The sequence below is a fragment of the Hippopotamus amphibius genome, chromosome 11 (genome assembly GCF_030028045.1).
Source record: "Hippopotamus amphibius kiboko isolate mHipAmp2 chromosome 11, mHipAmp2.hap2, whole genome shotgun sequence".
NCBI classification, from domain to species: Eukaryota; Metazoa; Chordata; class Mammalia; order Artiodactyla; family Hippopotamidae; genus Hippopotamus; species Hippopotamus amphibius.
In genome coordinates this window covers 20978400-21040460 of record NC_080196.1, presented here as the reverse complement: position 1 = coordinate 21040460, position 62061 = coordinate 20978400, and the positions used below count along the sequence as shown (strand labels likewise).

Here is a 62061-nt window from a genome sequence, read left to right as displayed (position 1 = left end):
CTCAGGTTTCAACTAGCAATCTCCACACATTAGTGTTAGGAATCAAGTTGTTTCCCTGCAGAAATTCTGGCTCTACAACAAAAACACACTGTAAACTTAAAATCATGCTTTCCTGCTGGATTGGAACAAGATATACTGTTAAACCACACCATAATTACTTTGCTCCCTTTCTTTGATTTTGTGGCCTATCAGTGCTGGAGTGTGTTGACATTTGAAAGGTTTAAGAAATATGGCAGAACAAATTAATGTTAAGAAAAAAAATCAATCCATTAACTTTTCCTCATATAAACTGCAGTTATTAAATTTTAGTGGTGGTATATCTCTGTCCAGCTAATGGTAGAGAGTAGTTCCCAGGAAAAATCATTTGATATGACAGGAGCAAAGTCAGAGAAGTTTCTCTCTCTTTGGATTTGTCCCTGTGAAGATGGTGTGGAGAGGGGAGGGAAAGGGGGACTGATATGAATGACCTCACAGTGTGGTGGAATCTGTATTCTAGACCCTGTCTTGGACACACCTCTGTCTCAGATGGGATCAGATGGATGCCTAGGTCATGGATGAACTCACCCTTGCACAGGGGTGAGGGCATTCATCTCGATCTTGGACTAGTGAGAAAGCATAAAGGCTCAAGGTCCAGGTCCAAGAGAACGTATCGTTACTGAGGCCTCTGAGCAATATAGTTCTGAGCAGATCACTTTGGGGCCAAGAGAAATCTGGAACCACAGTTCTGGGAGGCTGATGGCCCAGCATTGCCCAAGAAGACCAGGAAACAAGGAGTGAGTCTATTGGTGAAGGAAGGTATTTTCAGGGGCCACTTCTTATTTGGTCCATTTTTTTTTTTCTTCATGCCACCTCTAGGCAGAGTCCCAGGCAGAAACTAATGGCCATACTCAAGCAGTTTAATTGAAGAAAATTTAGCTAAGAAAGGGAACAAGCAAATGACAGTGGAACACTAGCATCTAACGGTTGCAGGAAAACATTATCACCTCTGAGCCGGAAAGAGCAAGGGCAAAAGAAGCATATATTCATTTCCTATGGCTGCTATAACAAACTACCACAAATCTGATGCCTTAAAACAACAGATTTTGTTTCACTGTTCTGGAGTCCAGAAGTCTGAAAGCAGTTTCACTGGACCAAAATCAGGGTGTTGGCCAGGCCACACTCCTTCTGGAAGCTCAAGGGGAGAATTAGCTTGGTGGCTAAAGCAGCATGTGAATTTAACGAGGATGTTTTTAAATAGGAGAGACCTACTAGACTTGTTTAAAGTGATGATGAAATGAGTCACTAGAAAAGGAGAGATTGAAAAGTGAAAAGAGTGTGAGAGCAAAGTCCTAAAGGAGGCAGAAAGAAATAGCATCTCTGGCAATGTTGGGATGGATAGAAGCTAAGCAGTGGGTGTGGAAAGTGTGAAGGACAGAAGGTTGTGGGTGGGGAGCAGATGGCAGGCACCTTTTAAAGGCAGAGGAGGAGGAGGGCTTTTAGAACAAGAATTAAAAAGGGAAGGATAAGATATACCAGTGGGAGAGGAAAAGCACAGGCAGCAGATGCTGCATTACCCACAGGCATGGGGATTCCTGCCTGCCAAGACTCCAGGGTTCCAGAGAAAAGGCAGAATGTTTGCTGGATGATTCATCCACATGGACATTAGTTGATTCAATAAATGTTTACTGAGCAGTTACTCTGTCAGGCACATTGATGTCGCTCAGAATGAAATGAGACATGAAATAGAGCAGAAGGCTATATGCCAGGTGCCAAAGTCATGTATGTAGGAGAGAGCAGGAGGAGACTGAGATGTGGGAGAGAATGAAGGTAAAGGAGTGTTCTGTAAAGAGCTGAGATTTACTTTAGTTTCAGAGGTACTGTGAAAAAAAAAAGTAAGAAGATGGGTCCCAGGAAAAGGAATCAGTCAGCACTACAGAGATGACAGTGGAGGTGAAAATTCTTCATTTGGGCAGTGGTCAAAGGATGACTTGAACATGAGGTTGGAAGGAATTAGCTGGCCACACTGCTCCAAGAGGAATGCTGGTATACATTAAAAAAAATTTATTACAGAAAATTTCAAATAGACACAAAATAGAAAAGTGAACTCCAGTGTATTCTTCACCCAGATTAAACAATATTTGCCAATCTTGTTTAGCAATCCCTCCCTGACTCCCCACTTTTATTTATTCCTGGAATATTTTAAAGTTAGACCCAGACATCATTTGTTTCATCAGTATGTATCTTATAATCAATAAGGATTTTTTCTTCCTTTTAAACATAACCATAATGTCATTATCACAACTAATAAAATTAACAATAATTTTATCAAGTTGTTTTGACAACAGACTGAAGCGTTTGCTAGGGGTTCTAAATAAAAACACTGGTGTTTAGGAAGCCTGAAAAGAAACGCTTACACAGGGACAGGATTAGTTCTTTGATAGTACCATTAAAATTATATTGAAAAATAGTAACATGGGGAAAGTTCAAGGTGAATGTATATAGTAAATATTTTGTTATATATAAACTATAACTTTTTTGTTATGTATAAACATGTATACGCATTATCCGTCTCCATATCTAGCATATGTAGATAGATATGAGGAAAAAAAAAAGGCTGAAAGAACATTTACTATGTCCATGGATTATCTGAGTAATGGGACCAGTGTTTATTTTTTGCTTTTCATCCCATTATGCTTTTCAGGTGTGTGTGTGTGTGTGTGTGTGTGTGTGTGTGTGTGTGTGTGTGTGTGTGTGTGTGTGTGTGTGTGTGTGTGTCACGGTGAGGGGCTGGGCGGCAGGGAGAATGTTGAGGAAGGATAGTGGCCCCTTTGTGGAGCAAAATTAATATTTAGGGAAGAAAATGACTCATTTCCAATCTCACAGCCCACGAATCAGAAAAGCAGATTAACAGTAGGCGCGGAAAACACATGTTAAATGAATAAAATCTAACGGAAAAGGGTGGAAGCTTCACTCAGATCATCAATTTCTTCGAAAATGAAGTGACAGAGATTCAGGCTAGGCTACCACCCCCAAACTAGGCCCTCTGGCACCGCCCACCCTGACAGCCTTTAGAATCTTCAGCAGGAAGTCGATGACGTCACATAGGGTTTTCAGTGAGGGTGGAAACTGGCCCTAAGACTTCTGGGAAATGAAGTCTGGGCGCTGTGACGACTGCGAGTCTCTGAGGTCTCTGGGAATTGTAGTTCTCAAATGTAGGATCAGCTCCTTCCGCAGATCTTGCTTCAGAGCGCCCCCCCGGAAGCGGGATGGTGGTGTTTGGGGTGGTCGCTGGCCCCCATCTGGTGGTTCTAGGAGCGGCCAGCGAAGCCTGATGGGGGGAACTGGGGCACACAAACGGTCAAAATTCGGAAGCACAGACAAAGCGCGGAGCTCAGAGGCTCTTACCCGCCACGGCGGTCTTCGCACTCACGCGCCTCCTTCCCTACCCGTATTCCCGAGGAATGGCCTAGGGGTCCGGATGAGCGAGGACCGTGAAGGCAGCTGGCCTCCGCGGGAGCCTTGCTCCCTGTCCACCTGCAGGGCTCGCAGAAAAGGGCCCACGCTGAGCACCTGGATGTGGGCTCCGTGCAAGGACGGAGATTATTTTGAACACATTTTGAAGTGTGAGCCGAGTCACAGCTCCGTTTCTCCTTAGAATAAGGCTCCCCACTCCAGGTCACTCTTACCTTCTCACCCGACTTTCCCACCAGAAATCTCAAAAGTTTTTGGTTCCACATCGACTTTAAAGATGCAAGTTAATTACATCAGGCATTCAACTTTTTTAATGTTTTGTGTTCATGGCTAACTGCTTAATGTGTATCAGAAATTCCTCCCTTCATGCCCTAGGTAGCTTACATGAAAGTTAACAACAGCAATTAAGGAATTGCTGGTCCCTCTTCTTCCTTGCCCGTATTTGTCACCAGTTTCATAGGATCCTTCCTTGCCCATATCTAGTCACCAGTTTCATAGGATCCTTCCTTTACTCTCTCTTCATCTCACCACTGCTCTGTTCCCCAATACCACTATTCTAATACTTTGGCTTCTCACCCAGTTTCTGCATGCCGTCTCATTTCCAAATCACCTGTCTCCTGTACCTAACTGATCTTCTCCCTGAAACCAAATTTTTATTACCATGATCAAAAACCTCCTGTAATTCCCTCATTGCCTAAATGATTAAATCTACACACAAGCTAGTACTCAGGGCAGTCACTGTCTAGTTATCCAATTCCAAATAAACTTTCTCATTTTTATTTCACTGAACTCCCTGCCACAGGCAGTCCAGTTCATCTACTGGAACAAACAGAGCATTTTCCCACCTCTGTGCCTTTACTTACAGTTCTTTCTTTTCCAGATCTTGCCAGGGCCCAGCTTAAGAGGTCCAGTTGTGGGGTCAAATCTTGATCCTTGGGTAAGCTATTTAACGTCTGTAAATTCCAGTTTCTTCATCCCATAATGTGGTAAATTAAATGACTCAAATGTGTGAAAAGAGCTTTTCTTCTGGCACCCAGTAATTACTTGATTATCTCTACCCTCTGCTCCTTCTAACCCCACTCCATCTCAAGAAGAATCTTCATATTTGCCTTTCTGAGACTTCTACTATGAACTAAATATGTATTCACTGGAAAACATACTATATGTTGTAGAGAACACATAATTTAATTTTTTGTTATCAAGCACATTGTATAATTACATGAACGCCAATGGAGAAATTCGTCTTAAATCTAACTATTAGGCTTTCCTTGAAGAATGGACATTTTCTCCTCTTCCAAATACAATGTAAGCAAATGACCATCTTACTTGGATTGCCAGAACACTCACTTTGCATCTCTACTTAAATAACTATATGGCATACCATAATTTGTCATGATCTTAATCTTCTAGGCATTTTCTCCTTTCTCTAGTGCTGATCTGTATTTTTTTGTTTTATATTTTATCACATCTTGTAAGCTGCCTTGAGTCATTTTTGACAAACAATAGAGTTATAATAAAATAGATGACTATTGTCTATGATGGCAGTTAGAAGAAACATCTTATTTGATTGTGATCCTAGTTTTCCATTTCTGTGGCGTTACAAACCCTTTAGGGATGAAATTAAAGACTACAGGAAGATATGAAGGAACAGAATCATAACAATTAGCATTTATTGAGCACTTACTATATGTCAGGCACTGTTTTCATCACTTTATATGGATAAACCTACCTACTCCTTAGAACAGTCTCATGAAGTGGAAAGCCAAGAGGTCAGCATCCCAGGAGCTCTGAAGAAGAGTCAGTCCCAGGGCTTATGTATATAATTCAAGGTAGGACAAAAAGGACCAAAATATTTATGAGGTAATCTCACCATTCAAAAAAGTAAAGCAACTGCACTCTTAAATTAAACCCTCGTAATTTAGATTTAAACTAGAATCCAAGCCTGTATTGTACTATGTATTATATGGGGCTTCTAAGAGATTTAAGACAATTTCTAACTTCAAAAAAGTTCATGGAAAAAAGCACCTGATAGAACCAGAGAACAGAATAAGCAAGTATGTAATACAGGAGAATAATGCAAACCATCACTGTAAAGGACTACTAAGAAGGGCGGGGGTGGGGGGGGGGGAACTGAAGTTATCACAGAGGAGGCAGGACCTGAACAGAGCCTTTTAGAAAGTATGTATAGATTTCTGGAGATACAGGGAAGAAAGTAGGGCATGTAAAAGGGTGCCACGGAAAAGTTTGAAAGGAAGCCAAGTGTGAAGAGAAAGGGTGTTGTAGAGACAAAGGACAGGGCTGCCCAGTTGTACTGGGGAGTAATGGAAAATAAGTAGATCCAACTGTGGAAAGTCTTTGAACTTTTTCCTGGGGACAATGGGAAACTGTGGATTCTTTTTGAACAAAGTGGTAGTTTAGTCAGGCAACTAGATAAAGACAGGAAGACAAGAGCAGCAACAATGTGTTTACTCTGGTAATCTAGGCCCAAACTACTGAGGACTTGGCAGTAGCAGTAGGAATAGAGAAGGAAATCAACTATTAAGACATTTCAAATAAACCCTAGCAGACTGATTACCTAGGATAAAGAGGAATCAGTAAGCAGTAATTATGGGGCATTTAGTGACTACTCAGCACTTTGTGATGTTTTATAGGGATCTAAAACAAGATTCCTGTTTTCAAGAAGCTTACAATCTAATTGAATAACATTAAGTATTATAAGCAATAAAATGAAATTATTTTAGTCCAACTCTTGCCCAAAGTCACAGAGCTGATCATTGTTAATCAGAGAAGTGCTGGGAGGTAGGAAAAGTGCAGATCAGCACAGAATTATGGATCCCAGAAGCTTACATTTTAAGCCATAGGAGTGGCCAAAGTGCCAATTCTGCAAATGTCAAGCAAGAAAAGGACTGAGAAATAGGCACTGAATTTGTCCTTTACAGTGAACTTTACAAGGTTGGTGAGAGTCAGAACCACATGGTATACATTTCATGAAGTCTGTAAACAAAAGTTTTAAAAATAGGGCAGCAGTTTTTAAAAAGATAATGGAGGAACTAAGATTTTTAGGACTTTTTGGTAAAGACAAGATAAAATAATGCTGGGATTAGTTAGGCACATTAGTAGAACTATGGGCTATATGTTGAGAAAACTATGCTATAGAAAAAAAGGTGAGGAAGGAAGAGAAAAATTTGTCCATATAATTCTAGAGACTGAATTTATTATCCCCAAGCTGGTGGAAAGTTTTTTGTCCTATTCTGAAGCCAGCTCCTTCTCTTTTGCTCCTGGAGCCAGCAAGCGTGAAAATACACACACACACACACACACACACACACACACACAGGATTTCCTCTTTTATGGAGTTGATGTGGTTGGGAAAGAGAGGGTTCATTGGGTTGTTCAGGGACCTAAGCTCCATGGAATAGATAAGGTGGGGAACTGCAAGGTGCTGGGTAGCTCTATATTCTAAGATTGGAGTCCTCCATAATATTAGATTGAATATGCTAGGTTTTAAAAGTCATCACCTTGTTGGATTGATCATTCATTTGAGCATTTAGTTTACAAAAAGGAAGGAAGGCTAGCTTGAAACTAGCTTATAGCTAGCTAGTAGAAAGGAAAATTCAAACAAGTATGTATGTTTCTTTTTAGCTGTGGGAGGTTATGCTGTGTGGTCTTGTGCTAACATTAATGAAAACACAGATATTACTCTTTAGTGTGAAGTTGCTGATGTCTGATGAGAGATGAACTCTGACTAAAGGCTTTTCCACAGTTATTACACTTGTAAGGCTTCTCTCCGGTATGAGTTCTCTGGTGAATAATAAGGGAGGAGCTCCGACTGAAGCCCTTTCCACAGACTGTACACTCATGAGGCTTTTCTCCAGTGTGTATTCTCTGATGTTCAACAAGGGATGAGCTCCGACTGAACACTTTCCCACAGTCACTGCACTCGTAGGGGTTCTCCCCAGTGTGTGTTCTCTGATGTTCAATAAGGGATGAGATCCAACTGAAAGCTTTTCCACATTCACTGCATTCATAGGGATTCTCTCCAGTGTGTATTCGTTGATGCTGAATTATGGTTGAACGGTCACTGAAGGCTTTCCCACATTCATTACATTTATAAGGTTTTTCTTGGGTATGAGTTCGCTGATGTTGACTAAGGTTAGTGCTTCGGCTAAAGGCTTTTCCACATTGACTACATTCATATGGTTTTTCTCCAGTATGAATCCTCTGATGTAGACTAAGGTGTGTACTCCGGCTAAAAGCTTTTCCACATTCACTACATTCATAAGGTTTCTCTCCGGTGTGAGTTCTTTGATGTTCAATAAGGTGTGTACTTCGGCTAAAAGTTTTCCCACATTCATTGCATTCAAAAGGCTTTTCTCCACCATGAATTCTACTGTGGACAATAAGGTCTGATTGGTAACTAAAGGCTTTACCACACTCACTGCATTTACAAGGTTTCCTTTGCATAAAGAGTTTTTGGTGTTTAATTAAGTCTGAATTATCTTTGGAGTTTTTCCTAGATATGGGGGACCTAGTTCCCTTTGGAATTTTCTGCTGTGTATTAAGTTTTGAGCTTAGACTAAATTCACTGGATTCAGGGCCTCTCTCCCTAGTGAAAATTTCCTTGAGGGTCATTGACATTTTTCTGAGTGCTGTTTTTTCAAAAGAAGATTTCTTCTGTATAGAACATTTTGTCTGCCTTGATAACTGGCCCTCACTTTTACAAGCTTCTTCATTCATAGGATGTTGGGCAGTATTCCTTTGGAGACTTTCCATTGCTGACCCTGAATATTCTAGTTCTTCAGAAATAGCCTGATTGGTGTTGATGCTTTGGTTCAATTCAAATCTCCCTATCTGAAAGACATTTAAAGTGCAAATGTCACCTGTGTCTAGTGTGGGGAGCAAGGAAAATAAACCAGCAGAAAAAAAGACAACTAATTTGCAATTCATGCACACTAGCAACTTTACATGGGGAGAAAATTAAAAGGGACAATGAAAGAGAAGTAAACAAGGCCAGAAGAGAGAACAGTTTTCACAGTGGATGCACAGAGACAACAAGAAATATGGGTAGGGGACTGGGTAATATGCTGAGCCCCCAAAATGGCAATGAGCAGATATACAAATTGATGAACAGAAAATATGGGATTAGAAAGTAAAATGAACTATTAGCTATTGTAGTCAATTAGTTATGGTAAATGAGAGTAAGGAAAGGGATGAGAAGAGAAAAGACTCCCAAATGCAGAAAAGATACCCCCCGCCCACCCGCCCTGCCAAAATGCAAAAAGTGAGGAAGACTCTATCCAGCTTGGATGCAACCATTTTCTTGGCAATGAAAGAAAACAGAATTTCAGAAATGCTAACTATTACACTGCTATCCCCATCTGATCTCCCTTTGATCCCCCAACCCTTCTTCCAACAAGTTAAGGTATTCTTCTAAACAAGTCTACAACCACAGACTTCAGAGGATTAACAGAGCTCATCATAACAGATCTTAAGAGTTCATCAAGGCCAACTTGCTTATTTGACAGATAGAAAACAGAGTGAGTAACTTAGGTCACCCAGCAAATTGCAAGATCTTAGACTAGAACTCATGTCTCCTAAATTTCAAATTGGTGGTCTTTTCATAATACTACTCACCTAGACAGATATTTTTGGTCACTCCCCTCTTCAGCTCCCTGATGATCCAGTGTCTACAGATGTTCTTCTTCTAACTGGGTGATCATGTCCAATTCATAGGCTGGGATTCCTGCTGACTGGAAATGATTTAACACAAGGCTATTGGTGCTGGAGACACAGGGCTATTGAGAGTTCAACATTAATGTTTTGATCTATAGAAAAGATAGTGTGTGGGAATTCCCTGGCAGTCTAGTGGTTAGGACTCTGCACTTTCACTGCTGAGTGCCTAGGTTCAATCCCTGGCCTAGAAACTAAGATTCCACAAGCCGTGCAGTGTGGAAAAAAAGTGTGAATTTTCACAGAGGCACTGGAGAAAATGAGTATCTGAAAGTTCTGGGCTAAAACTGGTTCCAAAAGAAAGGTTATATGGTTATACACATACCCATCAGAATCACTTCTGGAACTTGTTACTCTAGATATTGGGCATTACCTCAGACCTAGTTAAGTATGATGAGGCCCGGGCATTTGTATTTATTAAGTTCATATGACTTGACAAGTTGAATTGTCCAAAATGAACCTTAGAAACACGCTAAGTTGCTGAAAAATATGCTCACTGGGACCAGCCTTCCTATCATTCTTCTCACAGCCAGAGGGTCTAAAACATAAACTCAGCTTCCCTTAGGACAGGTGGCTTCTTCCTTCTGCTGGAAGAGCCAACAATTCCCAAGGATCTCAAGGTTTCCAGGTTTTAGGTAGCTGGCTTTCCCAGATGACTCCTGTAAAAAGTGTGGAGCTGGCACTCCACATTGAGACTGTAGTAAGCAGTCTGTTTATCTCCCCACTCACAAGGTTGTTCTTACACCTGCCTTATAATAAGGAAGAGCAGCAAGGCCCTCTCCTAGAATACTGACCTACACTGAGTATCTAGCAGAGCATCCTGGCTCTGGCAGTCTTTCTGTTGGTAAAATGGGGAGGATATGGGAATCTGTGCCTACTCTTCCACCCTTCTCTGGACTCTAAGTTTCCCCACTAAAGTTTTTTCTTTAACCCATTCTCTTGTAAATTCATTCAGAGCCCTTGGCATGACAGTAGGCAACGAACTGTATAATAGTTCCCCTAATGTTTCTGCTTACAGCACAATTTGAGATCCGCTAGGTTAAGAGTTGGTCTGGTTTCACAGGTCTTGCCTTTCTCAGAGACTGGGAACCTCCCACATGTGGAAATGAACCTTGGAGGATGTTCACCAAGAAGCCATCCATGGAGAACCTCAAGAGCAACATGACGATGCTGTCTGTGTCTAGCTTTGATAAGAACATGCCTTTCAACTGGAAACAGGGAATGCAAAACTCTACCACTGGGATTGATTGGGAAGTCAGAATTTCTCATTTATTTAGAACCTTGCAATAAAATCCAGTTGCATACTTTTTGGTGCTAACATTCCTTAGTAGGCATTTGCCTTACTGCTTAGGTTAGCTGGCCTACAGTCTTACAGTTGAGATCCTTAAGCTACTCCATTATTATTCTGTTGGCAGTTCACTATACTTCTCTCCTCTACGACAGTAATCCTCAAGGAGCAATATCACCTCCTAGGGAGAGTCTGAGGAATCTGTGAGTGTTTGTGTGTGTGATTTTGTTTGTTTGTTTTGTTTGTCATATTGATTGGACAGTGCTATTAGAATTTAGTGGGGGCCAGGGATTCCTGTAAAACAAAGAATGTCCCTTATCCTACCAGACTTTCAGAAGAGTTGTTAATGGTTACCTGAGGCTGGAACCTACCACTACTTTACAAATAAATACAAAGTATTTTGCACAACTTTGCTATGTATTGGAAAATTAATATACTTTTTTTTCTTTGAATGATATTTGGAATCGTTCACTATTTCAGGAAAATCAAGCCACTCATGGTATTAGATTCACAAATATGACATTCACATATCAGTCTGTAATTTGTAGCTGTTGTGTTCACGTGATTCTATGAAGAGGTATAAGCGTCTATTTCATCCAATCATTTACATGCTATTATTATTCTATGTTATTTTCCTTTTCTTTCTCCTTTATATTACAGTTAAGGTAACATAGTGATATTCTTGAAATTATATCTATAGTTAGTTAATTATTTTAATAAATTTATTTATTTAATTTACTTATTGGCTGCATTGAGTCTTCGTTGCTGCACACGGGCTTTCTCTAGTTGCTGTGAGCGGGGGCTACTCTTCATTGTGGTATGCAGGCTCCTCATTGTAGTGGTTTCTCTTGTTGTGGAGCACAGGCCCTAGGTGCGTGGGCTTCAATAGTTGCAGCACATGGGCTCAATAGTTGTGGCTCACAGGCTCTAGAGCACAGGCTCAACAGTTGTGGTGCATGGGCTTAGTTGCTCCGTGGCATGTGGAATCTTCCCAGGGCAGGGCTTGCACCTGTGTCCCCTGCATTGGCAGGCGGATTCTTAACCACTGCGCCACCTAGGAAGTCCTATAGTTAGTTAATATTATCTATAACTTTTATTTCAAGATAGTAAAGGGGATGGTTTGAAAGGTAGAGAATTACTTCTCTAGTGCAATGGAACTAAAGTATTAACAGTTACACAGTAGATAAATAGTGACTCTCTAAGGCAGTAAATTGCAAAGCCTCTAAAGCCTTAAAGCAAAAGTCCTCTTCCCAACAGATGTTCCTGAAGACCTAAGAACACCCACAGTGCCATAAAGGTGACATAGGAACAATGGGAATTTTGTACATAGTGGAATATTATTACATTATTACATATTACATTCCATCTTGGAGAAGAGATATTGTTGAGAAAATGTTCAGGTTTTTGGAGACAAAGGGAAACCAGGAAGATCTGAAATGTGAAGGTCTTTATAAATGGACTCACTAGAACCATTAAAACATAGAATATCTAAAAGTAGGCAGGATCTCTTGAACAGAGAAAGAACTAGGACAGAGTTCAAAGGAGAGAGCCAATTTGAAGTTGAGGGTTTACTCTCATGATTATTAATACCTTGATGATTGATAAAATATGCCAATTTGATTAAAGATAATTATTATTTAATGTGTACACAGTGTGCAGTACAAGAGTCCCAAGATGTAGTTGTTTTTGCATTTCAAATAAGCTCATGACATGTATAACTGTATTTGCATTATGTGTTTGTGTATGTGACACCTATGACAGACACACAGAAACCACATTGGGGAAAGTTTCTACATTAAAAAAAAAAAAGAACCCAACTGTGAAAAGAACCTAACTTGGAGGTGCAGCCTCTTTAAAAGGCTCTTTTATGGTCTTTTCTCTTGGGTCTGCTTATTCTAAGCATTTTATGAATATTGACTCATTTTTGTCTCACAGCAATGAGAGAATTACTATTATTATTTTCACAATAAAAATGAAGAATTTGAGGTACAGAAAGGATAAGTAATTTGGCCAAGGCCAAGTGATAGATCCTGGACTCAAACTCACTATACTACATCATACTTACTGCTTCTCAACAGGCACGGACAGAACACTTGAGTCACACTTTCCATTCATGTGGCCTCTAAAGGGCCAAGAAACTAAACTCCATTGATCCCAGGACACTAGCATGACCTTGACTCCAGAGCCATGGAGTTTTACAAGAGTGACTACTTCTGAGAGATGACTCTGCTGCAAAGCCACAATAAGCCCCAACCACACTAAAAGCCCTATCTATGTAAGCCAAGGATTAAAGTGCCCACTAAAGTGCCACCACAAAGCAAGTAGCATCCTTGGCATAAATCAGTGAAACATCAGACAGAGGCCCCGTGGTATAAATAATTACTTGGTATTACATTTAACAAGTAATCTGGATTTCGATCATAGCTCTGTTGGTAGCTAAATAAAAACCAAGGAAAAATAACCAGTCTGGTTTTATGTATCCTCATCTGTAAAAGGAAGATGTTGGACTTGATTGTTTGGTCCAGAGCTATCTGATTCCTGGAACTTAATTTTTTTTTTGAAAAGTTAAAAATGTAGTTTACTGAAAGATATGTATCCTTACAAAGAGCAATAGCAAACAATTCAATCTAGAAGTTTAAATAAAAGAAGATGATTTAAAAACTAACTATATATAAAGCTGAAGTCACAGCCTTGGATAATTTATACACTGCATCCAATATTTTATGTAGGACATTCATTCTTAAGGCAGAAAAACTGAACTTGACATGTAATGACTTGGCTCTTACATCCAAGGGTCAAACTGGGAGTAGACTTGAGCAGACAGATTCTTTGCTAACGAGGACTTATCTGTGGTGACAACTTCATTCTTAGAGTAGGTTATGTAAGAGACATACATTTGAAAGAACAGAAAAAAAATGAATTATAAGACACATAAATATGAGTTTTCAACAAGAGGTCAATGAGACTAGGCTTTCTATTATGAGGTGAAACTACTCCCGTAACAAACCAGCAAACTCCAACGTACTCTTTCTGGTATGGTACATAAAATGTTTAAAATATCAAAGTATTAACTTTTTGGAGAGTTTTACTTTAGACTCTAGTTTCCAAGGTGTAGTAGAAAAGGTAGCCTGAATAGTTAAAAGCAGTTGAATGTCAACTCACACTGCTACTCAGAAACCTACCACTTAGGATATTCCTACTCCACAAACAAAATCCTGTGCAAGGAGGATATAAGCATATATTAAAATAAAAATGAAGCCCCCAATACATGTGCAAAAACACTTGTTACTAGCAAGAATATCTTTAATGAAAAACATCTTACTTACAGAATCAGAGGCATCAGAGCCAGACTGACATGAGAGTGTACCACCCTGTGGAGGTGGACGGATATTTGGAATGAGAGCCACTGTTAGGTGGGAACCTCAGGAGATGTGCTACTCGGAGTGGAGGGAGTGCTAAGAGTGCCCAGGTCGGGCACCTCTCATGCAGACCAAGGTCACAAGCCCTCAGGGCTGTGTGTGCTCCTTCACCTCTGTGCATCCTGGTGCCAAAACAGTAACAAAAACAAACACAAACCTAAAAGACAATTCTTAAGCAGGTGATGGTGACTATAATTGTGTAAGTACCTTCTTGTGTGCCTATTATTTATGCTGTAGCTTGGGCAATTGTCAGAAGTATACAAAGATTACCTGCCTAATTTTTGAAGACGTGAAGATTTTCTTCTTTCATGGTGGCAGGAGCTGGAATTTAATTTTAGATTCCAAACTCTGAGGCACAGACCCATATGCCTAGACTAAGAGGATAAGACTAGAATGAGCAGACGCTTTTTCAAATCCCCAGAGACATGTGAGAGCCTAAGGTCCACCATTCTAGAAACAGGCCAATCACCTAATGATGAAATAGAACAAGGGAGTGTTGAGGAAGACATTAAAGCAGTCAGCAGGCAAACAGGGAACAATCCCATACTGGGCAAAATTTCCCACACTCACTTAAAAAGGGACATTCTGTAAAAAGAGAATTACATGTGTCTCCACTTGGCGAGATGGCACAAACTTCCAGAAAAGAAGGAAGAATCTTTAACTTACATGGTATACAGATCTTATAGTGAGATACAAAGTTGCCTTTCCCTCTTCCACCTCCTCTTGGTCTCATTTTTGGTCAAGGGCAAACCTGGGAATAACAGATCTTATCCAAAGGTATCCAGAGTCACTGGTCTAGTAATGTCGACATTGGGTCAGGTGAATGCAACCCGACGTATTAAGAGGTAAAACTAATGCTCCAAAGTAATCCCACCTCCTCCCAGACACAAAGAAAATGACAGTAGACATTTATGTCTGGGTTTAAGTCCCTAGTTCTCTAATGAGAAAAGGTAAAGGAAATGGGTCTGGGCTGAGTCCAAACTCTCTCTAAAGTTTCTAGGTATTCTGAGGCATATAATCCAGTTGGCTTATGGATTTCCTCATATGGCATATGAGTTTAAGGGAGTAGGCAGTGGTCCCTTACTTCTTCCTGAGAGTCAAAACAGGAGGCAGATGATACTGCTCCACCAGAGGGCTGTGCATCTCTGGGCAAGCCACTCACCTTTTTGAAAATCTGGTCCCACAATATAAAATGGCATGACTAGTATTTGCTTATCTTTTCTCACAAAGCTTCTGTGAATGCTACAAGTTTAAAATGGCAAAGCTTACTATACATAATATCTTCAACATAAGGAGATATTATTGCTGTGCTTACCTCAAATGAATTAGTATTTAAATTGTGATAGTGTACATTTAGGGAAAGATGCTCTCCATGGATTTGTGCTGCTGTTCTAGAGCGTGAACAGATCATTCTTTTTCCTGGCTTTGGAGGATGCACATGAAATGGGGAAGGCAGGGGTAGTAGATGTGACAAAAGTCTCAGGGGGAGCCCCCAGATAGACTTCAGAAAGGCTAGGAGGTGACTATCTCCACAAGGTTAGGACCATACCCTCATCCAAGGGGTTCCTCGACCATTATGTGGAATGTTGCCTCTCCTTTTCTCTTTTAATCCTTTCTTTCTCATACTTTTAGTCTTATCTGGATCACCTTACTGCTCTATGGATATTGCATCCTTACCAAATCATTATTCTCAAAAGTACAGTGGTCACAAAGTGCTGCTGCACCAGCAAACCCCATTCTCCTCTTTATATGACTAACTTTCCAGCCCTCACAGCCCTGACCCCCTCCTGTGACGCTAACCATATTAAATTCTTTTGACCATGCCACTTTCTCTTATAATTAATTGCTGATCTAGGAATAATTTTCCCTTGTATATACTCCCTTGAATATTAAGAAATTATCTCATTCAGAAGGAAGCAGGTTCTGAAGGTTCTGGAATAGCTCTTCTCCTGGTGCTTTGCTTTCTGTATCCGGCTGACTACTTCCTGGAGCCTTTGCCAATGCACAAAAGGGTCAGTAAGAGGGCCTAGGCAGCCTCTGTTCAGCTCTAGAACTAAGATGGTCAAGTCTCCAGGCCCACCAAAAGATGGTCTTCAGACAACAGTGTCCATGAAGTTTGGTTCAAAGTTACAACAAATTCACAGAATTTGATATACGGAATTTGTCAATATCTCTACCAACATCTACTGTGTTCAAGTACCAATCGTCATCTTCAGAACCATAAAATAAATAATACTACTCTCAAGCTCTGTAACTCCAATTAAGGTATTTCATCTCTGTGTACCTCAATTTTCTTACGGGTAATATGAGTATAATAATCGTACATTTCATGGGGTTAACTCTTAGAACAGTGCCTGGCACATAAGTAAGCATCTGGGAAACACCCCTAGTACAGAAGCCCTTCCTTGCTCAGCTAGAGTGGAGCAGAACGCAACGCAGCTCTGATCTTTTCCATCTCCCAGGGGCTCACCGGAGAACACCACCCGCTGTCAGTGCAGCGGAGAGACCAGGTTGTGCCCACCCGCAAGGCAAGCGCGGGGCGCGGCTCAGAGATACGGCGCCACTTCCCAGCCGCGGAGGCTCCTCTCGGCCGGATCTGCGGTCAGACCACCCTCGGACCTCTCGCTGGTCTCCCCCCGACAGAACTGAGTGTTTCCGCACCACCACTTCCCAGAGCCTCCAGGCCCACCCGTCCACGCCCCGGGCCCCAGGGCCCTGCGTGCCCCACTCACCGGCCGCCTCGGGGCGAGTGCCGGGACACACCCTGGACCGGACCCGCGCTTAGGCGGAACCTGAGTGCGCGGGGCTGGAGGAAGCCGGAAGGATTAATGGGAAACCCTTGCGTCGACCCACGGCTCCCGGCTCGCCAAGGTTCCCGGGGTCACAGACACGCCTCCACTCAGACTTCTGGTCGTGTCCTCGTTCGTATGTGGGGCCAGTCATTGCCTGATCACTCGCCCGGACCTAATTCTCCTGGAGCAGATGACCTGTTAGAGAACAGAGACGATAAGGGGAATAGGCAGCATGCCAGAGGCCGTGGCTCTGCGCCTGCGCTGCAGCGTCCGGGACCGCAAGGCTGTGCTCAGACTCACATTCCTAGAGACTTTTTGCAAAGCACCTTGCCTGATGTGTGTGACGCTGAGATTGAGAAGCTGATGTGAGAGCCCTGAGAAAGCGGGTCTTCAAAAGATCCCGAAGTTCTTAATATACTCTACAAAGTGTAGCCCAAACCAGTGGTTTATAGTTTTAAACAGCATACCTGGAGAGCTGGTTAAAATACAGATTCCCAGGCTTCGCACTTGTTGATCTGAGGAAAGTCCCAGAAAGGCTGTATTTTCAGCGGGCATCCCAGATAATTCTAATGCAGGTGGTCCTCAGACCGTCTTTGGAAAAACAAGCTTTTTTCCACAGTCTAGATGCTTAGATGCAATTAAATGCACGACAATTCCCAGATTCCACTAAGAGATGTAAAGGTGAATAAAATCAGAATCCTACTCTGGTCATAAAGATTTTTTACCTATGTTTTATCCTAAGATTTTTATAGTTTTACTCTTAAATTTAGATCTTTGATACATTTTGAATTATATTTTGTATTTGGTGTAAAGTGAGAGTACAATTTCATTATTTTGCATATGGATGTCCAGTTTTCCCAGTACCTTTTGTTGGAAAAGACTGTCCTTTCCCCGTTATGTGGTCTTAGCACTGGTTGAAAATCAATTGATATATATGTGAAGTTTGCTCTTTTCTGGGCTCTCTTTTCTATTCTGTTGGTCTCTATGTATATCACTATTCCAGCACCTCACTGTTGAGATTACCACTGTGTAGCTTTGTAGTAAATTTTGAAATTAGGAAGTATGAATCTTCCAACTTGTTCCTTTTCATGATTTGTTTTGGTTTTGAGGGTCCTTTGAGATTCTATATGATTTTTAGGATGGGTTTTTCTATTTCTGTAAAAAAAGTTGGGATTTGGACAGGGAGTACGTTGAATTGGCTTTGAGTAGTATTGCCGTCTTAACAATATTAAGTCTTCCAATCCATGAACGTGGTATGTCATTCCATTTGCTTAGGTCTTCTTTAATTTCTTTCAGCAATGTTCTGTAGTTTTTGATGTGCAAATATTTTGCCTCCTTGCCTAACTTATTCTTAGGTATTTTATTATTTTTGATGCTATTGCAAATGGAATTCTTTAATGAATAGGGCAACCAGACAGAAGATTAAACAAAAACAAAGACAAAAAAAAGGATTTGAGCAACAATATAAACAAATTAGACCTAATAAAATATATATAGAACATTTCATCCAACAGCAGCAGAATACACATTCTTCTCAAGTGAACATGGAACGTTCTCCAGGATAGAGCATATGTTAGACCACAATAAAAGCATTAATAATTTTTAAAAGATTAATATCTCACATGGAATATTTTCTGATCAAAATGGAATGAAACTAGAAATCAATAACAGAAGGAAAATCAGAAAATTCATAACTCATGTTATCAATGAAAATCCATAGTTATGAAAATCCATAATTCATATGGAAATTAAATAATATAGTCTTAAACAACCAATGGATCATGAAATCACAAAGGAAATTAGAAAATAACTTGACAAGAATGAAAACAAAAGCACAACACACCAAAGCTTATGGGGTGAAATACTGCTTTTTCAAATCCCCTAGGGGTTGGGAAGCCTTTTCAGCCCTTTGGAGTTAAAACTATGGCTGGCCTCTGTGCTGGCTCCTCAGCCATCAAAAGCAGTGATCAGCAACCAAAATATAAAACCCAAATTTTTAGAGTGCAAGGTCTTATTGTCCACCATTGCACCACCAAGCCACACCAGGAACAAGGCCCATAGTTCCCACTGGCTGCCTGCCATAGTGCTAGGAGATAGGGGATGGTAGCCACTACGCAAAACAGTGATATTCACCAAAATTTACTAATTTCTTCATCAGTCTCTCCTTTGGACTCTGCAGGTGTTTGACTAGACTCCAGAATTCCCAAACAGTTGCTTCACATAGTCCTGTGAGCTCAATAGTTGTTTCTGTGGAGGGAGTGATTCCTGGACATTCCTACTCATCCCTCTTCCATGACATAACTGTCATTTCCCTTTACAAATGATGAAAAGTGAAATGACACAGATAGATACAAGACTAGAATTAAATCTTGTGTTCTTTAAGGGGGAAAGGGTCTCCTGAGTATAAGGAGTTTAAGCAATATAAGGAGAGAAATTCGTTGGAAGGAGAGGGACAAGAAAAATATTTTTAACCTTAAAAACAGAAGAAATGCTGAGCGTACTTAACCTCCACCTTTCTATGTGACTTCTTGAACTTCTTGTCTTTACAATTTTTGTACTGCAGAGAAATTTAAAATCCATTTGCAAACAATTGCTGTGAATTTTGAAATGGGACTCTTATGAACCTCTGCCAATCTTTAAGATTTTTCCATTTGTACATCTGTTGCTTCATGTGAAAGAAACTTCTGAAATTGAATTTAATAAAATAAAGCATCCTTCAGTCAACAATAAGGGATGATAGATTGACAAATCTGGCTATACTATTTGTATAAGGTGACTATACAAAGAGGATAAATTTTGTCAGTCATTGAGAAATTTGCAGAAGACTCAAAAACAGAAACTATGAAGTTATTACTGCAACACACTAATATGTAGGTGAGTTTTTTTCCTTTTACAGTAATACATTCATGTAATTAAAAAATCAACCCATTATTTTAAAACTTTTTGGCCTACATTAGCAACTTTTTAAAAAACTTGCGTAATTATATAGGAAGTGAAATAAAGACTATTTCACTGGCCATTATTATTATTCTTCACTCCATTTCAGGATTATTACTGAAAATAATTTTTCTTGTACAGAGGAGAGAAGTGTTAAAAAATGATCCATTCTGGATGTTACATATTCCTTGGTGAGGATACCCAGATTATTTTCTAAACAACATGAATGGAACCTGAGACTCTCTGGTCTTACGCAGGCGTTATTGTCTGCCAAGAAGCCGAAGGCATGGGAGGATAAATAACACCGGATCGCTGGCAGGAAGACAGGAGGACTTAGAGCGCCAAACTTGACTCTTGGTTCCTAGGCCCAGATCAAAAACCGCTGCCTTGAGCGCAGGGACCAATCTGGCTGTTGTCATGGAGACGGCGGGAGCGGGGAGTTGCACAGGATTCCCGGCGCCTTTGTTGCGTCATTACCCACCGCCAGCCCTTGGCTCTGTCGCCGCAGCCCGGGTTTGTTGGGAGGGTGTGTCTAAAGGCAGTCTGAAAAGTGTCTTCCGGAGTACTGGCTGACAGTAAGCTTTGCCATTTCGGAAAAGCTTTCTATATAGTTGCCTCACTGTCATTTGCGAGGTTGCGGCGCCACAACGTTCCGGACAGAGTCGCGGGTATGTCTGGATGGATAGCTATGTATCCTGGCAGCCGCCTGGCCACCAGCTGAAGTCTCGAGTCCTATCGCCAATGTTGGGGTTGGTGCCAGGCAGGTGTGCACATCAAGGTCTTTCTTTAGCACTTGTCTGCCTTTTCCATTCTCTTTTTTCCTTGTAGGTTTCCCCACTGTGGGATCTGTGTTGCTCCCTTTTCAAGGGATCGGTTTGGACACACTGAGGAGGACTGTTTCTGCCAGAGTGGTTCTGGGGACTCATGCTTTTTCTTTAATAACCACGTCATGCACTTGCTTTACATCCTTAAAATGGGCTTTATAAAAATCATTTGGCCATTCTTGTTACATTCCTGAGTAAGTAGGATTTGGGGATGAAGGTTGTAGTATCCTTTCTCTAGCTGTGGAGTGAAGGTCCTCTCCACAGAGATTCATTCTGTGTATTGGACAGTCTCATCGTTTCTTTTAATCACCAGGTCCCAGAGCTATAGAAATAAAGTGCTTCTCCAGAGTGAAAGCGTTTTTTTCAAGTGAAATAGAAAATATCAGAGTGCAACATGTATAGAAAGGGTAGGTAATTGTTTCGTGAAGCTTTTGTGTATTCAAGTGTGTGTAACAGGTTATAAAACAAATTACTGTGTGGGCAAAAGTGGAAAGACACTGACTTACAAGGAACTGTATGCCATATAGGAGGACAGAGGAGACACATGAGACACAGAACTCCCTTTGTCAGGAGATAACCTTTGACTTGACATTTTCAGATGGACAAAGTCATGTGGTGCTAAGGAATGCTCTGAGTAGCCTGCCAGGAAAGATTAGTATATAGGTGGTGGCACAGTACCCCAGGATGGGAAGATGTAATGACTAGTGTTTTTCAAACTTTGTGACCATTGTGAGTTATGCAATCAATTCAGTGGCTTGCAAATAGCATTTTAAAAAAGAAAGAAATAGAATAGCAAATATGTATACCAGAGTAGCTTATACACACAATAAGAATAACAGATAGCAAACATGTATAGTAGGAATAATTATTGTTTTGTGAAGCTTTGGCTCAGTTAGACACCATACACACATAGAGGCAAGTTTGTAGTAGTTGCAAAGTAAAATGTACTTCTAGTAGATAATTAAACTGAAATGCTTGAGGGTTAAAGATAAGAATAAAGGAAAAGATGCTGGTATTCTCAGAATGAGTAAAACACAGCCATTTCAAGGATTGTGGTAGAAATGAGGGACTCTGAAACTGAGATTCAAGAAAAGAAAAGTAACTCTATCCTTAGGGGTTGAAGATGGATACTGTCGGCTTGTGCCGGTAAGAATGTATCATACTTTATTTCTTTTTCAACTCTTCTGTGTCAGTCACTCAGCCACCAACCAGGGGAGGGAAAAAAAGCTTAGAGGAATGTTGGAGATAATCATATATAATTTTTTGGATTATTTTCCTTCTCCTTTCCTTCCTCCCCCCTCCCTCCTCTCTTTTTGCCACCTTTGGTAGTATGTTTTAGGAGGAGGAAATTATTCTCCTTATTAACCTTATATTTTAAAAAAAATTATGGAAAGGTCCAACCACACAAAAGTATAGAACTTTGTACAATTAACCCGTTAGTTTAAGTTGGTACGATGACTTTGGAAATAAATTTGGTATTAACTAAGTTGAAGATATATATATATATATGTTGTGGCCCCATAATTCCCTTCCTAAGTGAATGCTCAACAGTGATACATACACAAGTGTCCTAAATCATGTACATGAATGTTCATAGTTGAATAATTTATAGTAGTCAAAAACTGAAAGTAACTCATATGTCCAAAAAAAAAAAAAAACAGTAGAATGGATAGATAAATTGTGGTATTGAATACTACATCCACCTTTTTTTTTTAACGTTGACATTTTTAAAGAGTGACGTCAGTTGCTTTGTAGAATGTTCACAATTAAGATTTGGCTAGTTATTTTCTTATGATTAGATTATGATTAAGCATGGTTGGCATGAGTACCATATATGTACCTCCCATTGCATCACATCAGGAGGTACATTATGTCACTTTGTCCCACTGTTGGTTAAGTTTGATCACTTAGGTTAAGATGGTATCTGCATAATGTTAAGGTACATTTCTCCCCTTTTATCAGTATTTTATGTCCTCAAGCATTCTTTTAAAAATTCAACATGTTGTATACCATTACTGTCATCATTCTTTTGATTCTCAAATTAGCCAAAATCTTGCCAATGGGCAGCCCTTCAAGTCAGCTTCTGTGTCTTTTTGCTATATCTTCAGAGACCTTCCTTGTTTCGTTGCATAACTGCCTTTCTTCTCACTATGTGCTCCCCACCTGAGACTTGGATCAGCTACTTCTTAAGGGAGGCCCCCCCCCTTTGTTTTCAGTTTGTTTGCATTAGACCTAATTGAGGTGCACACATTATGCCTAAGTCCTTCTCTTTTTAAAAGATAAACTTAATTTTAAATATTTTTAGATCTATTTAAATTCAGATCTAACAGAAAAGTTGTAAAGATAGTATAGAGAGTTCCTGAACACCCCGATCTAGTTTCCCCTGTTGTTAACCTCTTATACTACTGTGATACGTTTATCGCAATTAAGAAAGCAACACTGATACATTATTATTAACTAAACACTACACTTTATTAGGATTTTGCTATTTTCTCCTCATGTTATTTTCCTGTTCCAAGATTCTTTCCAGGATACCACATTACATTTACGTGTCCTGTTTTCTTAGTCTCCTTTGATCTATACATTTTTCTCAGACTTTCCTTGTTTTTGATGTCCTTGACCTGGTCAGGTATTTTGTGGAATGCCCCTCAATTGGGACTTTTCTGTTTTTTTTCCCTCATGATTAGACTGGGGTTATATGGGTATGAAGATCACAAAAGAGAATTCCCAATCTCATCACATCATATCAAGGACACATGCTATTACCATGACTTATCACTGATGATATTATTCTTGATCACCTGGCTGAGATAGTATTTACCAGGTTTCCCCGCTGTAAAGTCACCTCTCCTTCCATACTGTATTCTTTGAAGCAAGTCACTAAAGCATAGCCCATAGAAGAAGTGGAAGGAGGGGAAATTTACCTTCCCATCCTGCAGGGGAGAGTAGCTATATAAATTATTTGGAATTCTCTGTAAGGAAGATTAGTTTTTTATCCCTTATTTATTTATTCAATTATTTATATCAATATGAATCCCTTAATATTTATTTTATACATTGTGTTATAATAAAATAGCACACTATTTTCTTGCTCAAATTATTTCAGCTTTGGCCATTGGGAGCTTTTTTGTTTGGCTCCTATGTCCCTTTGACATTCCCCCTACCCATTTCCCCATCAGTTTTTTAAAAACATTTTCTTACTTTCTCTCAATACAAAGTGCTCCAGGTTAATCTTGTATTTTCTCTGTCCCAATCCTGAAATCAACAATACAGGGTGTGCTCATTGTCCCTCAGATGTCACTGCTTCTAGGCTCTCACAGCTGCCAGTGTTAGAATATATATATAGTATATACTGTATATATACACTAATCAATATATCCTTACTTATCTATAATTATTTCTGTAACTATTCATATCTATATTAAGCTAAACATGAATACATGCTGATGTCTCTGACTCTAATCCAGTACCACATGTATCATTTTAACCTTCCTCTAGCTTATCTGTAACTTCCCTGGCCAACAGTGAGAAACCTGGTACTCACAGTCTACCATCCATTTACTTATCTGTTCAACTCCAGTGTACATGTACAGCTGTTTCAGAGTTTGTTTCTCATATTCCCATGAGAAACAAATTTACTAACTAGAGTGCTTTTGTGAAGTTAGTTCCTTTATCTTCAGTCTTACAGTTTCCTGTCATTTCCAAAGATACTTAAATCATTCCCTTTATTCCCCATCCTCCTCACTGAGGTTATGTCATACAATTGTAACACAATTAGAATCTTTTTTTCGCAGCTTACAATCTCTCCTAAGACCCCCTAGTCTTCTGGTCAGGTTTTTAAAAATTCTAATTTATAAAGTTCATTCTTTGTGTTGGAAAGTTGTTGGTTTTGAAAAATGCATAGTTTTGTATATCCAAACTACAATATGGTATAGATTAGTTCCATCACCCTAAAAAATCTTCTATGCTCTAGTCAAATACCTTCCTCTCCCCCAGCTACTGGCAACCACTGATCTGTTTTCCGTCTCTCTAGTTTTGTCTTTCTAATAGATCGTCATGAATGGAATCATGTAGTATGCAGCCTTTTCAGTTTGCTTCTTTCATTTAGCAAAAAAGATTTGATTCATCCCTATTGAGTGAATTAATAGCTCATTCCTTTTTATTGTTGGATAGTATTGGATCTGCAGTGGTTGGATGTACACCATTTGTTTGTTCACTTACCTGTTGAAGGACATCTTGATTGCTTTGAATTTTTGAAGATTATGCATGAAGCACTTATAAACACTTGCAGGCGAGTTTTGTGTGGATTATGCCTCTCTTGTTTTATTGGGGTAAAATTCATATAACATAAACTGCTGGATCATATGGTGACTCTATATTTAAATTTTCAAGGAAATGTCAAACTTTTCCGTAGCAGCTGCACCATTTCACATTTCCACCAGCAATATATAAAGGTTCCATTTCTCCACATACTTGTCAATATTTGTTCATTTATATTGTTTCGAGTATAGTTATCCTAGTGGATGTGAACTGGTATCTTGTGGTTTTAATTCGCATTACCCTAATGACTAATGGTGTTGAACATTATTTTATATGCTTATTGGCTATTTGCATATCTTCCTTGGCAATATGACTATTCAGATCCATTGCCTGTTTTAAAAATGGGTTGTCTTTTTGTTGCTGGGTTATAAGAATTCTTTGTGTGTTCTATATACTAGACCCTTGTCAGATATATTATTCACAGATATTTTCACCCATTATGTGGGTTGTCTTTTCATGCTTTTAGTAGTGTCCTTTGATCCACAGATAAAAACGAAAAACCACAAGTCTTTGTGGATGAGGTCCATTCTGTTTCCTCTGGTACTAGTACCTGTGCTGTAAATGGGGGCTGTTATCTTCAAGGCCACTGCCAAATTAGGGAGTGTAGAATGGGACCAGTTAAAATGCCATATAGCTCACTGTTCTCACTAAGATTCAGCTAATTTTCCTTGATTAAGCATTCCAGTGGTTGCTGCAATTTTTGGTTAATGTCTAGAATTTAAAAAAAATTGATTCTGGCAGTTTTTTTCCAGAATTGCTTTTGTTGCTTTTATGGAAGGACAGATTTTGGATTTCTTTACTCTGCCATTTTCTCACAGTCTCCTTTCTTTCCCCCCCTGCCATTTTGTTTGTTTGGAGGTTGTTGTTGAAGAAACAGGGTCATCATCATGTAGAATTTCCTACACTTTGGATTTGGATAAGTATACATTAGTGGTATCAATTAACAATTCTTTTTTTTCAACAATTCTATCTTCTGTAATTTCTACAAACTGGTGGTTATATCTAAAGACTATATTTAGACTTAGATTCAATTTTCTGACAAGAGTACCTATACCTGTGGCTTTGTCCTTTTTGCATCACACCAGAAGGCGTATGGTGGCTTGATGTCCCACTGTTTTACTCTTCAGTCTGATTTGTATATTATAAAGGCTCCCATCAACCTTGTCCCTGATAGTTTAACATCTTTTAAAAGTTTGGAATCCTGGTGTCCTCTACAGAGTATTGTTCAGTAAATGTTTGCAGTTGTGTTTCTGCCCACAGGTTTTCTGGATAGAGGCCTCAGCTTGGAACTTCAGAAGTTGAAAGTACAGCTCAAATGCCTGAGATAGAGGTGAGCCTCCAAAGAAATTGCATCTTTGAAGAGAATTTGCAGTCTGAAGAGAAGCTTTAGCTTCCAACTCCTTTCAGACATCTTCTGAACCCCTGTGTGGAGGAAAAGCCAGTTGTGCAGGATCAGTCAACAGATAAACTTGACCCAGAGGTCTTTAGAGGATTGGCACTGGCAAGATCAGAGAAATGGTGAAATTACTTGTGCTGAAGGAGCTTCAGATCCTCCTGAACAAGGAGTTTAAAATTTGTCTCAAAACTCTGAAAATAATGAAGACGGTGTCTCTGGAGGATTTAACGCAAATGAGGAGGAAATAAGTATGGCTTATAGAAAAAATGCACTAATGGAATAAGCTTAGAAGAAGGCAGTCTGCAAAGTAAAAGTAGGGAACACAAGGTTTCCTTACCCTTTAGGCACAGAGTCAGTCCTAGGTAATTTTATTTTCTATTACAGCACAAACTTTCTAACAATAATGAAAAGGGCAAAAATCAGCCAGAATCTCATTTCCATAACACATCAAGTGTATTTTCCATGTTTCTTTCCACTCACTGCCTAGATAAATAAATAATTTTTACTCAATTATAATTGTAAAATAGTCACAATAATTGTTTCAGATTTTTTTCATTCTATCACAAGCACTTTATATGTTGACTTTGTAGTTTTCATAATTACTTTAACAGAAGCGGACTGTTCCCTCCAGATGCCATTTTAATGCTTTGTAAATTTTATTTCTTTTTATGGCATGTTTAGATTGTTTGGAATTTTTTATTTTTTAGTGCTTTCTGCAGGGATCATCTTTTAACCTGTGATGTGGTTTTGTTTTGTTTTCTTTTTTAAAAATTCTGTTTTATAAACACATTCTTTTATAAGTGTTAAGAGTACTATTACTGCAGCAAAATGCTGAACGATTCTGTGGTATGAGGGCCCAAATTACTTTCCAAAAATGATATAACACTTTATACTACATGAGCACCTTACTGAGGTAAAGTTTCCCCTTAATATTTTCATATTGTATGTTATTGCCACCTCCTAGTGTGGCCTGCCCAGGCTATTACCTGCAACCCACTCTGATAACAGAGATAGGAATCCCTTTCTCTGAAACTTAGCAACTGGGAGTTTTATCTGTCCTTTTGCTTCCTTTTTTTTTTTTTTAATTTATTCATTTATTTATTTGTTGGCTGTGTTGGGGCTTCATTGCTGCGTGTGGGCTTTCTCTAGTGGCGAGGGGGGCTACTCTTCATTGTGGTGCATAAGCTTCTCATTGCGGTGTCTTCTCTTGTTGCAGAGCACGGGCTCTAGAGCACAGGCTCAGTAGTTGTGATGCATGGGCTTAGTTGCTCCACGGCATGTGGGAGCTTCCCGGACCAGGGATCGAACCTGTGTTCCCTGCATGGGGAGGCGGATTCTTAACGACTGCACCACCAGAGACGTCCCGTTTTGCTTCCTTTGATAGCTTTCTTTGGAAAGAAGGTAGGGGCCACTTTCTCAGGGACATATTGGTGGTCAGTAGTTTGTCTTCAGGACTCCATGTTCTTTTGTTTTTAAGTTTTTGTTTTTTATTTTATTTTTAAAATGTATTTATTTATTTATTTTGGGCTGTATTGGGTTTTCATTGCTGTGCACAGGCTTTCTTTAGCTGCAGAGAGCAGGGACTACTCTTCGGTGTGGTGTGCGGGCTTCTCTTGTTGTGGATCAGGGGCTCTAGGGGCGCAGGCTTCAGTAGTTGTGGCACTTGGGCTCAGTAGTTGTGGCTCGAGGGCTCTAGAGTGGTTGTGGCACAGGCTTAGTTGCTCTGTGGCATATGGGATCTTCCCAGCCCAGGGATCGAAACTGTGTCCTCTGGATTGGCAGGTGGATTCTTAACCACTGCAGGTTCTATAGAAACTACCATTTACCACAATAAGTCAAATAACTTTAGATTTGACTTCAGAATCAAAATTCCTGTACATATATGGGAGCATAAGTTTTAAGGTGAGAGAATAAAATGTGTTAATGCTCTGAACACTGGAATGGCATTTCAGATGGGAATAAACTCAAATTTACCTGGTGTCCTGCCGTTAGATGCATGGTAGCCAGCCTCCCTCCTTTGGGCTCCATTTTGAGGGAAGGGAGAATCCTGGGAAGACAGAGATGCCAAAAGAACATGGAGGGACTTTCCTGGTGGCACAGTGGTTAAGAATCTGCCTGCGAACGCAGGGGACATAGGTTCCAGCCCTGGGCCAGGAAGATCCTACATGCCGCGGAGCAGCTAACCCTGTGTGTCACAACTATTGAGCCCATGTGCCACAACTACTGAAGCCTGCATGCCTAGAGCCCATATCCCACAACAAGAGAAGCCACCACAATGAGAAGCCTGCACACCACAATGAAAAGTAGCCCCCACTTACTGCAACTAGAGAAAGCCCGTGCACAACAATGAAGACCTAACACAGCCAATAAATAAATAAATAAATAAATAAATAGAAGTCAGCTGGAACCACAGTCACATCTGAGGCTTGAAATTCTCTTCTAAGCTCACTTTTTTGACAGAATTCAATTCCTTATGTGTAGGACTCATTTTCTTATTGGCTGTTGGCTGGACATTGTTCTCAGCAACTAGAGGCCATCTTTTGTTCCTAGCCACATGGCCCTATCACAGTGTGGCAGCTTGCTTCTTCAAAGTCAGAAGGAGAATCTGTCCAGTCTGCTACCATAGAGTCTTATATAATGTAACCTAATCAAGGGAATGACTACCTCATCATAGTCACAGTAGGTACTCACACTCAAAGGGAGGAGATTATACAGAGTTAATACCACACGAGTGAGAATCTTGGAGGCATCTTAGAATTCTATTCAATGGAATATATGCAGAAGTGTCAGGTGGCAGCTTCTGGGAAACTTTCTGAAGAAATGGCTGATCTTTGCTCTTCTTTATCCCTTCTGTCATGCTTATGATCTTGGATTATGAGGTCAAGTTTATACATGATGGACCAACAACATAGAAAATCCTGGGTCCCTGTCACTTCAGAATGCCATGATTGCCCTCACCACCCAGCTAGATTCTTGTGTGGCTCATGGTTATAAATCCCCACTGTGTGCAAAATAGTGTCACCTTGAGATTGTAGGGAACAGATTGGCAGAATGTAGATGGCTGTGATAAGGAGAGACTGCCAGCCATGAAATTAGTCAGGAGACTCACATAATTTAGGCACAAAGACCTGGGTTTTAAGCTAAGATGCCTTTCCACAATTATTATACATATGCATGTTTCAAGGGGGCTAGGAATTGGGGGAAGGAGAGCCTCCTTACAAAATAAAAAGAAACCCTGAAAATTTCTAAACTAATTAGCCAACTATCTTCAAGCTTGAAACTTAGGTGGTCCTACAGAGCAGGAGCAAATGCAGCATATGTCACCATGGCTCACCATATTCCCCAGAATTCCCCAATAAAAGCCAGATACCTGAAGGTGATATTGTTTTGCACATGGTGTACCACATAATTTTATACTTGGCACATTTGTCACTATTCAGGAAGCTTGATACTTTTATTTAAAGAAATATTTACTCACATTGGGCTTTCCTGACTCTGGTATTGAAAACACCAGCAGGAGGTGATATTTTCACCATAAAAAGTTAAATGTGTCCAAACATCTCTGAGCAATTGCTTTGCCTTCAGCTTTCCAGTATTCTCTCCCCCACCCCCCTACCCCCAACCCCCAGTCATTTTCCTGCAAATTGTATGACCGTTTTCCTTTTTTCTGGTCCATCTGTGTAATTTCTGATGATGCTTCCCACCGGATCACTTCCTTTCCTTCTCTCACATTTTGAATTATGTATTTAGATTGATGTGGCCCCCTTCATACCATTCTTTTTTCTTTTTTATATCTTTTTTTCTTTCCCCACCCCTCTGTGTTGTTAAATGCAAAGACGTAGTTCAGAGTGTAAGAGCCATATATATCTGTGGACATATTTTCATGATATCACTTCATCTTCACCAGTTTCCTGTCATTCAGTGTGAGATACATGCATTTAAAATTTTTTCTTTCTGGATGAGAAAATAATCTGGAGACCAAAAAGTCTATTGAAAACCAGGATGCTTCTGAATAAGACAGCCTTGGGGGCAATAATGAAAAGACCCACCAAAGGTGGTCCTTGGAACCTAAACTTGGGAGAAAATGGGGTATGTAAAGAATAGATTGGAGAGCCAAGAGGGAGACCAGCAGAGTATGGGATCAAATGTCAGTTGCTAGCAAGAAAATACTCAACAAAGAGAGGAGCCAGGAAAAGAGAAAATTTGCAAGAATATATCTTATTATACAATTAAAAAATATCCTGTAGGAAAGAGACCATATAAATGTGATATGACTGAAGATATTTTCAAACAGAATACAGAACTAGTGAAACATAAAATATGCAGTGTAAAGAAACAATACAATTGTAGGGAATGTGAGAAAACTTTTCAGTTACTATTCTTTTTTTAATAATCATCCAAAGATTCACCCTTTATCATCTCATTTTGGAAAGAGATCTCAATGTAATAGTTGGAAAATCTTCAGAGAGAATGTCACCTTTACTCAGCATGAGAAAATCCAGTGTAGATAAATCCTTTAAATGCAATGACTATGTGAAAACTTTCAGCAGGAGTTCTTATAAAACATCAGAGAACTCACACTGGTGAGAAACCCTATGAATGTAATGAGTGTGGGAAGTCCTTTAGCCAGAGTTCATCATTATTAAACATAAAAGAATACACACTGGAGAGAAACCCTCTGAGTGCAAAGAATGTAAGAAAGCCTTCTGAAACTGCTCAGCTCTTATTCAGCATTAGCAAATACACACTGGAGAGAAACCCTATGAATGTAATGAGTATGGTAAAGGATTTGGCCAAAGATCATCCCTGACTCATTATTAGAGAACTCATAATGGAGAAAACTCCTTTAAATGTGTTGATTGTGGGAAGGCCTGCAGAGGCCACTCTGCTCTCAGAAGTCACTATAAAACTCACACTGGAGAGAACCCCTGTAGGTGTAATGCATGCGAGAGAGCCTTCAGCCAGAGTTCACACCTTACCATACATCAAGTAATCCACACCAGAGAGAAGCCTTATGAATGTAATGAATGTGGGAAGGCCTTTAGCCACAGTGCAAATCTTGCTAAACATCAGAAAACTCACACTGGAGAGAGACTCTATAAATGTAGCCAGTGTGGGAAAATCTTCAGCCAGAGTTCAAACCTTACCACACATCAGATAATACATACTGGAGAGAAACCCTATGAATGTGGTGAATGTGGTAAAGTCTTTAGCCAGAGTGCAAGTCTCACCAAACACCAGAAGAATGCTCACTGGAGAAAGACCCTGTGAATGTAGTCAGTGTGAAAAGCCTTCACCTAGAGAATGGTTCTTTTAAACATCTGCCAGCTCACACCGACTAGAAATTTTGTGAATGTGGTGAGTATTAATGACTTCTGGTAATTATCAATCATGACCAGAAATCAGAGATTTCACTGGTAACTTAAGGAAAGTTTATATGAGTTGACATTTCATGAAAGGTCAGCAAGTTAATGTTCTGAGCAAGAGAACACTAAATAAATTTTGTGAGATACTGTACTTGAGGACAGGTATTGTGTGGTTCTGATATTCCTTAGCAGCTTTTTCTTAGGGCTTTGTACAGAGACTCTGTAGTAAATGCTTGTATCATTAATACATTTTTTGTTAGATTTGTTGTACTCTCATCCTCAGAAACTTTCTTAGGCTTTTTAAAATAGGAATTCCCCAACGGGAAATGGAATCACCCAAATAAAATTGAGAAACTTCTTTTAATTAGGAAGAACATTTCAAATTCTATATCTACAGTTTCTTTTTAGAGAAGACAGGAATCCAGGTATCTATCACATGGGTCTTCTCCACCATAACAGAGACAATACCAGAGCACCTGTAGGAGCAAGAGGATATCTTTTAAATAACGAATCCCTTTAACAGAACAATTCCATCGCTATGCTTCTCTTTGCCTTCTCATCCCCAAAACCACAAGGTTTTTATCTAAGGAAAGACACATGGACAGAGAGTGATTTTCAAGATTTTTTTCACAAAAATAAATTTCTACAAGATGTAGACATGTACTCTTTGTAGTCCTATCTTCTCCCCTTTGAACATACCAGTGAACAAGTAGAAGATTGGGAAAGACGAAGATACTATATCTCCAAGCCTATTTCTTATTACTTTGCAATTGGTTTACAAAGCACCATGTCATTTTAAGAGATTGGGCCTTAGGTAGAAAGATAAGATGGTACTAAATCAGATTTCCCTTGAAATACCCACAGCATAGAAGAATAAAAGCAGAAATCACCTAAACGTGATGGAACTGGGAGACTTGATTTACTTCTTGCTGTTCCTTCAGAGAATTGCTCTGCTTCCTCCTTAAAATTTATTTCTATTTAGTCTTAGCTGACTGTTAATCAGTGTAAGTTCAAATACAACTTAAAATATACTCTAAATTGTATGGCACTGCAACAATTACAACACAGCAGAAATTGACAACAGAAATGTCTTCAATGTATTTTACAAAAATTATTTCTCTAAATCTTTAGGTCAATATTCAGTGATAATAAATGGAAAATACAAGTTAAACTTCAGTTGATTTCAGTTTAAGCTATCCATCGATGGGTTAATGACATTGTGGTTATTTTTGTACAGTTATAACAACTGGTATTTTGGGCAGTTTGAGTATGTAAAAGTCAATAATGCTGATTTTCATTTGCAAAATCAGTTAACAAATCCAAAAGACATAACTTCAAATAAAGTATCATATAACATCTTCATTACACAATTTATGATTCAACTGTATTTTTAATTTAACAATTCAGATTTCATATTTAATGAGAACTTGTTAAAATATTATATACAGGGATACTGACTGCAAAGGGGCACTAGGAAACTTTCTGTAGAGAGAGATGGGGGTGGTGGTTACTCAAGTGTATACATTTGTCAAGTCATTTACCTTTATACTTAAAAATTATACATCAACAAATATTTGAAAAAAGATTATTTAAATAGCCCACTCAATAATTTCTGTTATCTCTCTTTCAGATAATATATTCTTTCTTTAAAATCTGTAACATTCTTGAAAAGTTTGTAAAACTAGGTCTTTATTGAAATTTGAAAATCCACAGGATCCAGATTCAAGTTCAGCAGCATCTATTTCTCTTTTTCTCTCTACGCACATCACATGCACACATATATGTATATATATATTTCCATCTCTTGCTGCATCATTGAAGGTCATAAAATTTAATCATGACTATTTTATTTTGATAATGATTTTCTAGTTTTTAATTTTCCCTGATAGGATTGCTTGTATTTTTATTTTGCTTTATTTGAATGTCCATGGCAGTTTTTATTGAGGTCCTAGATACTTAATTATGAGTTCCATTTGACTCTCTCTTAACTGTTCCTGATTTCCTTGAGATGCTCCTTGAGTCATTTGCTAGGCTGCGTTCTCAGCAACATTACATTAGTAACTCGTTTAATCTTCACAACCACCTTAGGAACCACTAAAGAACAATCTTCAAAATATACTGTGGGAGAACGCCATACCTTGTGAGGGTCTCAAATTCTGTCCATTCTTAATCAAAAGATATGAGAGACTTGTTTAGATATAAGAATCAAGAAATGTAGAGAGCCAGTCCTCTAAATCCACTGATGGTGGTTTTCTCAGGCTTGTCCATGTAGGAAGGAACTGAAGACATTTTAAGTAATGCAGACAGAACAACACTCACTCAGCACAGGCACTGTGCTTTTTTGTGCATTACTGACATCACAATTACCAATGTGCTTCTCAGTGCAAGGCCCGTTAAAGTTCATCACTGATAGAATGAACAGCAAAAAACATCGAGGCCATACCTTATCAAGGGATGGCACCTGATTTATTTTCCATTTTAAATATGAAGGTATTGGATCTCAGAGATATTGTCATTGATAAATACTATACAGAAATCTATACAAAATTAGGCAGATGAGCTACATTATACACACAAACATACATACCAAAAAAGTACAGTGAGGCAGAGTAGGAAAAGAACTGGACTGGGATAAATAAGGACTCTAATCGTAGTTTTGCCATTTGCTATTTGTAAAACGTTAAGCAGGTATCATCTTGGGGCTGTTTCTTTGCATTTGGAAAGTAGTTGGGCCCAAAACACAGCAATTAAGGATATGAGTTCTTGGGGACTTCCTAGGTGGTGCAGTGGTTAAGAATCTGCCTGCCAAAGCAGGGGACATGGGTTCAATCCCTACTCCAGGAAGACCCCCCACATGCTGAAGCAACCAAGCCCCTACGCAACAACTATTGGGCCTGCACTGTAGAGCCTATGAGCCACAACTATTGAGCCCATATGCTGGAGCTACTGAAGCCCCTGCACATAGAGCCCACAGTCAGCAACAAGAGAAGCCACTGCAATGAGGAGCCCCAGCACCACAAAGAGTAGCCCTGCCCCCCGCCCCCCCCCCCACTAGAGAAAGCTGGTGTGCATTATGGAAGACCCAGCTCAGCCAATAAATAAATTTATTTTTAAAAAAAGAATATGAGGTCTTCCTAGGTGGCGCAGTGCTTAAGAATCCGCCTGCCAATGCAGGGGACACAGGTTCGATCGCTGCTCCAGGAAGATCCCATATGCCGCGGAGCAACTAAGCCCGTGCGCCACAACCATTGAGCCTGCGCTTTAGAGCCCGTGAGCCACAGCTATTGAGCCCATGTGCTGCAACTACTGAAGCCCATGCGCCTAGAGCCTGTGCTCTGCAACAAGAGAAGCCACGGCAATGAGGAGCCCGCGCACCACAACGAAGAGTAGGCCCCACTCACTGCAACTAAAAAGAAAGCCCGCGCACAGCAAAAAAGACCCAACACAGCCAATAAAATAAATAAATAAATTTATAAAAAAAAATAGAATATGAGTTCTTATAACAAAACCATATGAGTGATCTTGTTAGTCTCTCTGAATCTGTTTCCTCATTTGTAAAAGGAAACAGATTACCTAAATAATTCATTAATTATTTGATTATCTACAGTGTGCCAGTCTCTGAGCTTACATTTCAAAGTAAAATGTGTTAAAACACATCTGATTAGGACTACCAGAAATAAACCTATAGTCCAACAAAATCAGGTTTATTCACTTGCTACAGCAAGGTAGAGTATCACCAGCAGAACCGTGAGGCATCTCACAAAGGATGAAATGCGTTTATTGCAGGGTTTTAAGGAAGGGTAGGATTTAGGTAGAATTAAATGCAGCATTTTGATAGGCTCATTGCAAGGCCAGTTTGGGTTAAAAAATGGACTCAGGGTCCTCTTTCTTTGGAAATCTCAAAGTTATGATAAATGTGATATGTTGTGTTTGAAAATGCTGTATCTGAAGTTCCGCATCTGGTTTGGAAATAGAGATTGTTTTTCTGTCAAAGAGGGCTCTGATCTTCCAGGCAAGAGTGAGATGTTCATTTTTCCTGATAGAATGTCAAGTAGTTTGACAGTCTATGATGTTAGCAAACATTTCTCAGCTTTTTTTTTTTTTAAGTGGGAGTAGCAAGGCAAAGATGGGGATGTCATTTGTAAGAAAGCAGTATTTAAATAGGATCATTTTGACAATTTACAGCTGCAGTATGATTTGGAGGAAATATTGTTTGCTGTTAACTTTGCAGCAGGCTTTATCAGTGTCATCTGGGTTTTCCTGTGACACATTTTTAATTAGCGGTTTAATGTAAGTCGTAAAATGATAATAGGAACCTGCCTTTGTCCTTTGCTTACTAGAGAACAGTGAATGCTGTCATTCAGAAGAACTTTGCTGCATGCAAATTACTCACGTAAACCCCAGTCATCGTGGAGGTATCGCATAAATCAGGACCATACTGGTAAAACTACAGGCAAGCGATTCTGTCCAGTGGCCACGCCTAGTTCTGTCCAATTAGGATCACAGGGGTCGTATCTAACCGCACCCCCTACCCCTACATCCGAGCAGCCGCAGATTTGCTGGGAAATGTAGTCCGCGGAGGGAGAACTGGTTCAGCGATGGTTAGAGGCGCGCAAGCGTCGTTCTTCTGGGCTCGGGGAACCCTTTGTCAGTGCTCGCCGCCGCGCGCTGAGTGTCTCGTGCTCCCCTTGCCCGGGACTAGTGGGTCAAGCCTCGCAGCGTCTGCAGCTTCACTGGGGGTAGGCCTTGCTCTTTCAGAAGAAGTGGGGGAGGGGGTTCACCTTTTTACCTGCGGCTGTCGCGAATCCTTGAAGGGCCCCGGGGGAAACCAGGACGCTCCCTCGAGGCCATCTGACTTGCGGTGTGTCTCCGCAGGAACTCGAGCCAGCTCGGGGCCATGCGAGGTCGGGGTTCCCAGAGCCCCGGAGTTGGGACGGCTTCTGGGCGTTGGAGCCTGGCGCTAAGGGGACCATCCGGAGAGACAGCTGCTGGCGGGCGCTGGTGATAAAATACGAGGCGCTGCCTGGCCTCCTGATGTCAGAAATAGGTGGGTGCGCGAGAGGGCGGGGGTGGGGGCAGAGCCGAATTCTCTAAGAGTCTCAAACTGGGTAAGGGAACGCCCCTTAGCCCGGGCCAGGGGCTCGTCTGGTGGAGGCGCAGGGTCACTAAGGAAACAGAACCAGCGATAATACAGTGACAGAGCCTTCGTGATGTCACAGGAGCCAGAGCACTGCAAGGTGGAGGCGACGACTTTGTATTAAGAGAGAGGTAAGAAATAGACAAGATGGAGTGTTGAGAGTGATCTGGAGACTAAATTTGAGGAAAGATAACTTTCCTTTTCCTCACCTTGACGGATGAGAGGAGAACACAGGGGAAGGAGCTCTGTATGAGAATGTGGGAAGAAAAGCTCCTAGCCTGTGTGGTGGGGTCTGTATGAAAGGGAATGTTTGAGGCCTCGACCAAAATGTTTGAAGCCGCACTCCTTGTGTTGCCTCGAGTGACCGCATTTTCCCACGCCAGTCTTTTATCCATGATGGAACAATGAAAACGGCCTGGTTTAGTTTTATAATTATCATACAGTAAAATTGATATTAGAGGGGCGTACAGTTCTAACATAACTATAGATTCTTGCAGCCACCACCACAATCAGGAGCAGTTTCATTCCAGAAACCTTCCTTGTGCTATCCCTTTATTTTCACACTCTTCCTCCACCATTAACCCCTGGAAGCCACTGATTATTCACTATCTCTGTAGTTTTGTCTTTTCCAGAATGTCTTGAATGGAATCACACATTATGTAACCTTTTGAGACTGGCTTCTGTCATTCAGCACAAATGCTTTTGAGGTTCATCCATCTTGTGTATGTCAGTTCCTTCTTGTTCCTCAGCAATATTCCACTGAATAGATACACCACAGTTTTTTTAAAATCCATTCACCTGTAGATAGACATTTGAATCTTTCCAGTTTTGGGTAATTATGAATGATGCTGCACTAAATGTTCATGTACAGGTTTTTGTATAAAAATAGTTTCCATTAAGTCTGGTGTTTGAAGGCAAGCAAGTGTGAATTTGAATCTTAGCTTTGAGACTTATTGACTGTGCGGTGACTTTGGGCAACAAGTTACTTAACATTGATAAGTAACTTCATCAGGGAGTTGTGAGGTTAAATGACACAATATATGTCAGTGGCTCTCAACTCTTTCAGACTGAACAGTCCCTTTTTATAAAAAATATTTTGTAACGTTTTCATTTATATTCTGAAATGAAATTCATTAAATTAGTAAAACTAACCTATGTACATACTTTGTAAAGCTATATAATGCCCCAACTCTAAAATAGAAGAGAAATGAAAAAGGAACACACTGCATCTCAGGCTGATAAAATAAATCTTAGGAAAATTCAGAAAAACTACCTTGATTTAGACTGTAATTGCCTGTATAGAAAAATCATTGTATATTAGCACTGGAAAAACAAACACAAAACTCTGTAGTTGTGTGTAAAAAAGAGTTAGGTTCTAGACTCTGCTAATTGTCAACAGATTTTCACCCCTGTGAATGTCCTGCAAGACATCTGAAAATTGTATGGGACTTTCCTATGCTGAAAGGCATCTAGCATCCTGGCTCTTATACATTAAATGCTAGTAGGGCGCCTTTCCTCCAGTCATTATAAGGACCAGTTCCAGCTCATTGAGATCCTGAATTATGTGAAATATTCAGTACATTTACTAGCTCATGGCAGCTGCAAGCAGCAACGTTCTGAACCTCTAAGAGGAAATTCTCATTGCTTGGTAATTTGGCGACTGGCTTAACAATTTCACCTTCTTCTAAACCAGTGTTTCTCAAACTTGAGTGTGCATCAGAATCACCTGAAAGATTTGTTAAAACACAGATTACTAAGCACACTGCCAGTTTTTGTTCAGTAGGTCTGAGGTGAGGCTTAAGAATTTGCATTTCTGGCAAGTTCCAAAGTGATTTCCAGACTGCTGGTCTGTGGACCACATTTTGAGAAGGTGTGTTCCAAACCTCTCCCTTCAAATGTTCAGATTCAATGGGCCTTGAAAATTTTTTAATCTTGCTTAATCCCCACAAAGTTCTGTAAAACAAGGGGAGCAAATATTCTTAACCCTATTATTTTGTTACTGAAGAAACTAAGAGTCAAATTGGTTATTGACTTGCTTAATACTTTTACAGCATTTTACTCAGGTATTAGAATCCAGGGTCCTTTATCCCCAGCTGAGTGTTTTTTTCTGTTAAATAACACTGCCTGTGATAATAAAGGCAGTATGTCCTATACTGAAAGAATTTAACAAGCAAGTTCTCCTACATTCTTGAAGAATAAGGGAGATGGCATTCCAGTCGCCCCTCGGTATCCACGGGGGATTGGTTCCAGGACCTCCATGGATACCAAAATCTTGGTTTGCTCAAGTCTCTTCTGTAAAATTGTGCAGTGTAGTTGGCCCAGTAACTGAGTTCAACATGCATGGATTCAACCAACCTCAGACCCCGGGGACTGGCTGTATTTTATATCACATAATGATCCATTTCTCATTTCTTACACTCTCCTAGCTAACTATGCTCTCCAGGTACACTGGCTTCCCATTCTTCCCAGAGTATGCCAAAGATATTCCCACCTCAGGATTCTGATGTAGGGATCTTGTACATGCTCTTCTCTGGGTCTGCCCTTCGATATCTTCATGGTTCACTCCATCGTTTTACTCAGGTCTGATCAAATGTTTCTTCCCCATAAAAATTTTCCTTGGCCATCCTATGTACAATAAAGATCCCCTTTATTCCTTATCCCCTTACCCTACTCTTCTGATAGCATTTTTCATTACCTGAGCTTGTGTATGTGGGTTTTTTTAAATAAATTCACTTAATTTTTTTTATTGGCTGTGTTGGGTCTTCATTGCTGCACATGGGCTTTTCTCTAGTTGTGGCGAGTGGGGACTACTCTTTGTTGCGGTGCACAGGCTTCTCATTGCGGTGGCTTCTCTTGTTGTGGAGCATGTGCTCTAGGCACGCGGGCTTCAGTAACTGCGGCACACAGGCTCAATAGTTGCGGCTCAGGCTCAATAGTTGTGGCACATGGGCTTAATTGCTTCGTGGCACATGGGATCTTCCTGGAGCAGGGATCAAGCCTGTGTCCCTGCAGGCCTATTCTTAACCACTGCACCACCAGGGGAGTCCCATGTGTATGTTTCTTTTAATCTATCTGTCATCTGTCTGTCTGTCTATCTATCTATCTATCTATCTATCTATCTATCTATCTATCTATCTATGCTGTCCCTTTTTGTGTGTGTAAACATAAGTTTTCAACTCACTTGAGTAAATATCAAGGAGCACAATTGCTGGATCGTATGATAAGAGTATGTTTAGTTTTGTAAGAGACTATCAAACTGTCTTCCAAAGTGGCTGTATGTTTTGCATTCCCACTAGCAATGAATGGAGTTCCTGTTACTCCACATCTTCCCCAGCATTTGTTGTTTCTAAGTGTCCCAGATTTTGGCCATTCTGGTAGATTTGTAGTGGTATCTGTTTTAATTTACATTTCCCTGATGATATATCATGGTGGAACATTTTTTCATTATGTTTATTTGCCATTTATGTACCTTTGGGGAGGTGTCTGTTAAAATCTTTGGTCCACTTTTTTAGCAGAGTTTGTTTTCTTATTGCTGAATTCTGAGCTCTTTGTATATTTTGGATAACAATCTATTATCAGATATGTCTTTTGCAAATATTTTCTTCCAGTCTGTGGCTTGTGTTCTAGTTCTCTTGATATTAATAGTCTTTTGCAGAGCAAAAGTTTTTAATTTTAGTGAAGTCCAGCTTATCAATTATGTCTTTCTCTGATCATTTTGTATCTTAAAAGATATCATCATACCCAATGTTATCTAGGTTTTCTCCAGTGTTACCTTGTAAGAGTTTTATAGTTTTGTATTTTACATTTGTGTCTATGACCCATTCTGAATTTTTGTGTAGGATGTAAAGTCTTTGTCTAGGTTAATTTTTTTTTTTCACATGTGGCTATCCAGTTGTTCCAATACTATTTGTTGAGAGTCCATCTCTGCTCCATTGTGTTGTGTTTGCTCCTTTGTCAAAGATCAGTTGACTATATTTGTGTGGGTCTATTTCTGGGTTCTTTATTCTGTTCCATCACTCTATTTGTTTATTCTTTTACCATGCTGTCTTGATTACTGTAGTTCTGTAGTAAGTCTTGAGGTTGGATATTGTCAATTCTCCAACTTAGTTCTTCACTTTCAGTATTGTGTTGGCTAGTCTGGGTCTTGTCCCTTTCCATATAAGCTTTAGAATCAGTTTGTTTATATTCATAATATAACTTGGGATTTTGATTAGGATTGCACTGAATCTATAGATGAAGTTGAAAAGAACTGACATCTTGACAATACTGAGTCTTCCTATCCATGAGTATGGAATATCTCTCTATTTATTTATTTCTTTGATTTCATTCACTAAAATTTTGTAGTTTTCCTCATATAGATCTTATATATATTTTGTTAGATTTATAACTATTTTATTTGTTTGGTGCTAATATAAATGGTATTGTGTTTACCAATAATTTCAAACTCCACTTGTTCATTGTTCATATATAGGAAAGCAATTGAGTTTGGTGTGTTAACTTTGTATCTTGCAATCCTGCTATAATCTCTTATGAGTTCTAAGAGTGTTTGTGTATTCTCTTGGATTTTTTACATAGATGATCATGTTACCTGTGAATGAAGACAGTTTCATTTCTTCTCTTCCAGTCTGTGTACCATTATTTCTTTTTCTTGTCTTATTGCATTAACAAGGACTTCTAGTACATTTTTGAAAAGGAGAGATGAGAGTAGACACATCCTGGCCTTGTAACTGATCTTAGTGGAAAAGGTTCAAGCCTCTCACCATTAAGTATGACGTTAGCTGGAGAGTTTTAAAAAATAGTCTTATCAAGTTGAGAAAGTTCTCTATTCCTAGCTTACTGAGTTTTTTTTTTTTTTATCATGAATGTTGTTGGATTTTTTCAAATGCTTTTTCTGCATCTATTGATGTGATCATTTAATATCTCTTTTTTAGTCTGTTGATGTAATGGATGACATTAATTGAAACTGGCCTTGCATTCCTATTTTCTAAGTTTTCTAAGTGCTTTACATATGAATGTATTTGCATATTTTTAACATATTAACTTATTTAATCCTTGTGATAAGCCCGAGTTGTAGGACTTGTTATTGTCCCTAAAATACAGCCTCCTTGTTTAGTTGTGTTTTGATTTTTGGACCACAGTAATAAAGAAGTTTCAAATAAAAGATTGGACAGATATAAATAAAAAGGAAGCTAAGCTGCAAATTAATTTCAAAATAGACTTTATTGGTGGGACGGGGTGGGGGGGAGTTCCCTGGTGGCCTAGTGGTTAGGAGTCAGGTCTTTCATTGCCATTCCCCAGGTTCAATCCCTGGTCAGGGAACTGAGATCCCACAAGCCACCCAGTGCAGGGGGAAAAAAAAGACTTTACAATCAAAGAATATAAGACAAAATAATTTTTTAGGATTATGATTTTTTGTTTACTTTTTTTCAATATCTGTTGCATTCATATGCTGCAAATATGAGAAAGTAAAAAAGATATGCAGTGAAAGGCCTACCTCATGTTTTTTTCTACATCTGCCCAGTTCCTGCTCCCCACCCTCCTTAGATAACCCCTATATTTATCTGGCTGGAGTTTATAACAAATACAGATTCATAGCTCTCCTTTTTATACAATAGAACATGTTATGCACACTGTTTAGCATCTTGCTTTTTGCACTGTCTTTGGGAATCTTTCCATACCAGTATGTAGATCTTTCTCATATTTTCTTATAAGTATATATAATTTCATTTTTAAAATTTAACCAGTCAAGTTTCCTATTAAGAAACATTTGCATTTCCAGATAATGCTGCAGTGAATTACTCCTTATGTATGAAATTCCCAAAGTAAAATTGCTAGATAAAATACTCAGTTCTGTACCTGTAATTTTGATAAATGTTACCAGGTTGCTGTCCGTTAGAGCTATCCTAGCTTATACTCCCATCAGCAAGATATGAGTATGTCTCTTCTTATGGCCAAATTTGAGAGGTATAATCCACAGTAAGGATTTGTCATAGTCTTTTCTATGCTTAATATCATAGCACCAAAATAAAAAAATATATATGTAAAATATACATATATAATATACAAAATTATTAAAAATATAAAAGATATATTGACAAGCATAGAATGATCATATACCTTTCTTACTACTGGACAGAATCAAACAAGCAAAAAATAAAGTTGAGGAATGTCTGGATAATTCATTAACGTTGATTTTGTACCTCTAAAAATGGAAAATACATTTTCTACTATAAAGTCCAGTAAGAATTACAAAGTTAATCATGTATATTAGGCAACTTAGAAAACCTTAATGAAGTTGCAAATTTTCAAGTTCAGTTATCTGAATGTCATCCTCATTTTAGTCTTAGCCTCGTTATTTATGTACTTCCACCTGCTGTGCATCCTTCCTTTTATACCAATCCTCATGGCAGGTATTTACAGAGTGCCACAGGATAGTACAGAAAAGAACATTATTTATGCTAATAGTTGTATATTTAGTTGAATTACTTTTAGCATTCATGATCTTGATATAAAATTTCCTTTAAAATGCAAGTAATTTTTGAAGCAAGTCAGTTAATATTAAAAGTGGTTATTAATGTTGCTCTTTTAATGATCACACAGTCACTTCTTGACTATAATTTGTGTTTATCTTTTACTACTGTATTGCAAATATGCTTATAAAGGGCATTTCTCCTTTTCTTTCAGAAAGAATCTGATTATCTTTTCCTATCCCTCTTTTATCTTCTCAGATAAAATTGAGTTCACTGTCCTTTATGAAACCATCTTTTCATGCTATGCATGACAGTGTAAAGCTTTGACTTACCTAACTTTATAACTACTCCATGGGTTCCTTTCATTTTTCTGCCTCTTAACAGTGGGTATCTGTGAAAGGTCTCTGAGTAGTTGTTTCAGTTTACAGGTTGAATGTCCCTCTTAGCATCTATGCCTATAATTATTTTAAAAGTAAACAGTATCAAACATTATTCTTCCAAGTATTAGGATGGAGGCTTTATCTCACCTTTTGCTTTAATTAGTTTGTAGGGCTTAGTTTTTTTTTTAAAGTGGACAGACTAATTTTTAAAAACTACTGTCATTGTGGCATTCTCATAAAAAAGCCACCAAACATTCATCAAGCATATTGTATATGTCAGATACTGTGCTAAGAATTGCTGATTCAAAGGTTAAAGACTTTAGTCTATCATCTCCAGAAAGCTCAAAGTCTAGTAAAAATGACTGATGAGTTCTATGATGGAGAATATGCTGACACAGCCTGAGAACCAGTCATGAAGAAGGTGGACTCTTGCACCCAGCTGGCTTGGTTGGGTCCTGGCTCTGCCACTAACTAGCTCTGTAGACTCGAGCAAATTTCTGATTTCTGTAAACCAGCACTGATCAATAGAAATATAATACAAGCCACATATATAATTTAAAATTTTCTACTAGTCTTTTTTTTTTGGCCGCACTGCACTGTATTTGGCATTTTAGTTCCCCAACCAGGGATTGAACCCCTCACTCCTTGCATTGGAAGCATAGCCTTAACCACTAGACCACCAAAGAAGTCCCTCTAGTAGTCATGGTTTAAAAAGTAATGAGGACTGTATCTCAATAAAAGTTCTCAAAAAAAAAAAAAAAAAAAAAAAGCTTGAAAAAATTAAAAAATAAAAAAAGTAATGAGAAACAGGTAAAATTAATTTTAATAAGTTTTACTCCCCATTTAATCATTCATAAAACAGAGATAAAAATAGTTTCTATCTCATGGAGTTCTAATGAGGAATAAGTTATTAAATACATGTATTTAGAAGAGTGATGGTTATAAGCTGATAAGCACTTATTAAATGTTAACTGTTGTTTTTAAGAATAATTGTTTATTATTATAGAGGCTATGAGAATATAGATAAGGAGCCTAGAACAGGTAATGTTTGAATTGAATCCTGAAGAATGAACAAGATTAGTAGTTAGCAAAGAGTAGGTGATGGGAGGGAAGTACTAGATTAAAAGATCAGCGTGTGCAAGGAGACATAAGAAATGTGATGACCGCAAGGAAGTAAAAATAGTATGCTAGAGTATAAAGTATGTGAGAAACAAATGATGGTGCTGGATTGGTAGATGGGTCAAACCATTAAGGACATTTATCTCAATGGCATGGGAGAAATGTAAGTGATCAGAATTTTTTGTGTGTTTGAAAGGTCACAGTATCAGTGATATTATGGGTTAGAAAGGGGCCAGATGAGAGGGCTTCATCTGATATCATGCAAGTAGTCTGTAGAAAGTGGGGATTGAAACTAAGGATTTTCTGAGTCTTCAGCCTTTACCATTTCTAATACATCAGACTGCTTCCTAGGGCAGTAGAGATAAAGGGGTTGGAATCTGGAGTTCTGTCATATGTGTAACTTGGAGCAAGTGACTCAGTACTCTGAACCTCCCTTAAAATAGAGATTCTGTTATTCACTTCATAGGCTTTTTAGGAGAATCAAGTATATTAATATTGTGAGTCAGCTTGGCATAAACTTAATAAATATCAGCTGTACAACCAAAAAAGTAATCAGAGTTTCCTTCCAAAACATGAAACAATAACTTGAGACAATGTATGCAAACATGAGATAATAGATAAACAATATAAGGCACTGGTTTTAAGTGCTAAAGTTAGAAGTTAAAACAGTACAGTAAATACTGTGGGAGATCAGGAAAACTGGGGAGTTAGGAATATCATTAGACTAGTGTAATGTGAGTGGGGCTCTAAAGTATGGTCAAGAATTAGATGTGCAGGGACTTCCCTAGTGCCACAGTGGTTAAGAATCTGCCTGTCAATGCAAGGGACACAGGTTTGATCCCTGGTCTGGGAAGATCCCACATGCCATGGAGTAACTAAGCCCAAGTGCTGCAACTACTGAAACCTGCATGCCTATAGCCTGTGCTCCACAACAAGAGAAGCCACCAAAATGAGAAGCCCATGCACCACAATGAAGAGTAGCCCCTGCTTGCCACAACTAGAGAAAGCCCACAAGCAGTAATGAAGACCCAACACAGCCAATAAATAAATAATTTTTTTAAAAAAGGATTAGATGTGCAAAACAAAGAAAGAAGGACTTTTTGGACAGGAGAAGCAATAATAAACTAGTATAATGAAGAATTAATTTGAATGTTAGGAATACAGTTAATGAAACCATTAATTACTCATGTTTAATGCTTGCTTTTTATATGTCTGCGTCTAGGGGTCACACTGAAAATAGATGTTTAAGTGAAAATCTACATGCTGAATAGGGAGACACTCCTTCCATAAATTCTTCCTTTCACTTGACTCAGAACATGGGCCATCAGGCTTCTACATCCCACCCCCTTGTAACTGAGCAGGACCCTATGGGGCCTTCCCCAAACAGATGCCCCACCCCCACCCCATGTCCTTTGCCTGCCTCTTGTTTGTAGAAAAACTTTAGCTTCCTAGGCCTTCCCCCAAGTTCCAGAAAGTAAATTGAATCAAAGAAGTGAGAAATGCAGAAAGGAAAACAGTCAAGCAAGACAAAATAATAACAGTTTAGCCGTTAAAAAAGTCAAGGACCTTTAGTTCCTCCTCAAGGGCTGAAGAAAATATTCTGAGCCATGTCCTTTGAGCTGTTTTGCAGATACCAAAACACCACACATGCACACCCCTGCGCCTGGTGGAAGAAGTTAACTGTATGCTGCCTGCAAGCACATAGACCTCAGTCCATTTGGAACTAGGTTGATGATGTTGACTCCCGATTACCTCACCACCAACCAATCAGAAGAATATCCATGAGCTGATCACACACCCCACAGCCCACCTCCCGCACCTTGTCTTTAAAAACCTTCACTGAAAGCCAAGCTGCTAGCTACCTGGACTCCTTACTTGGTGCTCTGCAATAAACACTGCACTTTCTCTTCACCACAACCCAATGTCAGTAAGTTGACTTTACTGTTCATGGGCAGGTGGACCCAAGTTTGGTTGGTAACACCCTTTCCAGGTAGGTTGAAGTATTTTATTATGAGGAAACTGATCAGCCCCAAATAAAAGACTACAGGTGCCAACATTTGGCAATCCTCTAATAAAACAGCCAGGTCCCTGCCCAGTAATTCTGCAGTGAAACCCATTATTCATCATGTCCTTACACAAACACTTAACTTTCAGTCAACATATTAATATTCACTCTTAAGTATGAACCCATATGAAGGACTACTAGATGTGCTGGTATATAATCTCTTTTGTCCTCTAGCTTAATGTTTCTCGCCTTTCTATCCTTGACTGAGAATAAAAATAGTGTAGGTTTGTAATTTGAAAGTCCTAAGAATTACTTCCCATCTCAAAAGAATAAATTTCCCCGTTTAGTCTTTCTTTTTCCCTTTGGACCTAGTTTCTGCTCTTCTTACCCCAAAGGTAAAACAATAACATTAGCAGTCATTCAACAAAGAGAGATTAGGTAAAAATATTGCTTTGTGCAGGTCAAAAATCCAAATCTAATAGGAAAGTTTATTTGAAATACATTTAAATACCTCTTAACAGCCTTTAAGATAATAATTTAAATATTGCTTAAATAGTTTTCTCACAGGAGACTCCCTAAGAGACCATCTCTCTTTGATAAGTTTTCCTTTCATAATCCATGCTCATCTTCATGTTTTTCTCTTCTAAATTCTATAATTTAGCCTTTTCCCTAATCATCCTTCTCACCTGACAGGCCATTTGTGTCATTCTGTTTGATTACATTATTCTTGAATTAGACCCTTTCACACCACTAGCTTTTCCATCTCATCGTTCATTAGATTAGTACACCATATTTATATTCCCAGTATGGAATGTTCTCAGTATTTTCAGTTTCATTGTCTTGTTACCAATATAGCAGCTTTTTTTCTCCTAGCATTGGACTCATAGTAAATGTGTATTTTTATGTCTTATAGATGGGAAGTCTAGACTTAGAGCCAAGAAATCAACAATAGAGCAGCAGGACATTTTCAAAGAAGGTTCATCCCAAGGAATAAAGATGGAAGAAATTACACAGAGAAAGTTTACATTGGGAGAAACCTGGAAATCTGGAGGCCAATTTAAGAATCAGCACATAAACAAGGAGAAATATCTGGGAAAAGATGCAGTCACCTTCATGAAAATTTCTACCAAAGAAAGGGATATAGAATCTAATGAATTTTTGGGAAACGTTTCAGTGAAAGATCAATATTTGTTTTGGAGCAGAGTGGTACTATAGAAGAGCATTGACATGAATGTGGTACACTTGGAAATGTTCAAACAAAACTCAGATTTAATTCTACAAAGTAAATGTGATGTAAAGAAACCTTATAAATGTAGTGAATGTGGGAAAACCTTCAGAGATGATGCTACTCTCATTCAACATGAAACAAGTCATACTGGAGAACGACCCTATAAATGTAATGAATGTGGAAAGAGACTTAACCTGAGTTCCCATTTAACAAACCATGAGAAGACTCATACTGGAGAAAAGCCCTACAGATGCAGTGAATGTGGGAGGGCCTTCAGTTATTGCTCAGTCCTTATTCAACATCAGAGAATTCATAGTGGGGAAAGACCTCACAAGTGTCCTGAATGTGGCAAGACATTCAGTCGTAGTACATACCTTAGTCAGCATCAAAGAATTCATACTGGTGAGAAACCCTATAAATGTCTTGAATGTGGCAAGGCTTTTAGCCAGAGCACACATCTTACTCTACATCAAAGAATTCATACTGGAGAGAAACCTTATGAATGCAAGGAATGTGGTAAAACCTTTAGTCAGTGTGCACCTCTTACTCAACATCAAAGAGTTCATACAGGAGAAAAGCCTTATGAATGTAATGAATGTGGGAAAGCCTTCAGTGATCACTCAGCTCTTATTCAACATCATATCGTCCATACTGGAGAGAAACCTTTTGAATGCAATGACTGTGGGAAAGCTTTCAGTTACTGTTCAGACCTCATTGAACATCAGAGAACGCATACTGGAAAGAAACCATACAAATGCAATGAATGTGGGAATGCCTTTAGTGATTGTTCAGCCCTTATTCAGCATCAAAGGACTCACACTGGAGAGAAGCCCTGTGAGTGTAATGAATGTGGCAAAGCCTTTGGTAACTACTCAGCTCTTATTTGACATCAAAGAACTCATACTGGAGAGAAGTCATATGAATGTAAGGAATGTGGAAAAACCTTCAGCAGAAGTACATGCCTTACTCAACATCAGAGAAGTCATACAGGAGAGAAACCATATAAATGTAATGAATGTGGGAAAACTTTTACCCAGAGTTCATTCCTTACGCAACACATGAGGGTTCATACTGGAGAAAAACCTTACAAATGTAATGAAAGTGGGAAAGCTTTTAGTGACCCCTCAGGGCATATTCAGCATCAGAGAACCCACACTGGCGAGAAGCCATATGAATGTAATGATTGTGGGAAAGCTTTCAGTTTCTGTTCAGCCCTTATTCAGCACAAGAGAGTTCATACTGGAGAGAAGCCTTTTAAATGCAATGACTGTGGAAAAGCCTTCAGTGATAAGTCAGCACTTACTCAACATCAAAGAACTCACACTGGAGAGAAATCCTATAAATGTAGTGTATGTGGAAAAGCCTTCAGTCAGAGTACAAACCTCACAAATCACCAGAAAACTCATACTGGTGAAAAATCTTATAAATGTAATGAATGTGGAAAAGCCTTTAGTTACTGTTCAGGGCTTATTCAACATCAGATCATTCATACTGGAGAGAAACCTTATGAATGCAATAAATGTGGCAAAGTCTTCAGCCGGTGGACAGACCTTAAAAAACATCAGAAAATGCATACTGAAGGAAAACTTCACAAGTGTAATGAATGTGGGAAAGCCTTTAGCCAGAACACATATCTTACAAAACATCAGAAAATTCGTAGTGATGAGAAGGCAAATATACATACTGAGTGTAGGAAAACCTTTAGACAAAACTCTTCTTTTGTTCAACATGAAAAGCTTCACACTGGAGAAAATCCTCTGAATGCCTTGGGAGTTTGGCTAGTATGGAGACCTTTCCCAGGGAAACAGAAAGAGGATCGTGAAAACTGTCAACTTCCTAGAGTGACGAAATAGTTTAGAGAAAGGAGCACATGTCCGTGTTTTGGAAGTCCTGGATTTTCATCTCAGCTCTATTACTAACTAGGTCTATTTGTTATTTTAGGGTAAGTTGCTTTACTTCTTTAGACCTTAATTTACTCACCTGAAAAATTGGAAGTCTGGATTAATTGATATTTAAGATCCACATTTATTGTTTTTATTACTAATGCAGGCTTCTATAGATGTGGTTCTTAAATTGTGATTTATTTACTCTACATCAAGTGTGATTCAATGAAGATATAGACCACTTAACATATATGCTATTTATTACCCTTGTTCTTCAACATTCAACGTATTATGAATATTGAAGACTATTGAGATAAAAATAGTATAAATTCCATGAATTATTGCAATAGGAAGTTTGGGATCTTTCCTTAAGATATGATGTTGGGGGCTTCCTAGGTGGCACAGTGGTTGGGAATCTGCCTGCCATTGCGGAGGACATGAGTTCGATCCCTGCTCCAGAAAGATCCCACATGCCGCAGAGCAACTAAGCGCATGTGCCAAAAAAAAAAAAAAAGAATATGATGTTGGATAAAACCCCAGCAAAGGATGAATCAAACTGTTGGTATGTAAAGCTAGCTTTCCTAGAATTCATCTAAACAATCTTGCAATGTAACATTCTCAACTTTCTCTATTAAAATTGAATATTGTTTCCATCATGTCCCAGATGAAAAGGAACAAGAAACATGTCTTGGGCAGATTACCAAGAAAAGATGAAATTGGGAAGTGCATTTGTTACACATCTAAATATGTAAGGGCCATCTGAATGAGAATAAATTTTGAGATTTTGAACATCTAGAAAATTCTGTTGGTCTGCTATCTGACTTCTTCCTGTGGTTATAGAGGCAATGGCCTGAAAATACAAAGATCTATCTCAGAAGCCAGTGATTTTAAATTTACTACCTAGGGACAGAAAAAAATCCACTTATGGAACTTATCCACTATATGGTTTTGGAGAGTAGTTCAGACTTACAAAGTCTGATGTTTGTTTTGTTGTCCAAAAAGACTGTTCATGCTTAAAGATAATTTGTAATGGACATGAGAAAACCTGGACTTAAGGCAGCAGTGTTTAAGCTTTTCTGAATTTATGTATCCTTTTAAAAACCTATGAATGTCATAGACTTTCTCACCAGAAAAATGCATGACACAGTCACACAGTTTTGTTATCAGTTACAAAATAAAGTTAATAGCACAAACACATATACACTATACTAACAATAATTTGAAAGTGTAATGGAAAAGAGACTTTATTCACAATAGCTATAGAAACATAAAATATTTAGGAATGAATTTAGTAAGAAATAGGCAAAACCAAAGAAAAATTTGAGCAGTCTGCACATTCTCTTGAGAAATGGAGCACTCATTTGAGGGAATTGGTATGGAAAATGGTTAAGGGCACCAATTTCTCAACCTATCAGTTGTGTAATCTTTGGTCAGGGAATACAACCTCTCAGAGTTAGGAACTCTGTAACATCTGTAAAAGTAATGACAAGATTACCTGACAAGAGTTAATTTAAGAATTAAATGAGATGATATATAAAAGGTGCCAGACACTTTGTGGGAAATTTACTATTGTAATTATATAACATATATAATATTATTATATATAATTTGTAAATATATATAATAAGTATAATAACATACTGTAATATATAGTATATAATATACAATATACCATAATAGTTATTATAGTAAGCTATTATAGTATATTGTACATATTATATAATAACTTATGTTAACTATTTTATTATGCTGTGACCTCAATGATGGCATAAATTTTAAATTATTGAGTCAGTCAGAAAATGGTAGGCTCAGAAGGAGTAGGAGATGTACTTTCTATCAAACAATAATAATAATACATAATGGCCCTGAATCCAAAATTGACTGGAAATGTAACTTGCAAAAGGACATTTTTTAAAGTCAGGTTTATTAGGGTATACTTGAATCAACAATTTTAAATTCTTCTAATAAAAACGGCTGTAGGCACTGATGGATTTACCAGTGGATTCTGTCAAACAGTAAAGAAAGAACTGTTTCATTCTCCCAAAGAGTAAAAGAGAGTCTGCTCTTCCCAACTCATTCTGTGTCTAGTATAGCCTTGATATAAAAATCTGACAAGTACAGTATTTAGAAAGGAAAATTCCAAGCCAGTATCATTCATGATCAGAGATGCAAAATTCTTGAACAAAATATTGACCCACTGTCTAGCCACATAAGTGTGAAAGATAATACAGCACTACCAAATTGGATTTATCCAAATAATGAAAGTTGGCTGAAGATTATAGAATCAGTTGATGTTAATTCATCCCATTAAAAGATCAAAGGAGGAATTTCCCTGATGGTCCAGTGGTTAGGACACCACACTTGCAGGGGGCCCAGGTTTGATATCTGGTTGGGGAACTAGGATCCCACAGGCTGCGCAGCCAAAAAAAAAAAAAAAAAAAAAAAAAAGAACATTATTTTAAAAATCAAAGGAGAAACACATATGATCATCTCAATGGATGCAGAAAAGGTTTTGATAAAATTCAGCATACATTAACCAATAATAATACTTCTAAACAAACTAAAAATAGAGAAGAACTTCTTTTGTTCAAAAAAGAACATATGTAAAAAGCCAAGAGCAGCATCACACTTATGGTGAAATTGTGAAAGTTATCTCAGCTATGTCAGAGTAGTAAGACCACTACTACTCGATGCTATACTGTAGGTCCTAGCCAGTGCTGCAAAGCAAGAGAAACAAAAGAGAGAATTGTAATGAGGAAATAAAATTCTTATTATTTAGAGTTATTACTTCAGTATGCAGAAAATTTTAAATCCTCAGATAAATAAAATCAGTAAGAGATTTAGCAAGATTGCTGGATACAAAATAAATTGTTTTTCTATGAATTCTAGCATTAAATTTAAAATGCCATTAATATCAAATACATAGGAATAAATTTAAGAAACAATGTAAAATTCTTCATAGGAAAAATAAAACTCTATTGAGTGACATTAAATAAGACCTAGATAAGTGAAGTTATACATTATGATTATGGATTTTAAAATGGTACAATATTGTAAAAATATTTACTCTTCTAAAATTGATTAATAGATTAAAGTAATTTCTATCAATCTCAACATTTTTTTGAACTTAATAAGATCTTTCTAAATATTTGTATGCGAATGCAAAAAGCCAAGAACAGCTAAACAGCTTAAGAAAAAGGAAGAAGAAGAGAAAAAGAAGGAAGGGGACATATATGCTCAACCATATCTGATAACTTCCTTTAAAGCCTTATCAACTCAGACAAAGTTGGTGCAAGGACAGACAAATGGACCAATGGAACAGGGAAAAAAAAAAAAGAGGACATTTGGTATATAATAAAAAGGACACTGTAGAAGAGTAAGGAAAGGAAGGGCTTTTCAGTAAACTGTGCCAGCATAATTAGATATCTATATGGAAAATATAAACCATACATAAAAATTAATTCCAGCTGCATTAATTAATGTGCTGAAATGTAAAAGACAAGAATATAAAGCATTTAGAAGAGAATATTTAAAAGTACCCTGAGGATTTGGGGATAGAAGAGGATTTCTAAAGGAATAAGTCACAATAGCACTAAACATAAGAGGAAATTTGATAAATTTAAATGAAATGAGGAACTCTGTTCATCCACCAAAAAACCCTATAAAATAATGAAACAGAATAGGAGAAGATATTTGCAACATAAATAACATACAGGACTAGCATGAAAATATGGTACAAAGAACTTTTATGAGTCCATGACTCTATGAAGTCTACGACTTCCGTGAGAGAGTGAGCCAGGCAGAAGATGTTTGTCTTTTTATTTAGCTTGAGATGTCAAACACAGTGTCACTTTGGCTTCTTTCTGTTTCCTAGAAGCGAGTCACTAAGCCCAGCCCATAGTCAAGGAGAAGGGAATCAGACTCCACCTATTCATAAGAGGAGTGCTAAAGAATTTGCGGAAATATTTTTTAAAACTACAGCAACCAACTTTATTAGAAGTTAGGAAAATGCAAGTTATCCTATAATTAAATGCTACCAATCTTCCACCAGAATTACTAAAATTAATACAATAAGAAGTAATATTTGGCAAGGATGTGATGTAATAAGAACCTTCATCACCACTATTGACTAAAATGATACAACTACTTTGGAAAACAGTTGAACTCTATCTAGTAAGTTGAAGGTATACATACCCTATTATCTTAGACATATATCCAAGAGAAATATGTGCACAAGGAGATTTGTATAAGAATGTTCATAGTACTATTGTTTGTATAGCCAAGAATTGGAAAAACCTGAATGAACCTTTACAGTAAATTGGATAATGTCAAATACTACTTAACAATTGACAAGGAACAGATCAGAGCCACACACAACAATATGGATGAATTTTACAAGCATAATTTTGTGAAAAGAAGACACAAAGGAAACATTTAGTATGATTATACTAATATAAATTTAAAAACCACAAAATTAAGATATATTGTTTAGGGATGTATGTGTAGGTAGTGAAAGCTATTAAGAGTGGAAAAAATGATTACCATAAAAGTCAGGATTGTGGTTTTCTGGAGGAATAAGAAGAGTGTGGAAGGCAGGGTGAGTGGAAGGGACATACTGAGAGCTTCTGGAGTGTAGCAATGCTCTGTTTTTTTGTTTGTTTATTTAGTCCTGAGTAATAGTTAAATGGTGTTCACATTATAATTAATTGTTAAGCTGTAGAAATAAGGTTTTATTTACTTCTATGTATGTTTTATTTTGCAATAAAATGTAAAACTAAGCAAAGACAAAGAAGATTTCTACGTTATCAATGTGTAAAAATTCCCAAAGTATATTGTGAGGTATCAAAAGGAAGACCCAGAACATAAAAATGTATATATTTACATGCAAGTGGATAAAGAAACTCCAGAACAAAATAACAAATAAATAACAGTAGAAACCTGTGGATGATGGAGAAAAGAGTGGGAACCAAGTAAGTGAGTAACAGGGATGGGAAGGAAACAACTGTGTAACTATTTATACTTGTTTTGAACTCCATGAGTGTTTTACCTTTTCAAAATACAAAACAACCAAATAAATTTTTTTAAAAGCACTATCCGGAAGCCTTATAGGAAAGCGTGTCTTCTTTAGAACAGATTCCCACTCCTTCAGAGCCTCATGTGTTATCTTCATCCATCTTTAGCTCCAGTAGCTCAGGAGTCACGGCTTATTCCTGGACAGATTGAAGGTTTGGAAAGTGGAACAACTAGTGATTACACAGATGAACATCTGCAGCTCTCCAGATGGGATTAGAAGTCTCAGGTGCTTAGTCCTAACTGCAAGGTCAAGCTTTAAGTCCTTGCACAAGCACTGACTAGCAATGGTGGGTCACATAATTAAACAGAAGACCCATGGTTAGCAATTCAGTCTGATTTGTACATACAGCCACAACAGGGAGCTATATAAATGGAATTCAAAACCTTTACCTATGAACAGACCATTCCTGTCCCCTTTCAAGGTTAAACTCTTGAAATTTGCTGTAGAAAAACTCATGTATTGTACCCTAGTAGACCATTCATTCAACATTTATTCAACAGATTGTTAATGAGTAGCTGCTATTTGACATGTACTCCTCTAAATACTGGGACTAAATCTGTGAACAAAATGGGCAAAAGTCTATCCACATGGAGTTTGCATTGTAATGGGAAATGCAGACCAATGAATAAGTAAAATGTATAGTATAGTAGATGGTGATAAGTAGGAATGAAAAAATATATCAAAAAGATAATAAGGATGGCTTTTTTTTCTTTTTAATGTTTTGTAATTTTAAATATGTTGAACAGGTAAGACTTCACTGAGAAAGTGATATTTGAGCAGACCTGAAGGATATAAGGAAATGAGTTGGGCATGTATTTGGGAAAGAGTGTTTCCAGGCAGAGGAAACAACCTGTGCAAAAGACTGAGGCAGGAGGATGTCGGACTTGTTTGAGAAAGAGCAAGGAACTAGAGATGAGAGTAGGGTAGGAGGAGAGGACTCTTGCTCGCCACTAGAAGCACTTTGGCTTTTTTACTGAATAAGAAGGATACTCTTGGAGAGTTTCGCACCATTGGAGAATTTTGCACTACTTCTGTGTTTAGAATAGACAGGAAAGGGGCAAGGTTAATAGAAACCAGGAGACCAGTGATGGATCTATTGCAAAAATTTAGGTGATGGACCTGAGAAATGCCTGAGGGTCTACATATTGGAAACGTTCCCCAATTGCCAGCTGTGGTCACAGCCACCGTTGGCCATAGTGCAGGCTAAGATTCTTTTCTTTCTTAAGTGAAATGAGGACTGATTAGGCTTCACCTCAAATTGTATCTTGTCACCAGGTAGAACTGGCCTTGAGGAAAAGACAGAAGCAAAATTCCAGAATAAAGAACTCCCTCTTTATTCACAACAGGAGCAACTTCACATAAAACCTGAGGTGCTCAATCAGTAAAATTCCCTTAAAATCATTTTGTAGAAAGGAAACAGAATTTAATGTAAAATTGTGTCAAAGAAAAAAAAAGAATGGGGAAGGGTAAATTAGGAGGTTGAGATTAACATATACACACTACTATATATAAAATAATTAGTCAACAAGGACCTACTGTATAACACAGGGAGCTCTACTCAATAGTCTGTAATAACCTATATGGGAAAAGAATCTGGAAAAAGAATAGATATATGTATATGTATAACTGAATCACTTTGCCATATACCTGAAACTAACACCACATTGTAAATCAAGTATACTCCAATGTATTTTTTAAAATTAGGTGAGAAAGAGAAAAAACAATTAGGTGATAGAATGATAGACCTTCTAGTATGATAGCAATGGACATAATAAAAACTGATTGGATTATGGATATATTTTGAAGGTGGAGCTGATAGATGAGATGTAGGATCTGAGCAGAAGCAAAGATTCACAGATAACTGCACAGATGGAGTAGTTTTTATTGAGATGGTGAAGACTGATGAGAAAGAAGTTTGGGGAGAAAATTATGAATTCAGTTTTTGGCCATGTTAAGTATAAAATACTTGTCAAGAAGGCAGCTGCATGTGTGACTTTGGCATTCCAAGACGAAAAGACATTTGCTTATACGAGGTATTTAAGGACTGAGCCCTGAGCATGCTAATAGAAGATTCAACTTGTAATAAGCACTATTAATAGGACTGAAATAATCTCAGGAATCCTGGGTGTATTCTAGAATTTCTAAACGAGTCTTGAGGAGTGAGCGAAAGCTTCGAGAAGGAGGTGGTGGGTAATGTCTGAACTGAGATCCAAAGGACAAGTAGGAACTGGCAAATGGGAAAGAGAGAAGGAATTCCAGGGGAAATGCCACCTCGACGTCCAAAAGCAGGAGAGGACACGAAGCAGGAATTCCCCTGTCCGTTTCCACTCCAACTCCTCTGTCGCAGTTACCCTTCTGTCGGAGGAGGGACTACAGAAGTTAAATTGGAGATATTTAATATTTGAATTTGGTGGACAACATTTTTGTGGATTCTAGTTACTTCTGTGTAAACTGAAGTTCTTATTCGGCATCTAGCAATGCAATTTCTGGAACGTACCGCGCAGAAGCAGCCGCGAACAACAGGATCCTTGGTGCACAAAGGCTTCCAAAAGCCCTATTCCCTGAGACCAGCTCCGAAAACAAAAACCCTGTTTTCAAACACAGAAACTCCTGGTCTTTGCCAAGACCGATCCAAAAGTTATCCAATCGGAAACGGAATTCTAAAATCTGGCTCCCTTGCAGGCAAAGGAAAACCTCTTGAGATTTTTGATCGATTCTTCTCAAGCGAGAGTTTCCCCAAGGCTTTGCTCCGCCGGCTCCTTCTCGGTTCCCTCTGCAGCTTCCCCTGTGAGGCCAGGCAAGTTTCTGGAGCGGTTCAGAGACTGAATATTTGGCAGACTGGAAAAGAGCAGACTTGGAGGCACTGCTGGAATCATCTGGTTCTCAGGGGGACAGAAAAGAGGCCGAGAAAAGGGAGGAGTGAGCTGGGGGAGGAAGGAAAAAGACGCGGGGAAAAAAGAAAAGAAGCCATTCTTATGTTTGAAAAACCAGTGGTGATAACGGAGTTGAATATTAACGAGAGAACATCCGTTTATAAGCAGCATAGAACAGCTGAAGTGTGTTGGACACCAAACAGAGAAATCAATGCATCGGAACCAACCCCGGCTGCAAGTTTTATAGCAACTCCATTGTTAAGCTGTATTCAAACAGTTGAACAAAATCTACCTCTAGATCTTACATATTTTACCTTTCCTAAGGTAGTTAACTTTCTAAGATCACCTCTCAGAGAATCAGTCTGCCATAGAAGTTTGGCACGTAAGTCCTACCTTCTCACCTTTCGCGGAAAAATCCTGCCCTTCTGCTTGATAAATTAAGACATTTCTGATAACTTAAGACTCATTTGACTGTGGCACATTGCCCCGGGATGTAAATATGCTCTCCTCTCGGATTCCCATCATGGGAACAATTGGAAAAACTGAATCCTTCAGTAGAGGTAGTCTTGTACACGACTTCATGGAGAGGGGAGGATGACAAATTTCACATTTACTTCCATTATATCCTCCATTTAAAGGTCTTTAAATTATCTGCTTATTATGCCTTGATTGATTATGTGCAAGTAGATGCAGATATAGCACAATCCACAAGAAGTATTTTTAATATAGATTTAGATTCAAAGGGAATACACCAGATTTGAATGTTTATACCTGTATTTGGTACAGAGAAGCATGGTAGGAAGATCAAGAAAATACTAAATACAAAATGATGTTGTATTGGGATGAAATTCTTTGAGAGACACGGGATGGAAATAACGAATTGAAGGAAATAAAAGATCAAAGTAAAATCTTTCACAGAAGTTTAACAAGGGCTTTCTCTTCTCTCTTTCTCAAAAGACGTTGGTAAGTATTACATTACTATAATTTTAAGATTCCTTTGCTACAAGTCACTGTATCCTTCAAAAAAAACGGAAACTTATGAAGAAAAATGTCAAGATGTCCACTGGAAAAAAATGTGAGCAGTAATAATGAATTTATCAAAATTCTATTGCAAGTTAAGAATGCCCTCAAAACAATTGAACTGTATAAAGGAAATAAAGTAAAAGCACCGTTTCAGGGCCTGGGTAGCTCAGTCGGTAGAGCATCAGACTTTTAATCTGAGGGTCCAGGGTTCAAGTCCCTGTCCAGGCGCAAAAAATGTGTGTTTTCTTGGGCCAAAAATACTCAGCTTCTGGCCCAAAATTTGGGTTAAACTTTGATGACTTTTACCTGCCTACAGTGAGGAAGCACCAAGAAGTCACAGTCTTCAGCCTTAATCAGTAGCTGAGATTTGATATTCTGTTCCAAGTAGAAGATGATTTTAGCAGTTTTTAATAATAGAGACTTCCTGAAGAACACAGTACAAAATGCTTACAGCTCATGAAATATAAGAAAGTTATCCCTCTACACTAGGATGTTTTAGAAAAGGAACTGGAAACTATATTTGTTGAATAAAGTATTCACTGGGTCAGAACCTTTAGATTATCAGTTATTCACTCACAACCGAGCTACTTGGCAGATGGGAAAGCCCTCCACTAGACCATCCTAATGTCACATTCTAATGATAAACACAAATGGTAAGGAGTTATTTCACAAATACTGCAGTCTGACCTTTAGGTGAAATGCTCACCTTGCCCAGAAATATTGGCATACTTTACCACTCATTTCTGTGATTTTGTCCAATTGTGTGCTGATGATGCAACTATGTTTTTCTTTAGAAATATACATTCCCTCCTCCACCTCTGTGGAAGGATTGTACTTCCTATCCCATTTGAAGATTATATGATGGTCTACATAGAAAATCCTTGGGAACCTAAAAACAAACAAGCAAAAATCCTCCTAGAACTAATAAATATGTTCAACAAAGTCACAGAATATGAGACCAAAATAGAAAAACAATCGTATTTCTATATACTAGCAATAAATGTGTGGACACCAGAATTACAACACAGTACTTTTCTTTTTTAAAGGAAAGAAACACTTAGATTAAAAAAATCTATCCAAACACATGAACACGTATGTGCTGAAAACAACAGAATTATTAAATACTGATGAAATACATCAAAGACCTAAATAAATGGCAAGAGATTCTATGTTCATTGATCATAAAACTCAACATAGCAAAGATGTCAACTCTTCTGAAAATGATATACAGGCCTAACATAATTTAACACAATTCCTATCAAAATCCAGGTAAGATTTTTTTTTTGTGGCTATAGATGTGACTATTCTAAAATTTACAAGAAAGACAAATGAGTTAGAATATTACAATGATTCTGAAAAACAAGGATAAGTGGAAGAAATCATTCTTATGATTTCAAGATTTATTATACAGCCACAGTAATAGAGAGTATACATTATTGGCAGAGGGATATATATATGTCAATGAAACAATATAGAGAATTCAGAAAGCACCACATACAAGTACATCTAAATTATTTTTTACAAAAGTGCAAAAGCAATTCAGTAGAGGAAGAAAAGTCTTAATCTTTTCACAAGATTGTCATGGAGCAATTGAATATCCATAGGCAAAAGAAGCACACCTCAGCCTAAACCTCACACTTTACTTAACAAATCAACTGAAAATCGTTCATAGATTTAAAATAAACATAAAACTATAAAACTTTTAGGAAAAATGTGAGAAAATTTGGGGGACCTGGGGCTTGGTGGAGAGTTCCTAGACATAACACTAAACACACAATCCATAAAAGGCAAATCTGACTAAATGGATTTTATCAAAATTAAAAAACTTTTTCTCTGCAAAGGACTCAAGAAAATAAAAAAGCAAGCCACAGACTGGGAGAAAATATTTGCAAATCACATATCCGACAATGCCCTATCTAGAATATACAAAGACCTCTCAGAAGTCCACATTAAAACAACAATCAATCCAATTAGAAGATGGGCGAAAAACATGAAGGGACATTTCACCAAAGAGGATATGCAAATGGGAAATAAGCACATTAAAAGATGTTCAATATTACTAGTCATTTAGGAAATATAAATTAAGACCACAGTGAGATATCATAAGATTGTCATGGAGAATTGGATATCCATTGGCAAAAGAAACACACCTCGGCCTAAAACTTCACACTTTACTTAAAAATTAACCTATAATTTGCCTATTATAAGAGGCAAAATAACAAATGGTAACAACTGCCAAAGGTTGGCAAGAATGCAGGGAAACTGGATCTGTCATGCATTGCTTATGGGAATGTAGAATGATATATCCACTCTGAAAAATAGTTTGTCAGTTTCTTAAAGAACTAAACACACACTTACCAAACAACTCAAAAATTCCACCCTAGGCATTTATCGCAGAACAATGAAAACTTATATCCACACAAAACCCTCTACATTATTATCTACAGAAGCTTTATCTGTAATAGCTCAAAACTGAAAACAACAAAAATGTTCCTTAATAGGTGAATAGGTTAAACAAACTGTGGTACATACTATGGAATACTACTCAACAGTGAAGAAATGAATGAACTATTGATACATGCAACCTCAATACATTATCTTTGCAACTTCATGTGAATTTATAAGTATTTATAATTACTTCATGTGAATTTATAATTACTTATTATTTCATTGAAATAATATATTTATTATACAATATACACACTTCCTCCTCCTCATGGACTTGGCTGTGTGACTTGGTTTGATTAATGAAATGTGAGTAGAAATATCCAGGCTGACATATCAGAGAAGCTTTAAGAACCATTATGTGGGTAATTAGGTAGAAGAGCCCTTGGTAATCAAATTACTTGGTTCATAGATAGGTGAGTTCTGTATGTTACTGTGAGCTTAAAATGAACTGCTGTGACACAATCTCCCACTCAAAAGCAACCCTTTCAGATAGTGGTGAAAAGAAATCCTCCCAGTGGGTAGAACTTTAGATGGTTCATTTGATGATCCTCTTTACCTGGAGAGAAAAGTGGTCTAAGATAAAGCTGTATATGGAATCCTAGGCAACAGCCGATGGTTGGCTGGAAGTTCAGGAATTTGAAAAGAGCAAGATTTGAAGATTAGAGACCAGAGATGTTGAGAAAGGCATGTGGATTGACATGTGGGAATTGTCACAATGTTGAGGATCTTCTATCATATATTAATACCTACCAGATAAAATCTACTTCAGAACAGGCACTGGACAATCAGCTGGATAGACGGACTCATCCGGTAGATATCATCACCCTAAGGCTTTAATAAATAGGAATTTATTATTTTAAAATATTATTCAAAAATTGAAGGAAGGTTTTTTACCCTCT

At 38.3% G+C, this 62061-nt stretch overlaps 2 protein-coding genes and 1 non-coding gene across 5 annotated transcripts; 2 read left to right on the top strand and 1 right to left on the bottom strand.

Annotated features, from left to right (window-relative positions):
- Window positions 1-2078: 2078 nt before the first annotated feature.
- ZNF391 (zinc finger protein 391) lies at window positions 2079-16709 on the bottom strand. Of its 3 annotated transcripts, none has more exons than XR_009048097.1 (4): window positions 16620-16709; window positions 9085-9200; window positions 4314-8301; window positions 2079-3320 (listed from the first exon to the last, which is right to left on the bottom strand). XR_009048097.1 is itself a non-coding variant. In XM_057700022.1 (3 exons), exon 3 carries the CDS (start codon window positions 8221-8223, stop codon window positions 7147-7149), a length of 1077 nt encoding a protein of 358 aa, XP_057556005.1. In that variant the 5' UTR covers window positions 8224-8301; window positions 9085-9200; window positions 16620-16709; the 3' UTR covers window positions 2079-7146. The 3 variants fall into 3 exon arrangements, 1 of the variants encoding a protein (XP_057556005.1); XR_009048098.1 differs by lacking the exon at window positions 2079-3320 and having other exon boundaries at window positions 4408-4419; window positions 5180-8301; XM_057700022.1 differs by having other exon boundaries at window positions 2079-8301.
- Window positions 16710-30240: 13531 nt separating this feature from the next.
- Window positions 30241-49714, top strand: LOC130830819 (zinc finger protein 345-like). The gene is given in 5 exon segments (XM_057698143.1): window positions 30241-30289; window positions 30704-30849; window positions 30978-31401; window positions 37664-37677; window positions 47933-49714. Coding segments are annotated over 5 exon segments (2415 nt in total).
- A 9155-nt stretch (window positions 49715-58869) lies between these two features.
- Window positions 58870-58942, top strand: TRNAK-UUU (transfer RNA lysine (anticodon UUU)). Its single transcript has one exon. It is a non-coding gene; the product is annotated as a tRNA-Lys (tRNA).
- Window positions 58943-62061: the final 3119 nt, after the last annotated feature.

Excerpts from the sequence above, each read along its gene's own strand:
- ZNF391 (XM_057700022.1), bottom strand. The coding sequence starts at position 8,223 with ATGGAAAGTCTCCAAAGGAATACTGCCCAACATCCTATGAATGAAGAA.